This window comes from Ciconia boyciana, chromosome 3 (genome assembly GCF_034638445.1).
Source record: "Ciconia boyciana chromosome 3, ASM3463844v1, whole genome shotgun sequence".
In the NCBI taxonomy this organism is placed as follows: domain Eukaryota; kingdom Metazoa; phylum Chordata; class Aves; order Ciconiiformes; family Ciconiidae; genus Ciconia; species Ciconia boyciana.
Window position 1 is genome coordinate 58044557 of NC_132936.1, and position 72089 is coordinate 58116645.

The following is a 72089-nucleotide window of genomic DNA, read 5'->3' on the forward strand; positions in this document are numbered from 1 at the left end:
TTGCGAATGCATTAAGTACCTAACTGATAAGAGACTGGGGATGGAGGAGAGGGGAGTAGAGAACTGAAAGTTTGGGTACCTAAACAGTTTAGAAGGTGGATTTTGGATTCTAGGATAAACACAGTAGCCATAAGTGACTGCAGAAATAAAGAGTACTAGGGTATCAGCTGAGACAACTTTAAGGAGCAATTAAAATGTCAGCATTATCATCCAGTCTACGTCAATAGGGAAGGCTGTTCAGACCTCTGAGTTGCCGAGTCTGATATTTAACTGTGCTATGATTTATAGCTGTTCTAAAGTAGTGTAAACTAGGTATGAGATCTTACCACATCACTTTTCTTGAAAATATGGCCTCTTGCTTGAAAAATAAGGAAGAATTTATTTAGCTTTGTAGAAGGACACACTTAAGTACTTTCTGAGCAGGGATAGATTTGTGACACTGTACTGGGCAGTGACTAATTAAGCCTTTAATATACTGGGTGCAGTAGAAGTAATATAGACTTTCACGTACACAAACCAAAGCTAGAAACTGATTTATTTCAACCTACATGCCTCTGTTTCCAAGGCATTCAAACATCCAAAAAAATTTTCCGTCATCTCAGGCTTATTGTAGTTTCATTTAGACATCAGGTTAAAAATAAAAAGCTATCAAATTCTGATGAAATATCCTGTACAAGTTTACACAGACACGCTGCTATTATGGTCCTGGAATCTGTTTCCTACTCCTCTCCAAGACATACCTGAGAACTTTTTTTGTTGAATAAAAAGTTGTGGTGTGTTTTTCCTTCTTTTTGTCAGGATGCAGCTCACAGGCAAATATAGCATTTTAAAAAGATTTTGTCCAGACTTCAGTATAAACTCAGAAAGAAAAAAGGACAACCTAGAGCAGATGGGAAATGATCCACCAAAATAATCATTATGCGGTGTCTTTTCATGCAACAGAAAATGAAGGGTTCAGATTTCTCGAGCAAAGAAGGAAAACAAATACGTTTGTGCAGTTTCTCAGCTGCTGTAAATAGATTCAGCTTCACTGACCTCTGCAGCACAAGCAGGGCCTGCATTTCATTTTATTATTCACATTATAGTATCACCATGAAGACATAATATGGTCCAGACGTAGAAGAGAGATAGTAAGGGGGGATCCCTTTCTTAAAGGCAGGTTGTAAGAGGTCATAAAGGCAAAGACTGGGCAGAGGGACAAAGAGCGGAGTTAGCAGATGCTTTCTGCTAACATTGTACTGCAGTGAAAGGCTGTGCACCTCAGAGCTCAAGTGCTGGTGCTACGGGTGAGAGGTGTGGAAGCACCGTCCAGCACAAGCATGAAAGCACAGGGCTGTGATCCTTCCAGCAGCAAAATCTCGGATGAGCTTTCCCCCTTTAGACACCACTTTTAATTTCACCACCTCCCAGGCCCCTGCGGCTGTACCTCTGCACATGCAGAGCCCAGGCTTTCTCCGTACATGCCCAGAGCTGCCCTGGTCTTGACAGGAACAAGCAGCTCCAAGCCAGTGACTCCTGAATTTTTTGCTGTGCTGTGGCTCGGTTTCAGCGGCGCGGGTGGGTGGAAAGTTTTATTCCTATCCCACAGGCTGATATGCGGGCTGCTCTTCTGAGGGTGGTGGGTTTGAACGCCTCAGACTAAGAAGGTAAATGAATTCCATTCTTTTACCATTGGGATTGTATATTTGGGGAAAAAAAAAAACCCAAAATAACAAAAAAACCCCCAACAACAAATAAAAAAATGGTGTGGTGAGCAGTTGTTTCTTAAAGGCAGTTACAAGGAGAGCTGTTTGGTTCTTTGAAGGAGTTTTGCCTCTCGGCTTTCTCAAGGGCTGTTTGCAGGCTGGGCAGCAGCAGCGGGCAGAGATGGCTATCTGCAGCTCTGTGCCAGCCGCGGGTTTCAGACCATCCCCTGCCCTCAGCTCTCCTAATAAGCAGGTTTCGGCAGCTGCTTGCTGAGTGTACTGGTTTTAGGCAGGTCCAAGCTTAGCACGCTGGCCGTTTTGGATCTAATTCGGAAGTACGTGGCTCTCCTCCAAAGATATATGGTGGTAAAGATTTCACTCCCAGACCTAAGCTGGCGGCCAGTGCTTTCCTGGGGCTAGCCTTTATATGCCTCCTGGGAAAGGAGCTGGGATCAAAACTGACACTTAAATAGACCTTCCTTTTAAAAATATTTGTGAATTCTTGCAGGATAAAACAGGCAGTCCACAAGTTCACTCTTCTGCTGTAAATATATCTCCCATGAAAATAGTCACAAAATGCTTCATTTATATTCTTGTATGTGCAACATGTATGCAAGGTCTAAGTCTGCTGTACCTGAAAATGTCAAAAATCAGTCCTACCAAGAGAGGTTGTTGTGTAAAACCTCCATCATATTCTAAAGCTGCTGTATATTTTTTCCTGTGTCTGAAGATCCTTTCGCCTCCATTAGTAGTTAGCACAGATTAATTAATTCATAAAAGAAAGCCACATTTTTGTCACTTTATCATTTACGAAGAGCACTTCTAGACAACTGATAGGCCGTATTCTAAATAGATTTAAGCCATCTCACCTCTGCTGGTTTTGGTATAGGCTTGTTGATTTATGCTTGCCTAAGGTCTTGCCCCAAAGTATCTGCTGCCACATGGAGTGATACGTGTTCTAAAGTGTGCTGAAAGGAAAACAGCTCTGTTTAAAGGACTGAATATAGTCCTTTCTGATGGAAATTTCATGAAAATGGAATTATTTTGGAAACTACAATGATCTTTCCTTAGCTGAAATTTTGCGTTTTTCAGATGCCATTGCAAATGTGTTCTAATGCAAATACAGTGTTTCCTAAAATTAAAGGGACAAGAGATCTCATTACTGTATGATCTAACATTATTCAAGCAGTCCTTCTAGTTAGCTCTTCGCAAAGCTTCTGGATGTCATTTTAAACTATCTATCACTGTTTCCATTTTATTTATAGTTTTGTGTTGTACTTCATCAAATTTCACCTCCCAAGGTATGATGTCATGAGGGACGTTACTGAAATCAGTTGGTCTGTAATCTTGCTGGAAGAAAGGAGGCAGTGATTTTAATCAGTCATTACCAAAGCTAGGATGTGAGTCAGTCTTACAAGAGGTGCTAAATATCAAACAAATAGAATAACAACAAATTTAGTTTAAAGCCTTACAAGATACTACTTTCCTGTCAGTGCAACTAGCTCATTTTCTTCATAGAATAATAGAAACATAGAATCACAGAATAGTTTGGATTGGAAGGGACCTTTAGAGATCATTTAGTTCCAACCAGCCATGGGCAGGGACATCTTTCACTAGATCAGGTTGCTCAAAGTCCTGTCCAACCTGACCTTGAACACTTCCAGGGATGGGGCATCCACAACTTCTCTGGGCAACCTGTTCCAGTGTCTCAACACCTTCATCGTAAAAAAAGTCTTCTTTACGTTCAATCTAAACCTACCCTCTTTCAGCTTAAAACTGTTGCCCCTTGTCCTGTGGCTACAGGCCTCTCCATCTTTCTTATAAGCCCCCTTTAAGTATTGAAAGGCTGCAATAAGGCCTTCCTGGAGCCTTCTCTTCTCCAGGCTGAACAACCCCAACTGTCTCAGCCTTTCCTCATAGGAGAGGTGTTCCAGACCTCTGAACATTTTCATGAGCCTTCCTGGACCTCCTCTAACAGGTCCATGTCTTTCCTGTGCTGAGGACTCCAGAACTGGATGCAGTACTCCAGGTGGGGTCTCACGAGAGCTGAGCAGAGGGGAAGAATCACCTCCCTTGACCTGTTGGCCATGCTTCTTCCTATGCAGCCCAGGATATGATTCCAAAAATTATTCCCCAGGCTGTAAAAACACATGAAAACAATGGGATCTTCTGAACTTTCTTTGCTGATATACAGCCAGAGAGATTCTCTTTCAACTGAAAAAGCCATTCAGTGCTTTTATTGCTATCTGTAAGTATCAACAAGGCCCTCTAGCTTGAGAAGTGCAGGTGTTTAGTGCATGAAAATAGCAAAAGCACAGCTGAGTAGTATATAAAGGAGCACAGTTGCAACAGCTTCATGGTATGTGCCAGCCATGGCATTGCACGGGCCTGGGCTTTTCCAGGCCATCCTATTCACCCAACAGGGTCCTGCAAGGCAGTGCTCTGTAGGGCTGACCATCTAGAAACAGACTGGTCATGGTCCTCAGCTCTGAGTGGTTACTCGACCATGTAGGGCACTAGGAATAAAACAAAGAGGAGCTGCAGACTGCTGGAGCTGCTAGAAGCCCTGCCAGGGCTGAAATGCTCTAGAAGTGTAAGGGATTGCTGGAGGAGGCATAAACAGTAACTCACTGTACATGCCAGCAGCACCTACCAGCCCAGGAGAAGGTATACACAAGATAGCCTTATTTCAACAATAGTTGATTCTGCAGTACTAAGTATATTGAAAGGGTTTCAGTTCAGTCACGTAGAGAAGGCTAGCATAAAACTCTGGTGATGAAATGTTAAACATCTGTATCTGCAGAGCAGCGCTGAGATCCCCCAGCTACTTTTAAACAGGCTTTGATATTGGCAGCGATCTGGCCATAGCAGCCCAGAGCTCAGCATAGGCTGATTTATCTTTGACAGGGGGAGTATTTGGAAGTGATTATGGTGTAGTCAGCTTCTATAACAGAAAAAAGTCATGAATACTGCAAACCACAGGAAAAACAAAACATGTATGACTGTTGTACTCAGAGAATACCAAAGTTGGAGAGACAACCTTGCAGTTGCTTGGTAATGAAAAGGGTTAAAATTAGATGAACATATCCCTTATAAACGACCAGATCAAAATGAATTCCACAAACAATGTTACACAGTTATTTATGGGGTGGGTATGGATCCCTAGCATTAATAATATACCCCTAACCACTCCTGAGGTAGGTATAAACAACTGCCTCCAGCCAGGTCCAACCCTTGTCCTCGCCTGGTAAGCTGCACAGGATGCATTCATAAACCTGTTCGTGCAGTGCCTGCCTTCTCAAACACTAACCCCAGTTCTGTCACTAGCCCTGCAATAATTAATTCTCTGAATATGGACAGTAGTGAAGGCTGCTTTCCTACCTGTTTCTGTCTGTCAGTTGACTAGTTTTAATGAAATTTTCTTTTATCCTTGTATATCTCTAACTTGCTTCTGAAGAGCATTTTGGCAATGATATATATGTATCATGCATCACATATACACATATTTCACTACAGAAATCAGCTGGCAATACCTGTTGAGGAGAACTTACGAATGCTCAGGCCCCATCTCTCCTGTCGAGCCTGTATCCCCCTGTCAGGTTTGTTTGACATCAGACAAAGGAGGCAAAAGGCACTGTGGATGGCACAGATATGCAGACAGACTGATGTTGCAAGTTTTACTTCCACTGGAATCATGCCTAAGGAAGTCAAAGAAGCACAGTGAAGATCAAGAATTAATCTTTGAACAACGCACACGGCTAGCCAAAGGACTCAATCAAGCTTAAGAAGTGGGGTAGCGGTTTGACTTTGGGGGCCAAGGAATCCGAACTATCACTTGAAAAAGGACACAGACTGAAGGGCACTTGAGTGTCGCAGATGACTTCACTGCTAGAAACTGGAGAGTCACTGGAGACTTCCAACAGTCAAGGCGAAACAAAAAGCTCAGTGTGAACTGGGATCCCAGAGGCTGCTACCACTTCGCAAAAATTACCCAGGGAAACAATGGTTGCTAGCAGAAGTGGGCAGCACTGGGCTGGCTGGGTTGTCACCCAGATAGATGCATATGATGGAGAAATATGCAAATCATTCTCCAAAACCCCTGCAAGAAGAAACCCAGTTCACTGTTTCCTCAAGCCATTTGTCAAACAGACAATAGCTTCAGCAAGCTATGCGGGCAGACCTCCTGGACCATGGGAACTGAGGACAAGCAGCGTCCCTGCCACCAGGCAGCAGGGCTGCCGTGGGGGTGCGGGGTACCTGCTGGCCTCCGGCGGGGAGGCTGCACCTACGGTGGTGTGTGGGACCGCAGGGCGGTTGGGAGGTGGAGTGTGATGGACATCGTATGTACTTGAAATGCCGTACTGGGTCATCGTTCGGTGGTGGTGGTGTTTTGCTTCTCTGGGAAGAGGAGTTGTTGAGAAACTCAGCCTTCATGAGGCCCTTGGGAGAGCCAGCCAGGAGGAGCTGCAGCGGTGCTCAGCGGTTCTGGTGGCAGTGTCGACCGAGGAGGGGTGACACAGGTGCCGGGTGAAACGCACCGCTGCCAGCCTCCTTGGCATCCCATGGAGCAGCACTGGGGAAGCCCCTTCCCCATGTGCTCCAAAAAGACCATTTATATGTTTAACCTAGGACATAATACCCAGAAACTCTTTAGGGGGGTGAAATAGCACCGAAACCTCCCTTGCCTTCTCCCACGAAAGCCATAACCTCTCGAAGCATCGTGCTCACTCATGTTCTCCGCAGCCGTTGCAAAGCTGTGGTTTGCTCCTGTAGGGTGGAAGAGCTTCAAAGGGCAGGGTGGAGAGCACTTTCACCCAGAACAGACACAGCCTCATGGTGAGGGCGTGGGTTTTGATCTCCTCAGGCGCAGGAGGGCTTAAAACCCAGCTTCCCCACATCTAGTGTAAAAGCTCTGACCAAGGAGCTCTCGAACATGGCAGAGGAGAGCAACAACTGCTGCCACTGCACTTTGCAGAGCAGCAGCTCTCTGTGTTTTGGGAATGTTCACCGGCTCTACCCCTTGGGCAAGATGGGTGCAGGTGCAGGAAAGCTGAGTTCATTGGATCTGACGGTGCTGGGGTGCGAACTAACTTGGTGCCATGACATGAGAGGCATTTCTGGACATGCCCACAGCAGAATTTCAGGAGTCTGGGGAATTTTAATGTGAAAAGCTGGTGCCTGTGGAGCTTAGGCACCTCCAGGGTGTTCCAACAAATGAGCAGGAATTTAGAAGACTGCAGTTTTGGACGTAGGTGCTTAGTACCATGGGAAATACCTACTTTCCTTCTGTCAGGCTGGACACAATTCCCTAAATTTGGCAGCACCAGTAGTGTAACTGGTCCTTGCTGAGTAGGAACAGTTTTTCTCCAATTCAAGGAGCATTATGCCTGGCAAAAAAATGAAAACTATCATCAGAGATGATGCCACAATGTTCTGACTCTGTAAGATTTATGAGGCCGTGGGAAGCCAGTTTGGATGAATCATAAATAATTGCATATAATATACTAATTTAGTTGCAGAATGGGAGTGAGTTAGCTTTATCCATTAATTCACAAGACTCTCCCTGTGAGCATTTGGGAAGAGTAATTTAGTAAATTCAAGCATGAGTCAAGACAACTAAAAATAGAAAAAAAAACCCTCCTAAATGGCTAAAAATGAAATGAAAAAAGAGGAAGAAATAAAACCTGGTGTCACAATTTAACAACCTTTTTTACACAAAGGAAGATTCTATAAAACACATACATAGCTGTTAATATATTAGTGAAGAACAGTTATTTCTAGTTTTATAAAGACACCATGTGTCATTTTAACACTGAGAATAAATTATGCATTTAGCAATATGTGCAACATGTTTATTGATAAATGTTGCGGGCACAGTGCTAGAGTCAGCTGTCTTTGATATTAATTTCGTGTCTCCCAGACTCACAGTGTTGTGAGAGCAGAATTTGACCTAATGCCTAAATTCCATACAGCCAAGTGGGAAAAAAACACCAACAACCAACCTGTCAATTACTAGTGTTTCAAAGGTGTGATGTTTTGCACTGCTGATTTTATCACATTGACCTTGGCTTATGCTGGTATCCCTCTGTGACATCGAAGAAGTTCTTTTGGTTGTAAATAGTAACAGTATCAGTCCCTAACTGGAAAAGTTCCTGAGGATGAGAAAAGTCCCATCCTTTTAATGTCAAAGCTCTAAATTTATGCAAGCAGACAGAACTCCCTGGACAATGGAGATGAATAGGAGGGTTGCACTTGCAACTAGAGGCTGAGAGCTGTGCTGGAAGCAGCTCAGCCTGGTTTGCTAGAACTGGCTCTTAAAAACTGCTCCTAAGAAGCTCTTATTCCCACTGCTACAGCAACTCTTACCTTTGCCTACTCAGATCTAGGCTGAGAGGTCCCTACAGCTTGACATTGCTAATGTGGCAGTACTGCTACCATGCAGTGTCCAGGGTTTCACAGAACAGCTACAGATTTTAAGAGAATGCTGTTATGCTGAAGTTTTTATAAGTTAAATAGGCAAGACACATAAGGGATACAAAAAGGCAAAGAGCTGGAAAGTAAAGCCCAAATCAGTCCGTGACAGAGCCAGGACTAGAACATAAATCTCCTGTTGCCAACTCAAAGACTGATTTTTTGGATGACTCTGCCTGTCATTCCACATTTGTTTGTTCCACCAGAAGGATGCATTTAGCATGTGATTTGCCCAACAAATATGGTTATATTTCCCCCCTTTCATTTTTCCTTTTCCAGAAACAAACTTACAATTAGAACTGGCTGGGAACTTTTGACAATGTATTTTTCCACAAACAATGTTTACCACGTCCATAGTGTGGGTTTTATTGTCAAAATGAAAATGAATCCACACTATAATATATATTACTTACCTAGAAAGCAAGGCACCTGGGATCAAGTCCATAGCCTATATAAGGAAGAGCAAGGATTTGAATACATTTTCTGAATACTCAATGAAAGCACATTCTATTGAGAGTTTCTATTTGTCTATCTTAATTTAAAAAAAAAAAAAGAAAGAAAGAAAGATAAGCTAATGTCCAAGCTTAGGAGATTATTTGCACAACACTATGTAATTTTAGCATCTGTACTTCTCCAGTTTAAAATCTACAAGTGGAAACTTTCTCAAATACATGGATTTTGGAAACTCTACCGTGTAATTGTTCTGAATAATTCTTTGCCTGCAGATTAGTTGCAATTAGAGTGTTGTGACTGTCATGTATTTAAAAAGAGAAGTTTGAGTTCTTTTGATTATGTGAGGTGGGAGAAATAGGTCATACAGTGCACTTCCATTCTGACTGGCTGGGGTCTATGCTTAGATCCAGGTTCCTGTTTTGGAACTCATATTCTGCACACTGTTAATGGCTACCAGCCTGTACTTAAGCTTTTCTGTTTGAAAATATCTGACAGTAAAATCGTTTGCTTGAACAGAAGAGGGTATAAGCAGAGTCATTTTTTCTAAACATTTGCCTGATTACTTTTGCAAATTCTTTTTGCAATGATTTCCCAGACTATTTAACATCCAGATAAAGCTCCTTGAACTTCTAGATGGGAACTCAGTGTGAGGAGACATAAAGGAGTGAATGCAGGTGTAGAAATAGATTTGAAGCAATGCAAATTAGGTGGAAGCCAGTTTATCCAGATCCTTTGCCTGCCCAGCGGATATCAAGCAGAATTTGGTATTCTGGTTTTCCACCCCCCACCCCCAACTCCATGTCGTGCTATGTAGACTTTAGGTATGCTGCATGGCTGAGACAGTGTAAAGAGAATCTGAGGCTACTCAAGTGTCTCTTTGGGACCAGACAGATGCCTCTGGGGGTGTTTATGTCACTACAGAAGGGCAGACGTGATCAGACTCTACTCACATTTATTCCAGACCCGGTGTAGGGAACCTGCTTCAAAAGCACCACAGTGCTTGAGCAGAAGCCATCTGGCACCCTGAAAGAGGAGAGCTGGGTTTGCAACACTCGGGCACTAAGTGCCTTTGTTGAACAGGCCGTCTGCTCCAGTGTTATTTATACCACATTCCCCTTTGGATGGTGCAGTCCCCCATTCTCTGTAGCTTGTCTTTCCTCAAAGAAATCATTGGGAAAGAGATAGTCCCAAAAGACTGAAGATCAAATATACATGATAAATCTGTACGAAAGCTATGTAAACATGCGTAGTGCAGCCTTAGTTGTCAGGTAACATATTTTCTGCTCAGTGAGGCTTATTATCTCAGGTTCAGCCTGGCTTTTACCTGTGTTCACACAATTTCTTACCAGCCTATAATGGAGCAATGCAAGTTCTTGTATAATTGAAGTGGAGACAGAGCAAAGTCATTTCTGCCTGTAGATTTATGATGTTAAAATAGTCTCAGTGTGTAATCAGGTTCTTTTGTCCAACTTTTTTTTTTTGAAAAGCCAGATTTGGAAGTAGTAGAAATAATCTTTAATGATGTCTCTGAATTTTCATCTATCAGAAGCTGGAGAAGGCTTTAATCAAGGAAATAGTCCCACTAGTGCTGCTGATGAGATGACTTCTATGAATAAAGACTGTAGCAAGGAATTGCAAAATTAGGCTGTAACAGTAGCATTCTACACCTGAATTATTTTCTCTCACTATCTAATGCAAAAAATAAAAGTCCTAAGAGAGCACTAGTGTAATTTTTCCCAGAGGTTGTGTGTCTGTGTTTGTCTGAGGCTGATCTCTTTGCTGTACCAAGGATGACTGTGCATTGACCAGCAAATGTAAAATCCTTGCCTGCTCCAACACCCTGGAAAATACAGTTACTAATCATCCTGAAACAAGCTTGGACTGGCTGAGACAACAACACATAAACCATAATTTTAAAAGCAAATGTCGCTTGAATTTAACACTTGCCTTAATTTCTACTTTTCATTGAAGGTGCCAGGGACTCTTTCCTGGACTGATCTTCCTCCTCAGCGAGGAAACAATAGAGATACAAGTAAACCTAGTCACAGAAGCTTTTCGTCAGGACTAGTTCTTGCCTATAAAAAGCAGTTTGCAGAGTTTACATAATGTCTAATTTATTAAGGGATCAGATTTTTACATTAAAGACTTCTATGCTGGCTAAAAGGAAAATGTTAGGTTTAGGATTTCAGAAGCACTTTTTCCATGTACACGCCTGCTGGTGGGCAGAAGTATTCCTCTGGAATTTTGGGACAGCAACAAAACTGTATTTAAATAATTTTTAGTTCTGGTTCACTTAATGCATGTCAGTCTGGTTAGCCATATTCATCAAATGTAGATTTAGATGATTTAGCAAACTATTGAGAGTGAGTAAATGTTATTTTTAATTCTAACATAAAATAATCAAAGTTATATTATTGTGACCAAAGACTTAGTCCATGTATAACATATAGAAAAGTAGTTTAATTTCTGCTTATTTATACTGCTGGTGCCCACTACTTTCCCTAATAACGTTTGGTATGAAACACAGGTTATTAAACACAAAACATATTATGTCACAAAGACATCTATGAGGTAGCCACGTATAATGACTGTACACTCGGAGCTGTGTTTGTTTCATAAATTTGATTCATTTGCCAATTTAGTTGATTTGCTGAACATTTACAAATGAAAAATTCTCTATTCTAAAATTATACCCTATGTTTTGCCTCACAGCAATCCAAATTTTTTGGGAGGTCAACTAGTCATTATATTCATATGACTGTTTTCTTGGAATGACCTTTAAAATGTACACAAAATAGCAATCCATACATGAATTTGAAGCTTTGGAGCTGCGTACTATGCTTTTATAACACGTCAGTGCTATAAAAGACAGTGAGAAACTGTACTCCACACCGATCCCAAGTATCATAATGCATTAGAGCTCAGAGATGATCATATTCTCTTCTAAATCTCTAAGAATTATGTGCCTGGGGAAAGATAACTAGAAGGTTGGGCATCCTAACAACTGGATTCTCCAGGAGCAGGAAAGATCCCTGGGCTAACTTAAACGATGATGGAACTCTGTAGATAATGGCAGATTCCTTGGGTTATCCTTGGGCTGTAGCACTATTAGGAGTCCTACTAATAAACTTCATGGTATCTCCTTGTTGCTGGTCTGCACCTCCCATGCTGCCATTCCCTAGTCATAAGAGGAGCAAGCAGGCAGAAGTACTGGCAAGACAAGTATGGTAAAGAGAAAGATTTCTTTTGCAGAAGCTATTATTTGTGGAAGGCAATAGGGTCCACCTTCTAAGCAGAGAAGTGAATACACAAGGTAAATGGTCCCTGTATCACCAGCCCTCTGCGCTAATTGGAAGACTGTTAAAATTACAGCAAAAGGGGAAAAGAATAGAAGACATGCACTTAGTGGAATGTCAGATTGTTGAGAACAGCCTTAATCAAGGCACCAAGGAGCATGAAGAAAAGAAATGTCTTTAATTATCTGTCTATGCTAGGATCCAGTGTAATAAACAAGAGAAATGAGAACTGCTCATTTTATGGGCTTAATTTGACTTAGTTGGTATTAATGAAATTTGGAGAGATGTTCATGACTTGAACGTTAATATCATAGTTATAGAACTTAACACAGAAAGGGGCCAGCTGAATAAATGGAGAAAGTGAGTGGCACTCCATCAAAATGAAGTTATTTGTTTCTGGCTCAGCAATAACTTGGAAATAAATTATATTGAGTCTTTATGGATTAATGTTCTAATGAAGAAAGCCCAATGTTTGCTGCTGAAAACCAAACCAGGCTAGTAAGCAGGATGATCATGTCCCTAAGCATGTATCCACACTATGCAAGGGGAAAAACCAACCCTGATGTATTGTCAGCACTCAAGCAACCTTGAAATTTCATAAAGTTTTAGAGGAAAATTTCCCATCTCAAAAATTACCAAATCCAATATCAGAAATTCTCTGTTAGGCCTTTGCTCAACAGATGCAATGTACTGGTAGCATGGCTAATAATCATGTACTTGTATGTATCATTTTAGACATACATTAAGTAAGTCTTCCTTTCCTATCGTGATTCAATGACAACAAATCCAATAGAAAAATCTGACTGAATTCAGTGAGCTTTAATTGTGTTTCATATATTTATACTCTCAATTTCTGGCTAATATATTATTACTCAACATATATAGCTTGCTCTGGCAGTTTGCCTTACTCACATGGGTAGTTCCATATGGGTCCTCTATACCAAGGAGCTTTGGGAGTCACTAATAGCTGGACAAGGGACACTGGTTACTGAATTCCTGGTTCTGTTTTCAGAGTTGGACTGACTAGCATGTTTATATGATGCAAAAGTCAACCACAGGATGCCTAATTCATACTTACAGTGCTGCATGTTCCTATTATTTTGTGTAATAATATATCATTTACTTTACAAAGACTTTTCTCGTTCTATTTTATCAGTGGTTCACAGATGAATTTAGAAACAAGTTGAACATCAGGACTTGTAATTTTTCTAAGCCTCTGCTTAGAATCTTTTCCCTGTCCATGTTAATTATAAATTGCATTCATCACACTGAAGACTGTTTATTTGCTTCTTCTGTTTATCTGCTTTGCCTATCTGTAATATCACAGTGGGAATGGCATGTGCAATGGCAAGAAAATGACCTATGGGTTATAGTCAAACAAATGGATGGTTTGCACACAGATAAAAAGACAGATAAAAAAGACAAAACCAAAAAGTTTACAATACAAATCAGATTTTTTTTCTTTCTATCTTTTGATTTTTCATTGTTCAATGTGAGTTAAAGATCCAAACTGCTACCAGCAATACTTTTGCTTCCATTCCTCCATCAAAAAGTAATGTGATACTTAATACCTTTCCTTGCTGTTTCTTGTCCAAGATCTGAACAGAACTTTTATTTCCCCCTAAGAAGGGAAATTGGATTTCAGTGTCTTAAAACCTTACCTCAGCTTAGTCTGATTGGATTTTTTAAAATGTAAATTTCTTATTCTTCCTGTTGTACCTGTCATTATTACCTGTCATTGATTAAAAAAAAAGAAAACAGTGCGAGTGTTAGCAAAGGGAAATGTACTTAATATGAAAGAACAAATAAAACAGTCTGCAAAAGGCAGGGCTGAGCAGGTCTAATAAGTGGCCCAGTTTTAAGACTTCAGTCCTGGCACAGCACTGCGATGTCACCCCAGAAAAATACCTTAAATGTAATGACAACAACTAAGCTTCAGTGGGACTAGCAGGTATTTGTCTTTCAGATTTTGTTCAACAAGTCGCCAGTTTAGGGGACCAAGAGTGAACTGTAAATAGCACTTAAGTTCCCAGAGTGTAATTCAGGTCCAGGAGAGAAATTCAAACAAGCAGGTCCTAATCCATGTGTCAACATGCAGTTAAGCTGTGGAATTCCTTATCACAAGGTGTTCAGATGCTGAAAGTTTACATGATTTCAAAAGGCAACTAGGCAAATTCATGTAAGAAAAATCCACTGAGAATTATTGTATGTAAGACAACTGGTTCCAAAAGTCAATGAGGCACAAAAGGTTGAATGCTGGATGAACATTCTTGAGTAGCATCACTTGCACCCTTCCCTAGGCATCCTCTTTTTGACTTTTTTGAGAATAGGACTCTGAGCTGGATGGACCTGTGGTGTGACCCAGTCAGACCACTCATATTCTTATGCATCCTTATGCATCAAAATATCTGAGATAGCACATGCACATATCTTTTCTGATGGAAGCTCCCCAGCACATGTAGCTCACTGAAAGTGTACATGTCCAGAAGTGCGGCTGCTCACCTGAGATGATTAAGTGACTATTTTCCACTTAGGTCTGTTTGAGAATTATTAACAAAGTATTCTTAATTCTCTGTTTGCTCAGAGAGCATGTAACACTTCTGGATGGGTTTGAATTCACTACCTATAGGTACCTTCCCTGAAGAAACTGTTTGATGCCTACTTCTTGTACAACAGCCTAAAGGTTAGAGTATATCCAGGGACTGCGACACCTGGATTTTGGTCGAGCTCCACCAGGTTGGACAACATAGTTTCCACCCCGCCTCAAAGAGCATGCTAGTTTAGAGGGGGAGGTCCCTGTTGTTTAGGGTATTTAGAGGCAAAGACATTTTTTTCCTTTGAGTTGAAAGCTGTGATCCCAGGAGCACAGGCTCAAGCAGGCAGGGAGACCCGGCAGGAGCGTGGCTCTCTTGCAAGGCAGTTAGAGTACCGAGGCAAAATGCAGGGATGCGAATTTGCCCCCAGCCCACTGGGGACACGCACTTAATTGACAAGCAAGAGACTAAATGTAACAAGAAGTCTAGACAGCGAACTCTCGTATCTCTAAGGCCTTGGGGATATATGGAGAGTCTCTTAATGTCTTTTGTATACTTCCTTATGTTTAGCTCAAGGAAAAGCACAAATGGAAACCAAATCTTTCTTTGCCAAGTACTTTTTATGTGAAGATAATAATTTCCTCTCTAGAGCATATGTTTTGAAAGACTTCTCAGGTTGCTGCTTCAAGGAAGTTAAGGATGGTCTTTGTTTCCCCAAGGTTGGTACCATTTAAGTGGAAGCAACCAGAGAGGAGAGGAGGCAGAGGGAGGACAGCTAATAATGACACAGTAATCTACATTTCCCTGGGGAACGCAAATAAGAGTTAACCACAGCAAACGGAAGATTAAACTTTGAACAATGTTTACTTAAACCTAGAGTAATTTCTAGCTACTACAGCTTGATTTCCAAGCAGTTTGTTGCCAAAATAGAAGTTTGTATCAAATGGCCTTAATGTGATCACAGTTTAGTTCTTGCTAGAGGTATTTTGAGATATTCATGTTTTTAATAATTACTAAGCTTATTTTTTATGGCTAATCACAGCTGCTTTGAAATGTAAGTAATAACTTTTGTATATTTTATTTCTGCTATGAACAAGTATTTCAACCACAACTTCAACAAAGCTTTGCTACACTCATTAACCATGGAGGTGCTAGGGCAAAATGCTACAAACCCAGACAGGTCTAAGCCTTCTCTTGCCCAAATTTCAAACAGCTAAAAAAGCCTTTTAAACAAAAGGCCTGTCTCAACATAATTCCATTCCTGTTAGTTTGCATTAAGAAGAGATTAAATATTGTTTCGAACAGATGTTAGTCTACACTCGTTTGTTCCTCTCTTCAAGTCCTCACATTCATATACATGTACAACCATCCACATGTGAATGGTTGAGGACAAATACAGGTACATGGAATTTAATTTATATAAATTGCACCTATTTTTCATATATACCAAAAAGTATTTCTTTACCTACTCTTTGATTTTCTAGGCCATGCATGCATCTGTCTTTTGTGTTTCTTTCATAAATATTTATACATGTGCATGTATGCACGTATACAGATGAAATCCTAGTTACCATCCTATTTGTTTACCTATTTATTATTGTCAGTACATATGCAGAGAAAGAAATAAATTAATGTTGTCATGCTGTGATGTAGTTTCAAATTTATACCAGAATTAGTTGAAGATGGCTGTGCTACTCACAAGTGGGTAATCGGTCACGGATGATGGGTTGCAAGTGAAGAATGCATGTCAACCCAGAGCAGCCCCAAGAAACTAAACAAATCCTATTTGAGGGATACTTCAGAGAGTTTTCAAACAATTACAAGCGTAATTTTTGCATCCTTCCTATAAATGAACCAGAGGCAATTTTCATGATTATCCACGCTCCTCAAGGTTCAGATAACCTTCTGGTTCCTCCTAACTGGTCTATGATGGATGGCATAAAAATTCTGATGGAAGAGTTTTATCTAGTACAGAACTGAGGCCTGATGCAAAGCTCATTCAAGTCAAGCAGGATCTTCCAAAAAAACCCCAAACCAAAACAGGTGTTTTGTGGAACTATATGGACCCAGTGTTGCAAACAGTAAATGAAGAAGAATATTTTTCAACAAAATTATCTTACAGCTTTTACATTAGCTGCAGTTTGGTACTAAAAGCACACCCTCCAGTAAAGAACAGACTTTGTGTCAGAGATCTCTACCATCAGGTGACACCAGCAATTAGATGTTGAGCTTCCTCATATGGGTTATGTTGTCTTAATATGTATTTCATACCTTTTTTCTTCAGGATAGCGTCTTATGATATCTATTCTGTATAACAACTGAACACATAAAGTCATAAAAGCGTGTAAAGTACATTTTCATAAACATAGCAATGATAAAGAGGGAAGAGATCAATTAATCTTGCAAGCAGACTTTGGAGTCACAGTGATAAACATGTTATCGACCTTCCAAAACCATCCTTTGGCATATAGAGAAAAAAAAAGTCAATTACCAAATGTTTTCGTACAACAATGTTTTTCATTTTATGCAGTTACAGTTTCAGGCTGTAACTGTACTAGCAGCTAACCTGCCATTTGGCAATTGTGGATGAGTTAATAATTCAGATACTCTTGTGAACTGCCATCCAGAAACAGCAATTTTGCTACTTAAGGATGTTTGGTGGAATAAATTTATTGATATGATTGTAAACTGGGACACATGGAAACCAGGTCTGCAGATAGCCTGCAGTTCTCAGGAGCATTGGAAACAGAGGTCAGAATCCCTTACAAGCAGTCCTTCCAGACATTGCAATGTTATTTTGAAGGTAAGATAGGGTTAGTGTTGCTGGAGAGTAATTGGATTAGAAAAATAGTGGATTTTTGTCATATTTCTAACAGAATATTGAGTTTAATTTACATTTTTGGCAAAGTAATTTAGATTATCTCAAGAATGAAGATAAAATTTCAGGAATTTTCCTTTTTTCATAAAACGCTTCTCTTAGCTGCAGGTCTGTACTTGGACCCCATATAATTTTTTATTTGGTTTAATATTACATTAGAGCATACAGGCTAGCCAAAACACGGCCTCACTCACATCTGGCAAATAACTGAGCCAAATAATGAACCTGCAAGCACTCTTTGCTGGAGCCTCCCTTTCAAGTATGGGAAAGGTGATGGACTTGTTTGATGAAAAAAAATCCCACATATTTGCAAACAGAGAAATTACAAGACAAATGGATTTTAATGAAGAAATTTCCTTTAGACGATGACTGGTCCTCATAATTACTTGCAGGATGAAAAATGTCTCTTCCTGAGAAAGCATTGACAGGAAGAGTGACAACATTCAGGGTTGCCCCTGAGGTGTCTGAGCATTGCTCTTTTCTGATCTGTTTTCCGTTTCTGGTCTTCTGTTCATCAGCGCTTTCTCAATACTTTTGTGTGGTGGAAGAGAAACAACAAATGGGTTGAAAATCATCCAGTGCAGACTTTCCTTCTATAGAAGAGGTTAGCAAAGTGAAGCCTACAAAGTCTTTGTAAACAGGCTGCATACTTATAAGTCGTGGCCATTTTGTTAAATGTAACAAGGATTTTCATGGAAAAGAATTTTGTTCTTGTTTTCCCTTTGCTCTCCAGAAAGAAACATTCAATAACCCCCTTTCTGTAGCAATTTTAGATATTATTTAGTTTTTCACTTCTCACACACTTTTGAGACAGCTGCCACTTCTACTTCATTCTTCACTTCATTTTGTTAGTGTGTCTTGCTCCCTACCAAGTCCATGACTCTGAATTCACCAGGATTCCATTAGTTTAACCAACGCAAATTTAGCACATCATCTTTTAAGGTACCACTTTTTTACTTCTGTGGCACTACTAGCTGTCTTACTGACACATAAAACTCTGGGCCAGTAACTGCATACATACCAGGCTGATAGGTGACTATAATCAAGGCTTTCTTCAAAATATATTTTCCCTTCATAAAATAGATTCTACAGTAAAGCTGTGTGTGTTGAGACAGGAGAAAAGAGGGAACAGGGAAAAAGGAAGTTTGGTGACAGAAGGACATCTCACTCATAATGCAAGGGTTGTCTCAGGACTGGCTTTACACATTGTTCCTTCTAGGCAACATTTCAATAACATTAAACTATTTTTGGAAAATGTTCTGTACTTTGGAAGATAATTCTGCCTGCAGGTGTAATATTAATTCTTTTATACTTTCTGCATACCTCCTTCATTCCTTTCTGACAGCCTGGTTTCAAGTTTCCCAAACTTCCACAGATTCTTTCTGACTTATATTTTTAGATGCTACCTCCTTATTTCTGTATTTTTGGATTGAAAAAGTTATAATTCATGGTAAATCCAAGAAGTTGGGAGCAGCACAAAACTCTCAAAAATGGAACAGTGTCTTCACCAGGTTGGTGCTAATTCTGACCATATTCTGTTCATAAATCATTAGGGAAGCTCAGCTTTTTCTTAATATTATTCTACAAAAAAATCTGCCAGTAAATTGCTTCAATCCTTAGACTTTGGGCCAACAGGAGTAACAAATCACGTACTGTGAAAGTTCAGATTACCTTCAAACCTCATCATGGAAAATTTGCTAACTACTTAAAAACTGTTAACTACACTTAAAGACGTGGTCCTCAGGGTCAGTACAGGACATTTTACCAACCAGTGAGAAGACTGCAAAAGTTGACTTTTTTTTTCCTGGATGTCATTGGGGTAAAACTTTACATACAGGCCTGCCTCTGGCCACGCACTGGGAGTGGCATAGCTTACAGAACCAGTTTAGATTTGTGGTGAAGAATATCTTCTCCCTCAAATCTTGCCAAGAGATGTACGTGCAGATAACAGAGACAAGTAGGAGAGCTCTAAGCAGATGTAGAGACAAAAAGGAAGCAAAATGCGTTTATGGGAATGGCCTTTGCCTCGAGCTGGTCTCGGAGGACCTGACTGTGCTGTGGGTGGGACTCTTCAGAGCTTCTCACAGGGCAACTGAAACCTACTAAAGCTTTTCCTGAAACGAAGTTTGCACTGCTCTGATCACAAGAGTTACCCTGTGAAAAAGTCTGGGAAGGCTGCATTCCACTATTGTGGATTTCATAAGCCCTATAAAAGCTGACATGCGGATTTAGGAACCCTAAATGTTTGCATAAATGTCTTTTAGCGACTAAATAATTGCCCCCTGAAGCACCCCAAAAGAAGCCAAAGGAAACAGAAATCACCATCTACAAAAGATTAAAACAAATTTCTAGTTTCTCAGCCAAGCCATTTTGCAGTTACTATAAGCCAAAAAAAATGTTAGGAAAATTTTCAAGAGGTGAAACCGCTTCCTTTTTTGAGCCCTCATGTCTCCCAAACATCTTGTTGAATTTACCTCAAACTTTCCATTAAACTTCTACTTTGGCAGAATAACACACTTATGAAATTTCAAGCAGATTGGTTTGGTCTGGTAAAAGGCAAAGAGGTAAAAAAACCTGACCTGGAGTGGAAACCTAACTTCCAATTTATTTGTGGAGAGAATATAAAATGAGAAATCTACCAAAGTGAACCAAGAGTATTGGGTTGTGTATGCATGCTTATTTCTGATCAGTAGTATCTAGTGCCATTTAGACTGCTGACAGAGCATAAATCCAAAGCTGCTCTTAGATCACTACTCAGCATTTTGTACTACCAGATGAAACAAGCATTTCAGGAAAAAAATATACCATCATTCAGTTTCTTTAGTGCTGATGGCAGAAGGAGGTGATGACCCCTGTGATTTGCATAAGCTCGGGAATCTGATTATTCTTAAGGGTTATTAATATGTTTTATTCCCAAATTCAAGTAGCACCCTCTACTGGCCAGTCCACATTGATCTACTGCCAGGGACAACAAAAAGACATCTTGCCTTAAGTAAAATGTCTGTATAATGATCTATACTGGAAAATTGGAGAGTGAGAGATTAGTGTAGAAATGTTGAGGTGAATGTAAGAAACAAAAATGTATAGAAGCACTGGGAAAAACTATATACTGTGTTGTGGGGTTCAACTCTATGGATTTCAATGGAGTTTGGCTATCCGACACCAAGGCAGAGTTTGGCCACAACTTTGTGGTTAGCTTCATATTTAGATTTCAACAGAAGCTGAGAGCCTGAGCAGGAAACCTAGTGTTCCTTTCATTGACATGGGTATTTTCTCTCCAGACCAGTGAAGGTATACAACTTTTTTAGAAATCTTTGGAAAATCAGCTCATGGTCCCCTCCAAGGTAATGCAAGAGATTGACATTGAAGAGAAAGACATTGATTCTGCAACACAAGAAGAGATTGCATACTGAAGTGCTGCGGTTTTGGAGGCTTATGCACAGATGATGTTCAGGACACACACATACGTCAAGCAGGCGTACTAGACAGATTGCCCTTCCTTTCACTCCGTTTCAGAGCCCTTAGTGGGTTCTCTCAAGGTTGAGAGAAATTTGGCTGTTACTGCTTTAACCTCCATAAATGCCTGATGTCATTTACTCACACATCCTGGCAAAAACTTCTGTCTGATCTCTCCCAGTTGTTCTCTCTCTCTGTCTCTCGCCCCCCTGCAAGGAAGTTTCATCTAAGTGCCTTTTTTGTTCTTAGTTTTCCATCTGCTTTTCCATACCTTCCCAGGAGTGCTGCAACATGACCAACCAGAAGACTAAAGACAGTTTGTTAGAGAAGGAGCAGTGTTTGGCACAGCAGTGCAGGAATGACCTGGTGATGTGGCACTTGGCTGAGGAGTCACTTTTCTGAAAGCCAGCTCTGAACAGCACTGAAATCAGTGAGGGTCTCCCCATCAGTCTCAGTCAGCTTGGATCAGGCCCACAGTGCACATCTGGACGCAGTTTGTTCAAATGTGCCTGCACTATCCCACCTTTTATCTGGTATCACTTTTGGAAGGGGTTAAGGAAAGCCTCAGCCTTGTATCTGATGCTCCACTGTTTCATGATTCTTTTCCAGTAATGAGAGTAATATGTGACTTTCTCATCTGTGGAATTTATTATTACTGTAGATTTAGATTTATATTTTTTTTCTCTGCTGTCAGTATATTAACCTCAAAGAATGTGCAACAACTTGTCTCAAATGCATGAGTCGATTTTGTTGGTTTTGTTTTGTTTTAAGTAGGAATCTACAGTTTTGCCTGGGCTTAATATACTAGCTCACAATCTGGTTTACTACTCTACTGTATTTGTAGAAGAATCACCATTAGCTGAGAATAAAGCATATCTGGGGAAAGTGGACTTCTTGGCATAACTGATACAGAGACTTTTAGTAGAAAAATCTAACTTAAAACATTTCTAAAAATCATAGCAGGAGTTAGCCTGCATTTGGTAAACTCCAGTGCTTCATTTCTTGCTTGTATCATATGGAAAACCATGTAATTATTTTTAAAAGTTCATGTATTCAATAGTTTCTGTGAGAAGATTTTGTTCTCACTAGTGCACAGTTATAGATGACAGGAGGAGCAGAAATACAATGTATTTGCTTTTCATGGCTAAAATTCCTCAGATTTCAAAGCTGGAACCACTTAGAAGTGGCTACTCAAATGTGTCATGGAAGAGATAATAACTTCTCTGTTTGCCTTAAAAATGTGGCCCATGAGTAATGTCAAAACACTTTTATTTTACTGAAATATAACCTGATTCTGTAATTTTAGCTTTACTTAGGAAAGAATTGGTTTGCTGAAGAATTCACGCAAGCCTATTTTCAGATGTTACAGAAATGGGTTGGAATACATCTTAAAATAAGGTACAATTTCATCTTTATGTAGAAGATTTTAATAACACTCACAGTGGAATCAAGTTATATTTTTGTATTTAAAATGCAATACTGACATGTTTTTCAAGGCAGACATTACATATAATTTTGTATTATCCTTTGATGATAGTACACACTGGTAAAGAATTTTCAAGAGTATATACACTTGGCATACGAAGAAGGAAGATTTAGACTATGATTGCTTTGAGTTGGAAACATTTCAAATCACGAGTTTTTTCTATATTTGCAATCGGAAATTGGCAGGAACTCTTCACAAAACTATTGGATTGGATACTTAACATGCTCTTACCTGTAAGAAAATCAGATTGTTCTTGTAATATGTTAGCCATGCATCCAGAATAGTTGTGAAAGAGAGTTGTCCCCAATATTCCAAAATAATTTTTTTCCCCTGGACTTCTGAAAGTATTTTGGCATGTACAGTAAATTGCAAGTTATTTTATTTAAACCTGTGCAGAGGAAGGACTTTTGTAGTTTGTGTTATGATTTCAAAGTTTTTATTACTTGTAAATCAAAGCAGCCCTTTTCAACTTTGGTTATCATTAGTGAAGGGAAATTCTGAAGAAAAAACCCCACCTTTTTGAAACATCCAATACATGCTATTTTTTGGAAATGTGAAAATTTCAATCTTTAATATTTTTGTACTGTAATAATTTATTTCAAAATGACACCATTACAAAATCAATATTAAAGGAAATTTTGAAAAGAAAATTTGTATTTATTACCTCCCCAAACTGAATTAATATGATTATATATATGTCAGTTATTTTCCTAGATTTTCCTTTCAGGGGAAATTTCTGTTGTCCTTTGCACAATCTCTGGACACATTTTCAATGGGAGAAATACAAATGGAAAAGCAGATATAAAACTTACTGGAGAGACACTTCCATTGAATAGAATGGTAAGGAAGTTATGGGCAGAGGGTCAGGAAGCCTTGAGGACAGACCCTGAAGATAAAGGCTGAAAAATTGGAAGAGGGATGAATATGTAAACCACAGAAGTCCTGAACACAAGGAGGAGATGATGGTATAACTAGCTGTCAGGTGAGTGAATTGAAAAACATAGCTAATAATTTAAAAAATCTGTGATTAATAAACGCTGATTTGTGTGAACTGGAGAGAAGCTAGAGTAAGAGAAAATGAAGAGTAGGGAAGAGGTTACAGTGGGTGGACCAGAGCAGCACTTGATGACTGAAATTGGGCGGAGGTAATACATAGCCCTGTAACTATTTTCCATATGTTTTCATTTATTTTCTTATTCTACCAAATGTCTACCAGCATATCCTTCCTTTTTTTGTTTCTCTTTCATACAACAGTTTATTCTCTGATATTTATTTCTGCTTGCTAACCCTCCTTCTCTGACCAAAGTTCATGAGTTTTCCTATCTAATTAGCACAGAAGGGGCATGTTCATATGAACATGGAGTCAGCTGTGTGAGCCACCCCACCTGTAAGCCCTGACACACATCCTGTGAAGAATCACATGTGTGTCCTTGGCATGGATCTGACAAGGCACAGAGCTCATCATAGCCTGGTATGAGCAATGCTCACTTTTTTCAGCATCAAGCTTGTTCCCTGATTTTGTCCCTCTTGGTTCCAAATATTAGATAACCTCAGAAGATGGTGCTTACATTATGCTTATCACTTTTTCTTCAATAAGAGGAGAGATAGTCCAGGCTGGATGTGGGGGTGGAGGACCATGCAGTCACAGACTACTTCACTTTCATGTGACTAAGGGTATTCAGTGTCCCTGGGCACTCCCCTTGAGAATCCCTCACAACTTTCAATCCATCCATCCCTAAAGTTATTGCTCCAGAGGCTGGGAGTCCAATGAGTGGAGAGTTGGGAAGTCCACTTTTGAAAGTGTAGTGGGAGAGGAAGGTGTCCAGCAAATAATGAAAACAATGGTGGGAGGAGGACTATTCTTGGGAACTAATACCTGTACGGGGATGATCACAGGCTTCACATACCACTGAAGCCAACTGTAAAGGTCTCAGTGCTTTCAATAGGAAGGTGGATGGTGTCCTATGGGCAGGGGTTCACCCTGCAAGGAATAGTTTGAGAATGCTTAGCACAGAGCAGCAAAAACAAGTCATCAAATGGCGTAGGTGAGCTCTTTGTACAGGCTGAGTTTTATACGCTGGTTGAGTCAGCTGTTCCGGACAATTACTTTTAAAGAGAGGGGCAGGCACTGAGTCACATTTGTGCAGCTGAATTCATTGCAGAACAAGTTGCTTTAGGCACCCTCTGTGCATTGTCAGCCTTTTTTGCACCCTACTCAAAGGACAGACGAATCGGTGTTTGCTGAGGTTGCAGCTAACATGCTAAATACGCTAAGGACCCATAGCTTATTAGTAAGGAAATTAGGGATCATAAAATGCAACAAAAGAGCTAGTGTTCAGCAAGCCAGCAATTTTAGCAGCTCAATGTTTATATTATGAATGGTATCAAGGAACTCTTAATGAAAACATAACAACTGTTACTTTAGATACTTTTCCAGCCAAGATCTTGATCTGAAATAATCCATGATACTTTAAAAAATCTTAATTAAAATTGTCATGCAGGTGTGATATGTAAGAAAAAGATACATAACTGCATTTGGTTGATATAAAAGAGGTAACCAAGTGGCACTCAGTGCAACTGGATACAGGCTGCAAAAGCAAGACATAACAAACTTAACATTCAACCTACAAAGTTCAGGGCTAATTTTCATAAATTGCAACTCGCACCTGCAGATCATCCTCACAGTTGCCAGAACATGCCACTCCTTTCATGTTCCTGTATTCTTTATACATATAATTTTCAAATTATGGATCTCACTAATCCACAAATAGTGCCTCAGACAAAGCAGATAGGTGCAACGACTAATGCAACAGTGATTGCTCACATACAAAGCAAAGGGATTTTTAAAAAATCCAAATGATTTAACATCTATTAGGAAATGCAGTAAGGAGAATGGCAAAATGGGGCTTAACTGCAGAGCAAAATTTCAGGATGGGGAAGGATCATCATTTGTCTGGCATCTGTGGGGGAACAGCTGTCTGCAAAAGCCCTCTTGTCTCTACGACCAGGAAGGAAGTGCTCCTCAGGGATCTTGGCCAGATGTAGAAAAAGAAGGAAGAAAAGACAGGGGAAGGCAGCTGCTCACCATTCAGCAGCTGAGGTGAGGAATCCACAACATGAGCTAAAAATGAGGGTTCTCCTGGGAGAAGGCAGTCAAGTATCCAGCCAGGACACTCTTGCCTCTCTGCCAGCACATTTATGTCCATGATGCAGGGAAGGAGATGGTGTAACATGGGAGACTCCGGACAGACAAATCTTAGTGGAAATAGGTCACTAGCTGCTCAGCACATTTTACAGGTATGAATTGTGTCATGAGAGTACTTTTACTCAAGGCTGGAAGTACAGAGGATGCCCAGTGGTGCCTGTGTGTGACTGGAGCACTCCGGTAGAGATACATTCCCCTTTGCTGCTCAGTAAATATGCACCTGGCTAGACTACCCTGACATCAAAAGTCACTGTAGGAGTGTAGCTGTAAGCCTGCTAAGACCATTTTGGTGCTTATGTTGGGATTATATTATTAGTATAAAATTGGCCAAAGTCACCTTTTCAGAAAATACTTTCCTATAACATAATATCTCTTACGAGGCACTGCATAAGCCTGGTTTTTCATGAGTCTGCATAGAAAATTCCTCAATAACTACATGGATTCCAGATTGTTTTTATGAATTGTTGGTGTTATTTTGATATCTGAAAATTTTGAAATATTTACAATACAACAGGAGGTCTGCTGGATACACACCTATGGGAATATACTTGGGGGAACCCAGCTGCAAATGGAAATGGAGTTGCAGGAGGCTGTAGGTTAGCTCAGGTTAAAGGCACAGGTAAACACACAGTCTCCTCGGGCTGACAGAATGGCTCCCAGTAACCCAGCAAGGTACTGGGAGTACTATAAAGGTAACTCAAGTACGTCTGCATGTGATGCAATCATAGCTCTGCCTGCAATGAAGACATGCCTTTGCAGTGACTGCTTCCTACTATTAAGGCTAAAAAGCCAAAAAGTGGCGTCTACAAGTCTGTCTGTGGGAAGGAGAGAGAGAGAGGGACTCATTAAGTGTTATTATCTTGTGAATAGACTTGGTCAGGCAAAACAATAAGATAGCTGAAGCTTAGGGGAAAGCTCCTCTGTGAGGCATTGGGGTCTACATCATTAGCATTTCTTCAGAGACAGAGCCAAAGAAAAAAGGTTCTGGTAGAGCCCTTTGAAAACAGAAAGGCCAAAGAGGTGAATGCAAGGACACACATGGGAATAGGAAATATGGACATGAGGTAGGAAAGGGAAGTGCCACTCTTCCAGTGGGGAAATGCTTCTATCAAATTATTTGTGACTGAAGAACCAGAGAAGGAATCACGTATTTGGACATCTACAATAAAGACAGAAAAGGAGCAATGTGGAAGATGAAGGATGTCCCCCAGCTGCTCAAAAATGTAAGAAAGTCAAGATAGGGAAATATGTATATTTTCGCTTGGACCGGCGGATTTCCCATGCTAACTAAAATAAAGGAATCCTTAGGAATTCCTTGTGTCTATATATCTTCAAATATTCTGTGGACTTACAGAGTGAATGGAAAATGTGGCATGCCAACAAGACTGGAGTTGTGGGATGAGGTGCGGTGGAGAGTCCAGATGTATGGGCCTATGGGTGGTACTGGGCTGAGGTTAACCTCTGCTTTAATTTGCAAGATGAGTAAGAGAGAGGGAAAACTGTCTGATAAAGAGCTCAAAGATAATGTCTGCTGCTTGGACCAAGGGGTGCTGAAGATCATCACACTGATAATACTGGAGGTCTTTGGGATACAAAATATGCTGTTTTGTCAGAGTTCAGTCATGGGAGCTCAATGAAGCACAATAAAATTTGAATAATAGTACTATTAAAATTTAGTCATAAATGTAACAAAAACAATATCAAAACACTATTTACAACAAATTGCAAAAAGAAAAAAAAAATCCACCCCCCCCCCCCCAATATTCAGAACAAATTTCAAAATAAGAAACTAGAATTACAAAACATAGGAAACATAGGTGCTTTCCTTAGCTATTGTTAGCATTTAATCTGTATTTGTTGTTTTTGACACACTAGCAGTTTCTGAAGGAGGAAGTAGGAAAGATGTAAGATGCTAAAATTGCACTGCCTAATTTCAGAAGTGAAGCCATATTAAGAAGACAAAGGCCACTGGCAGTGTATTAGTTTATCACATTCAGGCTCTCCTCTTCTGTCTCTCATTTATATCACTGCCTTGTGACAGCTGAGAGACTGAGGCTATCTGGAGACAAAATCTTCACTGCTGTCATCCTCTTCATCAGATCTTCCACCTCTCAAGGTACCTACCCACAAGTACTGCTGAAGGACATTGCACCAGCACAGGCAAAAATAAAGGCTTTGTAATGAAACGGCAGAAGACTGTTTGGGAAAATAAGATGGCCATCTAGCATGCCAAAGAGGAAGGAGGAAGGAAAAAGAGAAAGCACACTGGCAAGGAGGACAGTTGAGGGACATGGCTGTTCATCCCCAGGTGGGTTTGAGGGGAGAGGTCTCTTATCATACTGCCAGCGAGCTCTGTCTGTGCAGCCTTTGGAGAACAGGACTCTGCCTTCAGTCAGCTGAAGCAGACAGAGGGACCCTGTTCACTCCATGGCTATTGAGGATGATGTGTGCAGTGCATGACAGCAGAGAAGGGGGAACAGGCACATATCAAGTATTCAGGCTGGTTATCAGCAAGACTGTAGTGCCACAGTTCACCAGGTGATTTTACTGCATGAAGAAGTGAAATAGCTTTAGCTCTTCTACTTTTGACAATAGAGCAAGGTCTCCTAAAATAGCAATAGTTTCAGGCAGTTCATATAAACATGCCATTTGTCAAAATCCTGTTTGCTTCACAGAGATGATTGATGAGTGTGCTCTTTTATGCTAAATATGACAACTTTCTGGAACGTTCCTTGTTGATGACCTTGAACTTCACTCCTTGCAAAGCCAGCTGAGGCTGCAGAAATGTAAAGAGCATGTCCTTATGCTGTCATTGACACCTGCTTCTAGATAAACCTCTGCTTCTAGATAAACATTTGCTTTTTGCAAATGGACAAAAAGGCCATCAATGTGCTTAGAGAACTTTGGAAAATCAATTGTCTGAAAGCCAACTGTTATTTCAGTGAATTCTAGTTTACATGCAGGAAATCTTTAGCTGTGTCTGAGCCATTTGGTTACACATTTTGAAGGACAGGAAAAGTCACCTGAATACTTGTTGCTGCATCACAGATCCTTTATCAGTACCCTGAAATAGTAATACAATGTTTGAAAGAAAAGCTTTTCCCCTGCTTCTGTATCCACAGCTTGGCTGGGGACAGCAGACAACAGCAGCATGTGTAGAGCCAGAGGACCTTCTGTTAGGTATGTTGGGTGGGCTAAGGAAAGTATTTTGAGTGGAGAGAGAGAAAGAGGGAGAGAGGGAGGGAAATATTTCAAATCCCTTTTGGCACCTCTTTTTTTTTCCCACTCTACAATGCTCTACAGCATGGTACATTGCAATGGCAAAGTAGCAGTGAAGCAACACCAGTTCTTGGGTATTCCCAGTGAGAAAAGCAGGAGAAGGTCCATGAAGCAGAACAAATGCACTCATTTTGCTGGCTCTGGTTCGTGCTTGTTTAACATATTTTCATGTAAATAATTTATTATCTGTCATTTCCTCACAAGCCTTCACAGGCTTAAAACCTTTGAACGGGCTGAAGCATTACATTCCCCATTGGTACCAAGCAGACAGTTCACAAGGCCTCCTGCATCTGTTTTTCAACATAACTGCAAGGATCCAAGCACTTAGGTCTTTATTATGGGTTTCAATATAATTAGAATGATGCAGTGACTTTAATGTCAATGGAAAATAAATGAGATGGGCGCTGTTTGTAGTATCATTGCTGGTAATCTCAAGGCTTCTTCTTGGTACAAAGATCATTAAAAATTTTTGTAAAAGTTCATTTACAAAACAGATGGAAAATCCACACACCTCACAAGGTCAACTACTCTAGCTGACATTAATGGCATGTACTGTGACAATCTACATTATTGTACTATTTAGAATAGATTAAATGATCAATTTCTGTTATACCGAGAGTGTTATGTCTAATTTGCTACACATAGCACTGAAAAATGACCCATGTGTGCCATAACTTTGATTAAGGATTCTGCTTGTTTCTAATGAAAAAATGAAACCAAAATAGAATCACAAGAAACAGTGCTTCAGTTAATCCAATTTTTGTTCAGGCCTGAAAATCTCTTCAGACTATGAATGAAGCTCCTCTCAGCATGTTCTTTTTATCTGCTATCCTGAAATGTATACAGTTTTCTCATTCTTTCTAATGGAGCATACGGTTAAATCTGTCTCTTGGGTACTTTAAAGAGTCAGTTCTCTGGGCAAATATTTCCTAAAACCAAGGAAGTAGGCAAAAACCAGCTCCTCTCAAAACTTTACTTCTAAATCCAAATGGATCATAAAGAGAAAATGTCTTCACCACAAGCAGAAAAAATATTCAATGCTAAATTTTCAGCCTAAACAAAGTAATGTTCCAAACATAGAACTGGACAATAATGTGAGATAAACTGAACCATTCCAACAACAGAGAGATTGGCCTGGTACCATCTGCCTGTTGTATATCCCTCCATTATGTTACACCTGGGCTATTAAAAAATGACCACACCAACATGTGAGATTTAGCAGCGACTACTGTGGCTGTGTTCCCACATTTCTTTATAGTCTCTCTGGATCATATTTTTCTTCCTAGAATGGAAATGATGGAGAAGAAAATGTTGCAGTGACTTAGTCCGCATAGAGCCTGGACTTACTCCCATGCACCACAGCTACAGGGATCAGAGAACCTTTCTGCCCATTGTTGGCCAACAGAAGTTGTTAGTGATTTGCTCAAAGTAAGCTTTGTGCTCTTATTTGGCTGTGTCTAGACAGCTGAATACTTCGCTGCTATCCAAGGAATGTGCAGCTAATGTCAGTGATGTATTCACAGGAAAGCATTGGTTCTTGAGCACAGGCTTAACACAGTCAGTGCAAAGTGTAGAAGAAATGAGGCAAGGGATCTTCCCTGAGCAGGATATTTACTATGGAACCTACTTAATTTCCTCCAAGAGAATAAAAAAAGGAGAAAAGTTATTTAAAAGTTAATTAAAAAGAGAGCTAATATTCAGTTTGAAAGCCACAGGAGGGATTTAGTTAAGGTGCATTTTAGGCATATAAACACATATGAAACTTTTCTACACTCCAAGAATTACAAGCAGAAGAAGCTGAGCTACCTTCTGTTCTCCACTAGCAAATGGAACTGTCTTTGGATAAAGATTTATGAGCTGTCTTAAGTAACTGTATTAGCAGTGGACGGGAGTTTAGAATAAGCAAAAATGGCAACCCAAGAGATCAATATGAAACATTAGCATATTTTGGAAAGGAAAAGAATATCCAGACAAAAATTCAGTTGCTGTGAATCCCAATGGAGTTATGCCCACTTATAGAAATGACCTGCCATTTAGTGACACATCTTTGATGGCATCTGAGGAAAAGTCAGTTATTAGTATTGTAAACCACAACCAATCATATGAAAAACCAGGTAACTTTCTCACAAAGAATTGAACAGATGCAAATAATTTGAGCCAGATAATGAACATTGCCCCTGTTTATCAGTTGTGCAAGCAAAAACACAGAAAAGATAATTGAGTTGCCCACAGTCACGCAAGGAGGGTTAAATATGGGAGTTCTTTTCTAGGTGAAGGGTGGAGGCAACAGACCAGAAAGTGAGGTACTTGATGTTAGTTACAATCCTAACATTGCAGTAGCTTTGCTTGTAACTCAGCAATGCATTTGGCATATTGTCTCTCCTATACATCAAGTGCAGGAAGACAATATGAACAGTTTCTAACTCTACCTCATAAACTTCCCTGAACAGGCACTGGAGTCACAATAACATCTTTGTTGGCAAACATTTCCAGGCACTGTAAATCTGTCTGACTCTACAGGAGAGACGGTTGATGTGCAAATCTCTAAGTCACTGTTGTTAAAAAACAGAGCCCCTGTTGATCCATCTTGGGCCTTATTTTATAGCACACCATATAAATGAGAACTTAAAATAGTTCTTTATCCTTCCAAAGTGAACAGTCACTGGAAAGGATAACACAACAAGTTTAGCCTTGGGAACCTGAATCAGCTGAGAAGAGAGCAACTGAGGGACACATCTATGTTTGCCTTCCCTTATCCAGAGGTAGCCTATGCAGTCCATACCTACTATGTCAGTGCGCTTTTACTCACTTAAGAAATTGAATCTGCTCCCACAAATGTTCACCAGACAGAATCAAGGAGTTACAATCCTTATCACTTAGCACCGGGGAAGCAGTGCAGCATTGTACAGGAATGTTCCCAAGGAATGCAATAACATGAGCTGGAATGATCTGGCTTCTTACCACATGAGGCCATGGAGAGAAAAATAGCTATTCTTCCCTGCCTATAAGCACACAGGAGGACATGCACTTATCCTTTGTTATCTGTGCTGTAAGTATGCATTTATTAGAAATAGCACAAAGACTTTATGCATGGTTTTGACAGCATCTTTGACACTAGGGCTAGATTGAGAGGACTTCCACTTTATGAAGAAGTGTAAGGTTTTGAAAGATTTTGCCAAACACAAACACAGTTTGTTTTAACTTGTGACCTGGAAATGGAAAGAAAAATATTGGAGAGTTAGGGCTAACAGCTACTATAAAGCCTTTCGACTCCCCACTCTCCAGTAATATTCTGAACCTGAAACATTTTCCAGGTGAGACATGCTTCACAATCTAGATATTTCTGTAAAGCTTGATGGGTTGAACAAAATGCCATTTTTCAGGGGAAAAAAAAAAGTTTGATCTTTTTTTTTCCCCCCAGCAGCTCTACTGCAGAGCCATATTTAGAAATGCTTGATCGTAAGGTGTTTGGATTTGGCAGGGAATGGCTATGATGCACTTTCCCCAGGGCCTGGGAAAAAGAAGCGGACTGCAAAGACAGCTTTCACAAGTTGCTTTGAAAGGCAGTGTATAATTATAGAGGCTGGCAATGAAAGACAGAGCAGCCTCCAGGGATACCCCTTTCCCATTCTGCTGCTTACAGGGATTCTTGACTTTGCAGTCAAGTTCTGTCGTGTCCTGAGTAAGAAGCTCGGTCAGCAGTGGGTGAAACAGCTTGCATCATCTTTCTCCACCTTCAGCTAAACTATTAAAAGGGGGCAGGTCTAAGCTTTTTTTTTTCATGACAGACCTGTGACTCATGAATATCACAGAAAGGAGAAACCAATAAAAAGCTATTTCTACACTTTAGCTTTTGAGCTTCCCTTTTAAGGATCATGTAAGGTAGAGTGTTCACAGCTTTTGTTAATAGTGCTATTATAATTAATTACTATTATTACTATAACAACCTTGTATTTAGGGCACCTTGCATCCACTCTAAGAACAGGCTTAAGTATACAGCAGATCTGTGTGATGATGCCTAAAAGCTTTGTGCTTTTAAAAACTCAGTGCTAGGGCCACCTGCAGAGCTTCCTGAGAAATGTACACTGCTTCCAAAGATTGTTTTCAAAACCAATATTGGTTTCCCACAGCCAGGGCCTGTTCTGCTGAATGCAAGAAACTGCTTGTACCAGCATCTCGCCTCCCTTTGTGCTGCGTGCCCATGCAGTATTTCTGGTTGCAGAATAGGGAGGGAAGCACTATGGAGCTTTCACAAACTGCATTTTTGCCTGTCAGCAGCACCCTCCTCCCTGAAGTTTACATCAAATCCAGTGCCAAGTTTGTGGCTTAAACCCAGCTCTGTACTGAACTTGCAAAAAAACTTATCAAAAAAATTTAGTCGCCCCCACTTCCCTCTCCCCTATGCTATTTCAGAGACAGATATTATGTATTACATTCTCTTTAAAACAATTTTAAAAAGGCACATCTATGGGATGGAAGTGGCATAAAGAATGAAGAAAGAAATGGGCCAGGAAATGGCAAAGCAAAGGTGAATGCACTGCAGTTTAAAAAGACTTTTCTATTTGTTATTTTTATTGCCATTCCCAGATTAAACCTGAAACTGTTCAGCTAAAATGTATGCCGATATGTGGCCATCAGTTTTGTATGTGTTATTAGTTCTGATCTCTGTAAAGGCCGTCTCCATTAGTGGTAGAATAGACAGCACTAGCTGGAAATACAGAGTGCTCCCAAATCCATTCCTCCTGGTTCTTCTTTCTGGGGTACATGATGCTGCAAAAGGCCCTCCAGAATTTAACAGTACTGCACATGGAAATAAATACAGCTGAATGGAAGTGGAGTTTCTGTCACATTTCTCCATTTCAGCACCTGTTTACTTTCCAAACTGGGACAAAAGGTCAAAGCACACTATAGAACAGAAATTATAAAGCATTTTGATTCAGAAATACTAAGCTAATTCGTTTCACCATTTTTCAAATGAGAAGAAGAATTTTGGTATTCTGCTACCTAGTAGAATTTACCTAAGTCAAATTATTTTGATACAATGTTCTAAAACCTTTTTTTTTCTTCTGGAAAATTAAACCCTTTCCATGAAAATCCAGATCTCTGGAAACTTATTTTCCTATTCTGAAAAGAATTTCTGAGCAGCTCAAGAAAAAACTCATACCATAGTATAGTATTTGGTCAAATTCTTCTTACATTGTGCTGTGTATCTTTCAGGTACCATGTATATCCTTCATGTGTCTGTGAGGGATTCTTACTAATAATTCTTTTTTTTCCCCTGGTCAATATTAGAAGTTCATTACTACTGTTAGTGAATATGTTGGAATTCTGCACAGCTGTGAGACCAAGATCCTGCCGTCATGAACAGTCATGAACAACTGGGACAGGACTTTCCAATGTCACTATTGCTTTCTATTACAGAAGGAATGGGAGAAAAGGAAGTTGCTCAGCAGGTTCTCCTTCTGGTAAGCAAAGTGGAACAGAAACTGTCGTGCACCAGGTTTTACTCCAGCTAGTGGGTGAAGGTACATTTTCCCCTTCAAATAATATCAAATCACACAATTTGACTATAACTATCCAAATTCTGATAGGGATTTTTTTTAGAAGAACTTATGCAAAAAAGTAGACTCAATGGTTAAAAAGTTGAAAAGATAAATCTGAATGTGATTTGGTCTCTTGGTGTCTGTCCATTGAACTTAGTATCAGCCTCTTTTAGACCAGTGTCAAGTGAGGAAAAAAAAAAACAGTTTTCTATAAAAGAATCCTGAGACCAGGCATAGATACTTTACATCCCCTGTACCTCTTCTGCAAGAAGCTCTTTAAATAAGTGTGTGGGATTTTAGATACCTTCAGGAACCTAGGCTTTGCTTCTCTAGAGTACATTAGTTGCAATCAGGAACATAAGCTACACAATCTTGAGTTACATATTATACTATAGAAGTATAGCTTTAGCTTAAGGGTCGCCCTCAGAGTCAGCGGCACCAATAGAAGGGTATTTCTACATTTTCAGAGAGGAGCTGGAAATGCTGCAAAGAGGGCTTACACCATGCACATGAGAAAATTCTTCATGATTTTTTTTCTTCCCTCCTCCCCTCCCTCCCTCACCCAGACAGTGACTTGGATGAATAGCTCAATAATCAACTATAATCAGTATATTAATTATATGTCAACCACTGCAAAAATGTAATAGGTGTTTTTAATTCTGTAAATGTTCTAGCATTTGTAGATAAAATACATTAAATGTGGGCCAGACAATGCTATATCCTTTTAAGTCACCACCCAGTTTTCATACCTGCAGCTTGTCACGTTTAGGAGGTGTAAACTTGTACATTAGTCAACATGTCTGCTGTAAATTATCCCACTACTGTGATGTTGAAACAAGTAGTTCAGCATGAAGCACAGAAGTCCTGATGTTTGTCTTTTATCATCATAGGAGAGGTGTCTTTAAACATGCAGTGAAAAAAAGACTCTTATGTTCAAATAACCGTTCAGAACAAAACCTGGTTGTTAAAAAGATAGGATTTTTTTCCTTCGCTTTGGTTCTGTACCTTATAAATGACTCGCATGCAGTTTAAATGGTGTAATAAATATACTCCATCATGTGAGTGAGAGTTAATAATATGCCATTTGTGATTAGTTTAATTGACTTGATTCTGGTGTACCTGAAATAATTGCAAATGTTTCTCCAGAATCAACTGCTTAATGTGTAAAGCATGGTGGCACTTTTTACCATGTGAAATGATACGAAAAAAATAAGTCTTTCAAATGCATTTTAAACACTTTTGAAGATGCTAGCAAGCTATAATGGTATATCAATATTAAATAGCCTGTCTTAGTAGAAAAACAGTGATTTACTTGGAAGAATGGCAAAGTTATAAGAATAGCTACATGGTTAGCCTAGATGAAAATAGAACTGATATGGGTGGAGGATTAAAATAGGGGTAGGATAACTAGTAGTGACATAAAATACCAGACATCTAAATTTAGTATAGTTTTGAATGCTCCACACTTTATTTTCATTGGCTTTTATGTGGTGTTTCATAGAGTTATTTGAGTAGAGCTAAGGGCCTCTAGCAAGGACAGTCAGTCTTCACACAGAACTATTCTGGAAACCATCTTAATTTTTTTTCCCTCAAAGCTGTTAACAGAATAAGAATAAAGATTCCTATAACTTCCATCTCACTTGGGCATGGCTGTCACAACAGTCTAGGTTGTGAGAGTGGCATGAAAGTTTACAACTAGCTATTTAGTTCAAAAGGAAAATTCTCCTCACACAATTTGACCCTTTTCTGTTTTATGAACTTAATGCCAAGCTGATCTATCCTGTAGAATTGTCTGATGATAATTTATCTTTCTGCAGCCTGTTCCTTGAAAGTTAACTGTGGAAAGTTAATGCTGGAGCTTCATGGCACTTTGTTTGAACAAAGGAGGCAGAGTGCATCTCTTCTTCACCGAAATATGCGCTGATTCCCAAAACAGATAGAAGGGACTCATCCCTCAGGACTACACTGAAAGCAGGTTGGTATAGAAAGAATGGATGAAGCTGTATTCTACTCTGCCATTCCTGATCTGGGGTACTATCCTGCAAGCTGAGGCTGGCCTGATGTTAGCCACGTGAAGGTTAGTCATCTGGTCTGAACAAATCACCTAAGCTCCCTCTGGAGTCAATGAGGAGGATGGGCATGTCTGGAGGACTCTCCATCCTGCCCTAAGTATCTGACTTACTCATTGGAGGGGCCTCTTGCTTATTACGATCCATAATACAACCCTCAAGGATTAGCTCAGACTAGAGGCCTGTATTTCAGATGGCTAGAGCTAGGTGAGAGGAATCCTACCTTCCATGAAAAAATGCCATACAAGTACAGCAAAGCATTGTTTAGATTCACACCAGGAAAAAACTGAAGATCCAAAACTACCTTTCCTAGTGAGCCTTCTGTTACTGTGCACCAAGTGGAGCTCGTAGGCAGGAAGTGTTTTCCCCTACTATTCTCTACGGAAAGTTTTTTGTTGCTGAAGTCTCTTTGCAAAGCTAGTTCAGGAAGAGACGGAAGACAAATACACAAATCTACCTGACAAGCAGCATTAGTGGGAAGAAGAATATTCACATTTTTTTTATTGGCATGGTGTTCTGCCTCATTCCTTATAAAAATCTCAGTCCAGCTCTAGCTTTTGATATCATTAAAAGCGATTCCTTTCTAAAGAGTAGAGATAAGTGTGAGTTACCTGACAAAATCCTCTTTCTCAGTGATCAACTTTTTCCAAGATCCTAGTGCCTGATATGTGTTCACCAAAGAGGGAACTGGAGACTGGAGGTGCATTATCTACTGCAGTGGAGATTTCTTGCTCAAAAGACCGACATAAACTTAGCTCTCAGTATCTTCATATTATAAAAGGGAACACATCTATTTGCATTTATGGTGACAACCCAAGTGATGTCAAATTGCTTCCTGAGGTGAAACTGGAAGGGAGAACATCACCTTGGAAGCATCTTATGGCAGCTCTTTTCTGGGAAGATGATCAGAGTTGCGCACTGAAAGATCATGAGACAGGTAAATAGAATGTGGAAAAAAAAAGTAGGAAAAGAAGACATGAAAGGATTCAGGTGAACTGGGGATGTATACAAACAAAATGAGTCACCGGTTTCAAGGTATTTTTGTCTCTAATTTGGGCACCTGAGTTGTAGCAAAGAGATGGAATCATATGCAATTTAAATAATATATTTGCACAATTGCCTGGTGGCTATAAAAGAATCCACAATTGTTTCTTCTTTGCCTTGTGCCAATCTTTTTATTGACTTTATTATTCATTTTATAGAAGTAACAAAAATATTTCTCCAAACAGTTCTGTATTATACTCTATATCTTCCTGTACACATGCATATATGTATGGCTGTATCTTTACTGATGCTGGGTCTGAGAATTTATGAAACAATTTTGACGTTATCTATCTGGTCCACAGGGTATTAAACAAGAGAGATTTTTGGATTATGAAAGATTTACATTTTCCCTTGGTACCTGCTCCTGCAAGTTGAAAATCTCGTTGTTTTGACCCTTTGACAATGACGGCAGGGTGTGTGGCTTAGAGAGGCAGATAAAATCCTGAAGACTTAAAAGAAAACATTTTTTACATTTCATGATCACTGAATAAATGAACTTTCCTACTCAGGAGGGAATGAAAACTTGGTAGGGAGGTAGAGATTAAAAACATTTCATTTTCTATTTTCTAATATTTTTAAAATTAAAGGTTCTTTCCTACTACAAAGCATGGAACTATGTGAAATTAAAGGCTTACACTTGTTTATGATATTTTCATTTTATGTACAAATATGGACCCATGAAAGGGAATGTTTGTACAGAACAATTCTATCTATGATAATAACTTGCTCCTACACTAATGTTAGACAAAGATGGGCAATAAGACATAGTAAATACCTGATCATCAATAATTTCTATGATTTTTTTTTGTTTTTACTGAAACTATCTATTAATTTTCCTCACTGTGACATTTAAAATCTTTATTTAGGAGATTGTATGTATTGTGTGACCAGCTGATAGATATGTATTTCCAGATTCTTGAAACTAAGGATCTGAAGCAGTAGCACTTTTGCAAATATTCAACATGATCTCAGCTAAGAAAGTTCTTACTCCATGAAGGCAATTAGAAATATTGGGTTTAGTAGCTCTGTTGCTTCCAGTAGTAGCTCTTTTTGTTCCCTTTATTCAATAAAATTTAACAATTCGTTTCTGTCCCAGTTCTCTCCTTCCAGAGTGATTCTTGCTGATTCCTCAGCCTCTCTCTCTTTTTTTCTCAGCTGATCTGAAGAACCGTGGCATTAGCAAGGTCCCTGGCTCCCTGGTTCCTCGTGGTTCCCTACGCTTTGCCATTTCGGAATCTCTCTGCAGCCAATGGAGCCCCAGCAGTTCCCTCTCCCCCTTCTGGTGTGGTAAGACCATACACAGCTGCATAGTGCATAGGAAGCTATGTAGTTCCCAATAAACAGTCATCTCCAGAAAAGTAGTCATTTCCATTTTCTTAAGTCTACTGCAATCAGGTTTTAAATAACTTTATCCACTAAATTTTAAAGATGTTTCACATTAATATGAAAGTAAGATCTGATGTTTCATAGCACATCAGATTTCACTTTCCCTTTTTAAGCTAAAAGGGCTCAGGAACATCATATACCCTTTCCTAAAATATTCCATTTTCATCACAAGGAAGATTGTATTTACATTGCCTCCTAGCTTATGAATAACAAAAGACAAAACTTCCGGCATTGAGTCATTCGGTGAATAGATTGCAGCAATACTCCCCAAGGCACTGCTTGGTTGCACCAACCCATAGGGAAATGAAAGAATTCATACCAAATCCTCCCTACGACCCCTTGCTTGGTAGCCCTTGACCACCTCCCCCTGATTTCTGTGGGGTGGAAGTGTTTCTGACATGTCTATTGTGAACTGGCTCACACCCAAAATAAGGAGAACTTCAGTGAGTCTGACTGAAATCCTGGCCCCGTTGCATCAGTGCCCAGTGTGTGTGAGCACGTTCCAGCAGCAAAGCGGTGAGTGCTGTAACATTTGAAAGTATCTGGACAAATTTGATAGAATATTATTATTTTGTCTGGATGTTTTCTAACTCCCTTCTGTTTTCCTTTTTGGCTCACTTTGGGGCTTATAACAATAACTGAGGGCAGTGTCTAACCTGCATGCGCTGGATTATCCCCTTCCAGATAGAAGGACAAAGACAAAATGTTCTAATGTAAGATAACACAGACAGAAGAAAGGACAGGTTTTGGAGATACTACTGCCCTGCAGCTATCAAACTTAATTTTCTGTGTTACAGCCCACTGTACTGTGAAACAGAGCTCTTTTCAGCAACTTCTTCAAATTTTTTTCTGTTATTCCTGTTTGAATATTGCTTCTTAAATTCAGGACAGTAAGACAATGACTCCTCCTCACCTGGTTACTACATCAATTCTACAGCTGCAGTGACAGGCAAGATTTATAAGCACAAAGCCTTTGTACTAACATGAAATGATTTACACACTGTATTGCCTAATGGAAAACACAACAATTATGTCAAGGTTTACCCTTTGCCCAACAAGGCTTGAGGTAAGTGGGCAGGCTAAGTAATCCAGCCAGTTTCAAAGCTGACAGCAGCTTTTCCAGTTTTTTAGGATCCTACAGCAGATGCTATGACTGAATACCAGGCAGAAGGCTTAGCCATGCAGTTCCCATTAATTTAATTGCAGTTTTGTAGCTAAATACCCTAGATAGCTCTAAATAGCTCAGCCTCCATTACCAAAAGTCATAGATTAAAATCATTGCCCGCTTGACTTCAGAAGACTGATATTTTCTTTTATGTAAAATAAATGAAACTTGCACTAAAGACCATAATAGTAGGCAACTCCTTCTTTACTTTGAAATATACTTTTATTCTGTTACAAGAGGCAAAAACTCATCTGTTTCTGACTGTGGTTATGCAATATCATTGTCTTATGGTGCAGTTAATTTTATTTAAAAATTCTTAGTTAAAACAAAAGATAATAACATACAGTATAAAATTAATAAAAAGAAGCGTTATGCCTTTAAGAGGAGACATAAAAGGAATGGCTTGCTGTTTCCCTAAAGGTGATAGTTCTATTGAAAAGAAAAACATTGCATATTTTCAGATGCATTTTGAGCAGGTGAACATGCCTCAGTGCTTTAGAACTTAAGTAATTTACAGCAGAGTGCCATGGAACAAAACAATTGCACTGAGAAATTGGTGTCAAACTTCTGAAAGACTAAATAGTTAAGCCAGAGAGAGAGCTATAATTTCAGGGAGAAGACAGTAGCAGTTGCAGACATGTTTAAGGGTTGGCTAAAAATCAATTAAAATAAGTAACTAAAACATATTTTTATAGTATTGAGTCTCTCGAGACATGCTGTCACACGTGGGCTTTATTTATTTATATAATTTTGTTCTCAGAAGCGTGCATCAGAGTGGAAAATATAGTGTCAGAGATCTGTAATGAAAGTTCTTCAAACTCTTAAGCGTTTGAAACCTAGCTGCAGAGGGAAAACTTTAATGGTAGCATTAAAAAAGCTTACGGTCTTTGGCAAAAGGCTGTGAAGTCATCTGGGTATAATCAGCCGCATAAACTGCATGTGACAGTGCAATCCCGTGATCTGAACACTCAATGAGAACTATTTCTGCTTCTGAAAGGACTCAGATGAGTTGTAGTGTTCTTCCATTTTTTAAATGTAAGTTATTATATTTTGAACGTGTGTGTGTATATGTGTGTGAAAGTGAGCGTGTGTGGAGGTGGGGGAGGAATATCACCTTGTCAAATACTGCTGATATCCTAGTCTGTGTTTTGTGCTGAGAAGATACAAAATAGAGAGTCTTCTGCCTTTACCTGATTAAATAGAAACGATAAAAAAGGTATAAAGTAAAAGGAAAAAATCATCAGAAAGCTCTAAAGAGCTATAAATTTTGGTGCACTCACACACGCACATATGCACACAGATTATGAAATTTATATGCTACATATGTATTTATACCACATGCACACAAATAAGGATATACATATATTTATATATGGACTGGAATCTCAGCTAATTGACACAGTGACAACAGAAAGTGTGGATCACAGATTTTTAGTAGGTCTTTGGACATTGTTTCCCCACTTTCCAGGAAACTCCCTTCCTCTTTCTTAAAGACCCATTTATATATCAGCAACTGGAATGTCAGTAAATGCCTTTGGGAAGGAGAAGGACTTTGGTCATTAAACTATCCAGGATGGAGTAGGGAGTTTCTCTCCTCCTCACAATGCGAAAAGTGTGTCCTTTGCAGTATCACCTCCAAAGAAGTTCAATAGGGTAAAGGTGTGACTGAGTGACTCTCAGACATAGGCGTAGAAAAAGCCTGAAGACATTTTGGTCCTTTTAACACAGCTCCTTACTCAGCAAATTCTGGTCCATAACTCCCTAGCTCAACGTCAGTATGCATACGTTAGTTTTGTTAATATTCTGTTTTCTGGGAAAGTTTGGACTGTTTCCTTTTCTTTTTCTTTTTTCTTTTTTTCTTCCTTTTTCCCTCTCTTCTTTCTTTTTTATTCTTCCTTTTGCCTTCTTTCTTTTAATTCTGTTTAATAGATTGTAAGAAAAAAAACATAGGAAGGATGTAAATGTGTGATACAAATGCAGCTGAATTTCTATCAGGAGCACGGGAGCTTTGATCACCCTCTTTCTCAGGAACTCAGAGTTCAAGAGAGAGTGCAAGCACGGCTGTTGCTAGCGTTGTCCTTTTGGTCTGCTCAGGATGTGCAGTTTGTTGGGTTTCCAGGAGGTCCAGTACCTTGCCCTTATTTTAATTTGGCAGACTACGAATCAAGGTAGCCATCAGTCTTCTCTCATAATGAATGATGTTTAAGTAGTTCACTTGCAGTTATAACTCAGACAGCTTTTAGTTGCAGTCATTAGACAGCTCTGCCTCCAAACATCATAAAATATAAAGAATGACTCCTCCAAAGAACAATATCTTTTAAAGTAAATGGTACATTAAACTGCAGTACTTCCAATCTCTGGCACTTGATTTCTATTCATTTGAACTCTGGACTTAAACAGTTTTAAGCTTGCTTTGGACCGAGGAATATGTCAGGAATATAATCACATCAGTTGTGCTTTCCTTCCAGATTCTGAATGTGCTTTCATGAGCCCACTTAATTAGTTACTGTACTCCTAGCATGGAGAGGATAATTGCCATCATGAGTCAAGCATTAAGTGGGATCTGGAAATATCCCAGAAAGCATCAAGATTTCTCAGATTTTCAATATTTGATGCTGCATGACTGTTGTGGGTTTTGTAAGGATTTGTAATTTCCTCTAGAAGTGAAATGAGGCAGAATATATGGCAGCTACTCATAACAAACTAAAGGCTTGGGAAGCCCAGTGCCAGCTCCACAGAGATGCATCTTAGTTTTTCTCTCTCTTCTCTCCACAATTTTTCCAATTATGTTAATTTCTTTCTACTTGCTCTGCTTCAGAGGCCATTTTTATGTTGACGTTACACAATAAGTTCTTTCTCATTTCACACGTACCCATGAAGTTTTAGCCCTTTTCATTTGGCTGAATGGTTAAATCAACGTATTTCTGAGGGTAGACAAATCCTGCTGCCCTCTGCTGTCACTTCTTGCCTTTTCCACAGAGGTTGCTATTAAAGCCTGCTGATGCTTTCTCTATAATATACTCAGATTAATTCCATTTCTTTAAGTCTCCATTCTATTCCAGGTCTTGTACATCTTGTTGAAGGCCTCTGTTGCAAGAACTCATCTTCACCCCTAGACGAAGTCATGCAAAATGGTTCAAATTCACATTGCTCAGAGCTAGTCCCATCTACAGTAGGTTGAAGACATGCACAGGACAAGACATTTGAAGTGTCCTCTGGACTCCGTATGCAAATATATAGCTAAAGTTCCCATGCCATGTTTGTTGCATGTTTTGAAATATGTCATGGTGGCTTGAGTGGAGGGTGCAATGACCATGGGAACAGTGGTGGAAAATGAAACTGGAGAGGAGGCAGTAAACTTGAATGAAATATTATCCATCATTCATATAAGCAGCAGTCCCTTGACAAACTACACCAGGATTTTGCTTTGAGAAGAACTAGTTTAAAAAAAACATAATCCATAGGCAAACTAGCCTGCATGCAGTATGGATAATCACAGGCTGGAAATGGGGGACGTAACTAGGGAATTAAGGTTCTTTCCTCTGCAATCTCATGGACACTTAATTCTCTAAAACCATCCAAACCTGAATTTCAAAAATTATCTCTTTTTCTTGCATGCTATCAGGTAGGATCTTGATCCTCCTCTCAATGAAAGATTTCAGCAGTCATCAGATAGGGTCTTGCCCCACTCTCTGGCTCCTTCTTGCCATCAGCACTGACCTGCAGCTATTCAGTGTCTACTTTATTCAGATGGAGCAACCCACTGTAATATCACCTCCTCTTCTTACAGCCACCACTGCACAGCTCACTCTCATCCCTGGAGCACCATCCATCCTCTGAATGGAAGGAAATTTTATTTTAAAACAAGTGTTATTTGATCACATATGTAAAGCTTTACTATGAAGTACATGTGCAGCAAGAATTTACATTGAAAGGGTGACCTTAGCATGATTAGTTTCTAACTTTTCAGGGCTTGACTTTGTTTCGGTAAATTTAATTAAATAAAAAAAATCTATGCATTGACTAAGCTACCTCAGTGTCTGAAAAATATTATAAATCTTTTTCTTTTTCTTTATTTTTTTCCACTATGCAAATACTGTTTACTACAGACCACTAGCCTGATAAACAGTATGTCCTTAAACCACAAAAAATGCTGGACACTGCAAATTGACCTTGCAACAAGGGTGGAGTGCCACATAGTTTGTACATTTAACAAAACTTAAATGTGCAGATGACTAATGTTAACAGATATTAAGACATATGAACTACCATCAAGGCAAATTCTTATGATATTTGCTTGGGTTTGAATATATGCATGTGTGCTGGCATGTAATTTCCTACAAGAATGTAAAAATACTTACTGTAAGTACCTACATACTTTGGAAAAGCTAGGTGATTATTTTTGAAAAGTACTAAGGACATTTTTTTTTTTTCAGAACAGTCCTTCTATGAATTTACATAAACATAGGAATTGAGTCACACTTTGGCATGTGCTATTTGGATACATCTAAAAAAAAATCAATAGAAGAAGAAACACTGAAATAATTTATCTTTTCCAGGCCCAGATATCTTTTGTTATGATATGGGGAGAGGCAGTGGTTTAACAGCCTGAAACACTGATTGTGATGAAAAAACACATGCACTTAATGTACTGTCCTGCTCTTTATATGTGCTGTAGTGCCCTAGTGCTTCATTCCTTCATTTTGGCTCAATCCAAAAGCTATTGAATTCAGTGGAAAACCACCCACTGACTTCAGTGGGGAGTAGATCAATCTCCAAAAATATGTAATTGGACAGGGTAACAACTGATTTTTTGCCATGTGTTATAAATCTCTCTTCCACAGCAGAACTTACAGCTCTGTCTCAATAGCACTAAACTGGAGTAAGAAAGGAAGAGGTATCTTAATCTTCAGCTGAGGAGATCCTGGGTTCTTAGCTCTCACCACAGAAGTAACTTTTTTTGCATTGAGTCCAGTACCCACACAGTGGAGTTATGACCAGAGGGGCTGAGCCTGAGGCATAAACAAGTCATGTTATAGTAGCTGTGCAAAAACGAGCAGGTTAAAAGATAGAGATCTGAAATCCTGATAAAATTGCTCATGCTTTTGGGGAAAAAATCACTGTTGGATGGGTTTATGCTGTCTTTGCAGGATTGAGTCATACATGTTTGGGATATTGTTCTGAAATTGGTGTAGCTTGATTTACCATCTTCTCTTGTGTCCATCCTCTTAGATAGATCTTCCACTGGGGGGTAAAATGTAAAGAAATAGGGTCAAATTCCAAATCTCTTTCTGTATTATAGGTTTGATAACAAATTGGAGGAGAGCAAAAGAATAATATAAGCATATGCTGGAAATGTTCCCTCAGCAGCCTGGGCATGTCTGCTACAAAAGTATCTGTCACAGGTTATGAGGTTGGAGAAGAATGGAAGCAGAAAATAATTAAGAATTGAGAATTTACATTTTTAATATTGTCAATAATATGAGGGATTGGAAGGGCTTTCTTCTTAGTGTTGTTAGATGAATATAACTCCACTAATTTTGATGAGATCTACATTCATAGATTCAAGGGAAAATGGCCCAGAAAACAACAAAACCTCAATGCAGTCTTTGAGCGTCTAGGATGCCTTTTTCTCCAGAATTTCAGCAGAGGCTGAGAAAGTAACATTAATCAGCCACCTCCAGCTCTAAATTCTGAATTATTTACCTTATTCTTTCAGCACTTTCTGGTTACTCAGGAAGAACAGGTGACTGGGAAGGAAATCTTGAAAGGTATATCATTCTTTGGGCAAGGTTAGGCTTCTGTTCACATCGTTCTAAGCAAGGTAGAAACCAGATTACCTGAGACTGACTGTGTTATATTGGAGTCTGAAGCCCTGATGGATGGTGTTCTTCACGGGTTGAGCCCTTCATGGATGACTATGCTTTGCATAAGCAAACTCACAGTACAGACGACATAGATAAATTGTGTGCATTCATTCTACCTGAGCGTTCTCACTCCTTGACTTTCCACTTCCGTTCCCTATTCTTAAAGATACTAAATCAAGATCACTTTCTGATAGCTGTAGAGTGCTTCCCATTGACCTGAATTACAAAGGAAAGTAATGAGGAAACTAATCTGAATGAATTCCTCTCCTCTGCTAGGCTGTTGCAGAGCACCAGTACAGCTGCCGCTTGCTTCTCCTGTTGCTCATACTGCTCCCACCTGATCATCCTGCGGATCAGTCTGGCTGGTGTTTGCTTGCATGGCAGGAAAAGGTCAGAGCAAGAGTTTTGATCCATCTGCTTTCTTACTGGGGGATTTTTTGTCTCCACAGACACAGTCTCTGGTCTTCAGGCAGTCTGTATGACAAATGCCTCACCAAGACTCCTTCACCTTGGGAGGTGCTGTAAAGGAATTTTTATGAGACAGTCCTCAGCTAAACTTGCCTCGGGTACAGAAAGAGAGAGAATGAATACTAACAAGTAGCAGGGACAATAGGCTGTCAGTAGGATGTAACTTACTCCAGTAAAACACAAGACTTATAAATACTGCATATATTTGGCGAGGAACTGAGGAGCTGCTGGATATCACAAAAAAATCCAGATCCTGCCCTGCATTGCCTAGTGAGTCTGCAGTAAAGCATTCTTAAATGCTAAATACTTGAAAAACATGTTTATGGACATTTATATTTTAAGTGCAGGTTCCACTGTTATTGATGGAGAAGGGATTTTAATTAAAATCAGTGTAGATGGTAGCAGTGTTTCTACTGTTAGAAAAGCAGGAATAGTTTCTGGAAATGTATGGCTACTATCTGTGATGTGATGTGGTGTGGGAGAAAGGACTGTGCTAGAAGAGACAAACCCATATCCAGATAACTTCATAAGAATCAGTGGGGTTACCTACATGCTAGGGAGTGTTGACTATTTAATCACATAGTTCTCAAACATCATGGATGTTGTGTCCTAGGTGTACAGAACTTTCAACAAAACATGGTGTTAAATACTGTAAAATAGCATATTACTGTGGCAAATGTAGGAATTGGAAAGCTCACAAATACAGTCTTGAACAGAAGGAACTGCTTAGCAGAGATAGAGGAAATGTTAACCAGGATGTTGGCATTTATTTCCATATTTGTTAAATACAAGTGACACATAGACAAATGCCAGAGATGTGCAGGCATGACCTTAGTCTAACAGCCATTCCCCAAGGACAGCACCTCTTCCAGAGACAGTGCTTAATTAGCATTGCAGAGCAAAGTTAGCACTGGGCATACGCCTGCTTCCTGGTATGGAGCTTGAACTGTTGGCCAAAAGGGAAAAGAATGGTTAGAGACCTCTGTAACTTCATTTCTACATCTTTTTTTGTGTTGCTTGCTAAAGAGTCTTCTTTAACATAATATTTGTTACTGAAAAATGCATAACTAATTGTTTCATTTCAGGGCATTTGTTTTCTCTACATAGTGAATACAGTGAACAGTCCGTAGCCTGTGCTAACGAACCCCCCTGAAGTCCTTGGATAATTCAAACCCAAATAATTCAAGTTTTATAGCTGATGCTAAATTTACCTGTTGAAGTGCTTGTAGCATCAGTGAAGGAGTCAGGCAATTGGTACTGATGTAATTTAGGAAGACCAGTGACTGGTGCAGTGTAGTCATACTAGAGCATGACTAAATACAGCTAAAGTTTATTTAGAGCCCTAACCTCAGGTTGAGCTGGTAAAATTACCATGGTTCTTATGAACTTTTAGTTAAGGATTGCAAACACTCCCTTTCGTCTGCACTGAAAAATAAAGTAGTGTCTGAAGCCTGGAAATAATTGCTCTCTATGGCAATGGTTAAGGCTTTGAAGTGACCAGACGGCTCACAAGACAAGAGAGGATCACAGAAATGGGCAGAGCAGCAGTTAGAGCAGGTAAGCTGTCTTTTATCCTTCAGAGGACAGTGCCTGAGATCTGGAGTGTCAAACATAAAGTAATCTGCCCTAACCTAGATGCTGACCTATGCCATTAAGCATGAGGCTGTAGGTCTCTTCCAAGCTTTTGTTTCTGAGAGGTGGCAAGCCCTATGAGTGCCAGTCTGCACCACTTGGTAGTCCTGCAGGTAGATGTGCCATCCTTTCTAGAGCCGCAATATGGCAAGGTCTCTCTGAGAGCTTGTGGTAGCAAGTTCCACAGAGTAAATAAAATTTTGGATGGAGGAAGTATAGTAATGAGATTTAGAAAGGGAAAGGAAGGTCACAGTGGCTCACAAAGCATCTGTGCTACCACAGAGTGAAACTAGCATGCATTGAAATAGAAGGAAGGAAGAAAAAAGTGTGAAGGTTATTGAGACTGATAAGTTTATCTTGGCCTCGTGTAAATTCACTCAGGGTCAGACCCTTTGTTGACTCAATGACAATCACACAATAGCCGTGGGATGCAGTTGGGCTGGACTTTTCCTGAATTACCTAGGGGACTCCATCACAGAAAAATTCACAGGGAACTTGAGTCACCTTTGCTGTTACTGTGATCTGGCAACAAGATAATACCACCCAATTAAAAGAGATCACTTAGGAGTCCCACAGAAATAAATACATATATACCTCAGTCACACAGTTTGTCAAATATACCCTCGTCAGACAAAACACTCAGCTGGTGTCGAAAAATCCTTCCAAGAAAAAGAAAGCTTCCCATCCAAGATCACTCTAGCAAACTGAACCCTACCTTGCCAGTGGTAATATCAAAGACCCAACATCAACAAAGCAACATGACACTAAATCAATTGCTTGATAATGTGCCAGCATTCCAGCAATTGATTAAGAAAGCTTTTTAAGAACAAAGTTTATATTTCTGTTCCTACAAAGGTACTGTATACGTACACAAAGACAAGATGCATTAAAATTCCAAGGTATGTGCCAGGTTACTGCATTGTCCCTTTTGGTTTCTTTTTGTTTGACATTATGTGTGTGTGTGTAAATAATTTTTCAGTGAGAAGGATGGTGTGTATGTATATTCCAGACTGATGGGGAAAAAATTAAGAAGTTGGTAGAGTTAATGAGCTTTGGCAACAGTTCATTGCTTTTCCTAAAGCCCTAATTCACACAAAGTCTGTGTCCATTGACTATTTTTGAGAGTACGTATAGGAAGGAAGATCTGTTTACTATTTGATTTCATTACCGATTTTACTTGAGGAATAAGGAAAGTAGGTTTTAAAAACCCTAGCTTACAGTTCACTTTTTATTGCATTAATTTCAACTATAAATTGAAGAATTTTCTCTCTTTCAGCAGTGGATTTGGGGTTTATTAAATCTTTTTTCAAGCATTTTACCTTATATTTGAAAATATTTTTTCTTCAGTAGGGAGAGGCTTTGAGGCTTATAGGTGTTAAGCTTAAAGTGGTGTTAAATTCTACCTTCTATTTAATAATTTCATATGTTGGAAGGAATTTCTAAAGTATACATTTTACTTAGTGGCGTGCAATTATAGTCTTCAGTTTAAACTAGTCCTTTTCTTTTGATAATGTGGTGTGCATGGTTGCGGCTGCTGCTATTTTGACTGCAAGAACAATGGAAATGTTGTGAGGGATCTATAATCCCAAATATGTTTGGAAAGGCTTAATTGGAGGTAACCTTTAAACAGGAGCAATACGAACTCCAAAATTCACGCAATCTCAATACTACAGGGCAAATCTAGATTTGCACACTGAGGCCAAAGCCTGACCTTTATTTACACAATGTGTGTGACACACACAGAGGCACCGACATTCCAGCATTCTGCCGTGGGCAGGACCAGGGGAAGGGCTGGAGCAGCTCCCTGACAGTCCCTGGGGAGCAGGATGCTGCAAGAGGTGGTGCAGCCCACTTCTCATGGCGCCAGGTTTCTTCTCACTAAAAGCGGGTGCAAGGCTGGGGTCAGGTTTGGGTTATACAGTCTGAAGCTACCTTACTTCTGAAAAAAGGAGCATGCCCAGCTCTAATTAATTTTTTTCCATGACCTAAAGTATGCCTGTGTAGGCAGCCCTCAGCAGACAAGGATTATTACCTGTAGTACCAGTAAGCTCAATTCTTTTTTTTCCATACTAAGGAGTATTTCACTCTTTATATTCCAATTTATCATTCCTGCTCATTCTCTCTTGAACACTGTTAGTAACCGCTGAGGACAATAGCCATGCTTTGTAGGGCAGAGGGCAGAGGAAGAAATGAACAAAGTCTTTATCTGGGTTCCTCTTTGGAGGGAGCTGGAGACTGGACTTTTTTTTCTCTTCGAGGAGGCTACGGCACTGTCAAGAGCCAGACAGCGTACATACCTGGCCTCGGCTGTAACCACAAGGAGACAAATGGGGAAGATAAGCTGTGCAGCTGCCAGGACTACTCGGTACTGAGCTACATTTCTGTCTCAGTTCAGTCCGTGCACTTTAAGCAATATAAGATTCAGCCTCAAATCAAAAGACAGTGGGTTTTCTCCGTGTAGGAAGCATGCTATCCGCTGTGATACATAGTGAACTCAATATACAGCGGGAACAAAGGACAAATGTTTTGTTGATATTGTTTCCTTGTCAGTGAAGCCCGATGGCCCAGAGTATTCAACGGTCTGACACATCCAGAAGGTGATGACCAATTGTTAACAATCCTGTGAGCAACTTCTGCCGGTAGTTCTCAGAAAAAGCAGTGCTGTGATGACGGAAAGGCACAGGATGTTACGGGATCCGTCTATGGCTTCTGAGATGTGGGAAGCAGAAAGTGCTCTGTTTTCGGAGGATGCACGGCTGTAAACAGGAAGCTTTGCAGGGCACAGCTGAGTCCTTGGGCTCTGTGTGGGACAGGGGGACAAATCTGCTGAAACAGGTAGCTTCAGCCAGCATGGGATTGTCGAGGCACAGACAGCGTACTCGGATTTCCTAAAAATACATCATTCATCCTTGTCATTGCTAGTCCATCGGGCCAGCTCGTGCACTGTTGTGTTTTTAAACCACTGGAAAAAAAGTGAGATGTTCTGAAATCCAGGGCATTTTGGAAGCACTCTAATGGCAAACACAGGCTCCCTTAAGACTTTCCACTTAGGAAAGCACCTAAGTTAACAGTGAGTTGTTAAACCAGTATTATGAGGAACTACTGCCAGTATTTCATTGAATTAATTTACTATTAGTTGAGTTAATTAAAGACCAAATCATTTCAGCCAATCCCCAACATAAAAAAGTTTGACCAGCTGCAGAAAAACTGCACAGGGAAGGAGAAGGAATGGGGTCCCTAGAGTGCTTTAGCAGACCTGCTCTGAAGCTACTGGCAGTCCAAAAAACCAGACAAAAATCACTTGTCAAAAGGACCTTGTATTTTGGCTGTGCAGGGAAGAATGGCCAGTACATTCTCACAGGGCAGATTCAATCTTCTCAGCCCTGCCCCTCCCTCTTCCCCAAAAATCCCGTTGCAAAACCTATTCCTCAAATTATTCCAGTTCTGCTGGCGTTAAGATACATGAGTTTAATAGCTTAACAAAGGATCATGGGAACAGATAAGTGCTCCAGCACGTCCGCTATTGTGTTTTGTGTTTTCGGCACTCACTGTTGCCAAATGACCACTGAACAAAACGGCGCCTCTGACAACAATGCTTATGCCACAGCATTAATGAGTAGAGAAAAACACATCAATTTAGGAGTTTGCATTTTGATCATTTTTACCACAAAGACAATGCACGTGTACAATCCCCTAAAACTTAGCTAGCGGAACCCAGAAAGGAACTGTAAGGCTAGGTCTTATCACTTAAATTGAATGCGTTCACCACAATGACATGCATTTTAACCTTCTAAGGCAAGCAGATAAAAGTCAGGAGGCTGAAAGGACCCTCATCCTCCAGCTGGCCACTTACTTCTTACCATGTCTTCAGTGACAAAGGCTGACTCAGGGAAGATGATCCTGAATGCCCGCAAGTTAGAGCAAGGCATGTAGAAATAATCTGCCCTTTCACCTGCAGGTCAGGCACCACTGCCTGCCACAGAGCCTCCAGAGGACCAGGCAGAAGCTGGCACCCAGAGCCATTTCTGCCACTCAGACTTCTTATGCTGGTTATCCTGCAGTACAGCCTTTGAGAAATAACTCAGCACTCTTATTTCATCCCTGTGTTACAAATAATGAGAATACCTTGTTTGGGAGGGGAAATAACAATCAAATTGCAAAGTCATTTTCTGTATAGGAGTGAGTTATCAACAATGATTTATTTACTTCTCACAATAGATTTTAAATTGGGAAATAGGAAGGCAGAGAAGGGGAGAGGCAGACAACCTAGTAATAATACCCAGCTTGTTCTAATAGAAGCTGAGAAACATATTGTCTTTTTCAGGCAAGAAGCATCTTGCAAAAGGAAGAGTGTTTGTTCGTGAGTAGTCTGTTTCGCCAGCTCTGTCTCCTAAAAATTACCAGACTTGGCAGACAGGGGTATTCCTTAGATTCTTTTAAAAGTAAAACCTTCAAAAGGTTAACAACAAACAGGGACAGGGGCATGAGTCAAGTCCTGGAACAGCAGTAATTCCATCCAGTGAATATTAACCAAGGATCCTTGCTTCAGTCTTAAGCAAATATCCAGTCACCTTCATGCTAACTATTTTGGTATCTTCTCTACATCAGCATTTAGTTGGTTTAGGCCCTACCAGTATCTCATTACCTATAGATGAAAGAAGAAGGTAGCTTTTTGTCTGCTGAAGAAGCCTATAAATCTCCCCTCTCTCCATGGCTTCAAACACCTGGCTCTACTTCCTACCCCTACGACTAGCCCAATGCTGCCTCTTGCTCATTCTCTCCTACACTATAAAACTTTCCTACTTTATCTCTCACTCGTCTCTCATAACTAATCCTTAATGGGTACCAGGTGGCTCCACTGACACACGGCGCTGACTCTTCCTATCACAGACATTAACTCCTTCCTTGCTTCGCTTAACATTAACATTCTATGGATTTGAATATGTCATCCCATGATGAGAACTAAAACAGGGTGGAGGAACTGGGAAGAGTCTTATAACCCCACAAACAAGATGTTACCATCCTCTTTCTTTCCACTTTAGACCAGAAGAGCTTCTGTGCAAGTAATGCAGAGTAGTGGACAGAGGAGTGGATTCAAAGGCAGGAGACCTGCACCCTGTTCTCTGTTCTGCCACTGAACTGTATGCAACCCTGCCATTAAGCAAGAACAAAATAGTTATTCAAATATTTCCTGCTGGCCAAGGGTTTTACAGGAAAAGCAGAGCAATAAAGGCTGAAGAACCTTTTGCTATCGTACTTCTTATTAAGTGTAGTAGCAGCCGGGAGCTCATCACTACTAAGATGCTAGGTAAGTTGCTCCTACTTTAGGAAACTTGTAATACAAAGAGGCAGAACAAAAACCTCTGTTCCCTCTGGGGAACAGAGACATGACGGTGCTGGGACTAGTTGATTCCTTATAGCACTCACTTAAGAGAGCCGAGCCTCGAACCCAGGAGCCTTGCACCCTGTCTACAGCCAGTACAACTATTGAGACGCAACACCAAGCAACACCAAACACCCAGGAGATTGTTGGTGTTCGAAAGTAGAAAGATCTTCAAGCCAACAGAGCTGGAGAAGAAGATAAAATAAAGAATTTTAGTGAAGCTTATTCTTTTAGAGTTAGTCTGATTGCATGGTAGCAAAAAGTATCTTTGGAAAAAATACTTTTATAGTGGAAGAATTACCATCTAACTGTCCAGTTTAAATAAACTCTAAGAGATTTGCATTGTGTCACTGGGCTTCTAACTACAGACACCTGTGGTAGAATTAATCTGAGCGGATATAGGTATCTGTGACCTGACCTAATCATCTAGGTTCCCTTTTTTTAGAGAACAATCCTAGAGCACAATTGAGCTCATTTGCAGCTGATGTCTAAAACTGGTGAGATGAGTCTTCTACAGTCAGATGAACTGTGTCCTGTCCCATCTGCCAGGTGACACTCTCCTCCAGTAGTTTCTTTTTTATATTTGAATCAAATGAATTGTGACTTTTGGCTGTGCCCTCTATAGATCACATTTCATATAGTATCTTGAAGGAGCAGAAAACAAGGCCATAAAGAATTGGCTTGTGACTCTCAGAAATCTGCCTATTGCTTTCTGTTATTGTTGACACCAATGTGGACATGAAGGATGCCTCACCAAAGGGGATATATGGCATACTCTCTTCTCTGCTTTTTGCCTCTACTTAGCTGCTTCTATGGAGAAAAGGGGAAGCTTTGATCAACTAAACCACTTATAAATTAATATTTTCACGTAAATGAAATAAATATCAATAAAATCAGTGATATGGGAACCATAAAATATTCTGAACAAAAATATCTTCATGAACAACAAAAACCCCTAAGTTAAGAGGAAAAAGAATTACTTGGATTAGAAAACCACGAAGGATTTATTTTGCATTGTTAATGGGATCCAAATGAAATGGAGATATGATTTCTCATTGAAAAAAACAATATTTTTTCAAATTCCAGCTACACTTAAATCTATTCGTAGGTGCCAAACCTTTTTAGTAAAACCTTCTGGACTCCAGACTTGCAGGTAATTGTATACAGTCACATGCTGCATTCCTCACTCTCAGCTTCCCTGTGCTTGTGAGTTGAGAGTCAAATTCATTTTTAATTGTGATCTGCAGCTGACATATCCAGGACATAAATGATTTCAGTCACACCTGTATTAACCTTTGTCGGGTTGAACCGAATCACGAGTCCATGGCATCATTTTCCTGCTAAGTTCCACCCTCATTTGTGTTTACAACGTTACAGCTAATTTTGTTCCTCTGAACTCAAAATGCTTCTCTCGTTGTGGTATCTTTAAACTTGTTTAGTGGCTATGAGGATGAACTCTTGGATACAAGGCACACAAGAGATCTAGAAGACAAAGATTCTTATACAATATTTAAATTGACGTGTATTTAAAATTTTCCAAAGTAAATGATAAGAAAGAACACTCCCTAGCAGCAAAACAAATAAACAATAACTTGACTTCAAAACTTTGCTAAGCTACAAAAGATGGTAAATCACAAATGAGCCACACTGAGCATTTACTAAAAGTGGGTAAGTACAAAAAGTAGACACCCACTTGCTGAGGACGAACCTTTCTGCAAGCAGGCAGAAGGAGGACTTGCAATGAGATTGCCATGGTCCCCAGCTGCTGCTGGCCCATCAGCTGAGCAAGCTGTGAGCTGTGGACAACATGGTGCTTTCCTCTCCACACCAGACTCCCATTTCCTCCGGATGTGAACAGGGCTATAGAGTGTCCCTGAACCCTGAGATTAAAAGTCACTGGTCTGCTGGTTTGTGGAGGAGTTTTTTTGACTTTGGCTTAGTGGCATGGAACCATCTGCTCGAGCAACCACCTCTTTCTTTCCCAGTGTGAATCTGTCATCACGGCAATTAGATGAGGCTCACAGGCTGGAATCTGCTTAGCTTAGAAAGTATCAAACTGCTGGCAAGCCACCGGCTCTGGACACTCGTCTCTGGAACGTATTTTGTCTTTGGTCTGAAGGCAGCCACATCTATTGTCTCTCTCAAACAAATTGCAAAACTCTAATGTTTTCCCCTGGCTTTAGGGGGAACAGGGTGGGAGATGTGTGGTGAGGCAAGGGTGATTTTTAACTTTTTTTTTTTTTAATTTGTTTGGTTGTATTTTGCAATAACTTGTGGAAATTCAGTGGTTGGATTTTTTTAAGTAATGTTTTCAAATAATTGGGTAGGTCTCCTGGAACACTGTTATTTTGTATAAAATCAAATAAAGACAGATATAATACACAGATTCCCCTTATATGCTGTTTGCCAGGATGGGAAACATACCCATGCTAAAAAAAATTGGAGAGTTTTAAGGGAGGAGAAAAGAGAACTGAAAAAACAGAAACAGTTTAGTTAAAACATATAACCTGATACTGGAGGGGGAATGTTCTTCAGGTATGGGTTCATAATTTTTGGCAAGATTATTTCCTTATATCTTTATGTTCTTCTGTGTATTTAGACAACACCCTTAGCTAGAATTTCACTTGGTGGCTTGATGGAGAATACTTTGGTCACTGAGTATTTTAAGCTCCTTTTTTTTACTCTGGAGAATTTAACTGTTTCAGCTCAGTGTAGCACCTTGCATACACTTGTGTTTTCTGTCTGATTGTTTTAAGAGAGATAAAGCCAAGGATCCCCTGGCTGCCTGGCAGGCCACCTCCTACATCTATTATGTACTGTCACATGCTGTGCTCCAGGTATCCAGGTATCTCATGTAGCAATGCAAATGGAGAGATAGAGGGAATCCTACTCTCCTGGCCAGTTGGCTCACAGGGTTGTATGTTTCAAGTCACGCATTACTTTAGAGGTGGCTAAAGAAGAAGTCTAGTGGTTTCTACTAAAGCATGAGGTTAGAACTGTGGCCAGTCTTCAGGGTTAATTGATTCCATAGAAAGCACGTGGCCTCCTCACTGATCAGAGACCAAATGGCACAACATGAAAAAAAATGACATAATGCATCTTAAATCATAATTCATTCTGAAATGACAATTGCTATTTAACAAACCCATTTGCCTCTGTGTGTGGTTAAAGGAAGCTGGATTTATGTGTTCTTGTACAATCTTTATTAATGAGTCCCAGATATTTCTACCAAAAATGCTCAGTGTTCAAAAAAGAGGTAAAATATAAAGAGAATTTGGCTCACCGGTGATGGCAGCTACCCACCTAGACTGCAATGCATCACTGATTTCTTAACCAAGGCAAGCCTAGTATTTAAGCATGCAAATAAGGTTAAGTATGTAGCAAAGTTTCTTTATACTTGGGTACAATGCAACTATGTTTTGCATACAGTTCCAAAGATGTTCAGTGTCATACATTATGTTTATTACGTGCTTAATAAAGGGGACCCAGAAGAGATTATGATTTGTAGAGGAGAGGGGAAAAAGAAAGAATGTTAGCATTTGATTTTCTGTGTTGAAATATTTTGTAGTTTCACTAAAAAACAAACCCTCAAAATGGAATTTTATGGCTCATTATTTACTGTATAGTTTAATGTGAACAAATTTTGGAGAATAGTTAGAAGCAGCATGTTTTTAAATTAATTATTAAAAAGCCAAACAATGGGTTTTCCCAGGTATTTGTCACAGAAGTTGGAGAAAACTGACCCCCTCACACAGGCAAGCCATGAGTAGAGAAGGCATCACTCTCTAGAGAGTTTTGTAGTAACCCACTCTCTTCTGTGCTGCTTACAGTTAAAGGGTCTACAGAGCTGGGAAAGTACTTGCTCCACTGTATCCTAAAATGTAACCAGCTGTAGGACTGTGCTGTTCTACAGACAGAACAATCTGCTGGTTTGGGCTCTTTTCTTACATATGCACAAAAGAGAATTTTATCCTTAAAATCACACAGCTTAAAAGATATATTTGTTTTCCTCAAATGCAGAAAAAGTACATAAATAGCTTTATTCTTTAGCATAAAAGATATAATGTGAAGTATTAAAACAATAGTCTACAACATCATAAATAATAGTCTGTTTTCTCTGTAAAATAAAGGAATTTGGACTTCAAGCCAGTTTCAAGAGCATAAATAACATTAATGCTCCATTAGGGTAATTCATCAGTATATACTTAGCAGACCGACTAGAGTGAAAAAAAATGAAAAACAAGTATTTTAAAAACTTGACAGCATTATAAGGTACATTCTAAAAAGGAAGTCACCTATTTTACCTACCAAAACTAAAATCAATATATTATAGCACCTGAATCTCATCTATTCTGTGCTACTACTGAGAATTAAGGGAACAAGAAAAACCATTATCCATAGTAAGGGAGTCGGGCAAGCAAAAAATGAAGGCAGGCATGTGCTTCTGACCTCAGATGAACTGGTAACAAATAAAATGTGCAGTCTTATGAAATGCTGAACACATCTTGGACCCAAAAAACCCCTGCCTTTTATTTTATGCATGTGACCGGCCCCTATCAACAAAGGACGAGCTATATTAACCGCTCACTCTATTTACCTATTCGGGAAGCATACAGCTCCACACACTGCAATGCATTTCTTATTTGTTTAGTTGAGCAGCTGCTTCTTTCCTCTATCCCCTGCTGCAGCTGTGGGACAGGGTAAGTGAAAGAAAATCTTGCTGCCTTTTTCTCTGGTACGGTGGTTCCTGGTCATTAGTGCCTTCCGAGGAGTGAGCTCCAGGGTCATGGGCTGTCCTTCGGGAAGCTTTGTTTCCTGCACTCGTAATATTTAGTTGAAGCTGACAAGTCCGTCCTTCCAGCAGGACATAAGTGATGTGGGAGTCACGCAGTATGAAGTGCGCTCAGTAATTGAAGCCAGTCCCGCTTAGGGCTTTTGAAAGGAAGCATGAAGCTTTGCATTCGACCGAGTTGTCAATGGGGCATCAGTGAAGAGAAAGAAGACAGGCTCACATGCTCTCTGTGGTCCGTGTCGCTGGGTAGACGGGCTGCTGTGATTTGAAACAGCTGTAAATGTGATCTTAATACTGCACAAGTCTTTGATTGCAGTGTTTCAGTCTCCGGCTGGCTTCTCCCTGCAGTCCTACATGAAGGCGAGATGGTGCAAAGCGGGGAAGGAATCCCTGGACAACAATGAACGCAGAAAGAGGGATTCAAATGTCAGCTGGCAACGCTGACATATATCGTGAGATATTTTTTTGCCTGTTTTTAGATCTCTCATGCAAGCAGTCTATAAAAATGTACACAGAGAAAAAAGATATTCTTCTTTCAGTGAAAATTCTTTCCTGAGAAAACATGGTGTTGACACTTAGTGCTACATGTACATATTCTGTGTATCACCTACATGATGTTTATTGTCCCAGTTATCGCCTTGCTGAAAGTATTAGCTACTCCGAATAATTCAGCATTAAAGCAAAACTTTAATTACAACCTTACGCTTCTGAGAAGGTGCTAAATGGATAGAGGACAAGATATTTTTATTCTTCACTCTGACTTGTCTTAACTCATCCATTGAAATTACTAGTCCAAATAGGCTCGCTGTCAGGGCCTGACTCATTGAAGTCACTGTCCTCCATAACCATATCACTATGGGCTTGAAAGTGTCTATGGACACTTTCAGGAAAACACAGCTGTGTGAGCATGTGCCCAGTGGAACTGCCTCTCACAGAGGGGTTTTGCCAGACCTGAAGTACATGCTGAGTTATAAGTAGTCCCATGGACCATTTAGCTATTAAAGGTAAACCTGAACTGAAGAGCTTTCCTGGATCAGGTGCTGCCTGGGGTAAAGAAAAGAAGTCACCTAAACTAATGTTGGCTTTGTGGTATCTGTTTAAAGTGTGGCATAATGCAGAGTAGTGGCTCTGCCAGCTGAGACAGAGGGACTGGGAAACCTCAGTCAGGTTTCCATCCACTCCTTAGTTTGCTCTACATTTTGTAGCACATATGCAACCCTCCACATCTACACTGCAGATCCAGAAAGTCCCAGGACAGCCATCAAATGTGAGGGATCCATATTTCCCAGCCCTGGGGAATGGCGTGATCTAGGTCTTAATTCTTATAACAAAAGGATTCAGACAAACCAGTCTGAAGTGATAATAAAAATGAAAGCTACATCTGCAGAGCAAATGTGTGGAGCTTTTCAGAAAGTGTGTTGCTTGCTATGACGAATAAAGTCTCAGAGAAACTTAAGGAAAGGCAATAGAAAAGCAAATATCCTTCCCTTTCCCTACCCACCCCTCTGTTGTAATAACTAATTAAATAAAATGTGCATCTGAAAGCTGTCATTTTTCTGTGTTTTCTGTCCTGTCTTTGGCAGTGAAGAGTTCAGCTGTGACTTAGGTAAGTCTGCAGTTATTTCTTTTCTCTCAGGTTTTATTCGCTTTAGCCAAATGGAAACCCACGCTCTGCCTGGTTTGCTGAGGCAGCCGCTCCCTTGGATTGATGGCGTTTGACTTTCATGCTTGCATACCTGTGGCTGATGCCTCCCATCTTGCATGACATCAAAGGGAGGCAGCGTTGACTGGCATCTTGATTCGATGCTCGTGTTCTCCGTGCTTGGCTGGGCTGGGAGTGCTGCACTTGCTGAATTTTCTTCCCGTTGCGCTGTGTGTGCGCTGAGCTGGTGACCCCATCTTGCCACTCGCATCCTCCCACATGGAGAAGGTTGCCTAATGTTGGGTGGGTTCTTCTGCTTTTATCTGCTGATTTCCACAAGATAAGGCCTGGTGCATGACAGTTTGTTATTTTTGCTAAACCTTTGATAGTGTGTAACATGTTTCTTAGAGGTGGGCTAATGTGGGGGTGAACACCTGAGGTCTGTTCAAAGATACAGGTTGCACTGCAGTAACTGGGCTTGTCAAGACATGTACAAATCAGGCTGCACTGTGATATAAAGTGAATTGTGCATTACTTGTGCTCCCAGATGCTGAGGAGAGATTTCCAGGAAATGTCAGGATCATCTTTTTATTTACATTATGGTAATGCCTCAGACACCAGCCATGACTGAAACCTCATGCCAGAAGTGATGCAAACATGCAAAGAGCGTCTGCCATGAAAAACCTTAGAAACTAAGTAGGCACCACAAAGAAGGTATGGAAGAAAGGAAATCCTGCTCCTATGCTCACATGCTATTCTAGGAACATAGGATTGGAAGGGATCAACTCAGTCACTAAGCTCAGTGCACCACAGCCATGGGCAACAGGTGTTTAGGTGTCCACAGACCGTCTACTTCAGAGAACTAAAACACTGTGGTTCAGCACATGACTTGTGTGCCTAAGTGTCCTTAGTGTGAGACCCCAGATCTAGCAAAGTGTTTTAGGATAACCTTGCCTAAAATTTCAGGGAACAAAAGTCTAATGTCCTGTCTACTGAATGGATCAGTAATACCTCTCTCTTTTCTAGGCTGACTACCTACGTGGCTACCTCCACTCAAAGATGGTAGGGGTCAGGATGGTAGCTGGTGAATGGAGAGAACCTCCAGCACCTTGCACCTCTGGTCTCTGAATGCTCCTTAGCCTCTGGAAGTTTGAGTCCCCAGTACAAGATACCAAGAGAGTGACCATAGTAAAAGGCTATGAGTTTTTCTGTGTGAAAATATTGCTCATATCTCCAGGGCAAGTCAGACAAACATGAAACCAGAAAAGCAGTATTTCTGGGCCCCGGACATGCTGATAGAAAAGGGAGATTCTGCTCTGTAGAATACATTTGATTTTTCCAGCAGTACTCTGATGCAGAATACACAAACAGTCCTGATAGAAAACTGTAGCCGAGGCAGATAAACTGAAGCCATTTCAGACTGTGAAGGCCAAATCCTTATAAATCCTGCTTAACTATGGCATTGAAACATGTACTCAACACAATCTGGAGAGAAAATTTCAAATCTGCATCTCTCTTGGCACTTCCTACTGGCTCTCTGAAGCATCCCAGCTCCCAGACCTGGCTGCTGAGTATCCCAGTGCAGAAGCCTAATTCCTTCAGTAAGAGATGTGTCATATAACCACCTATAAAAGTGAGATATCTCAGCATAATTAATTCTACTCCTGGAGCTGGGAGACTGCCTTATAGGTTTTGCTATACTGTTACAGTGCCCTAACTCCCTTTATTAAAGGTTTGCCTCTGCCTTACTAAAAAAAGTACTATTAGAAAAAACTGGAAATTTTGTGAGAGAATAACAGTCCATAGCTTTAATCACAGTATCAGTTTTCCTTGAAAAAATTCCCAAAGTCTTGATCAAATTCAGATCCACTTCATTTTTACATCTACAGAAGCTCTTTCAGCGCACCATTTAAAAAGACAATTTAAAAAGAAGTTATGCTTCCCTACAAAAGATCTAAAATATATGTGTGATATGCAGTTGATAATACATTCACAACCAAAGAGGCTTGGCCGGCATTGTTTGTGTCTCATAATCTAGGATACTGAGTATAAAATTAGGAAATCAGTGGTCTGTGGATAAATATATGACCTTCCTATTTTCTCTGCTGCTGGAGTCTTAGGGTTTGGGTCTCACAGCATCAGGTTTCGGCTAGGAAATCAGTGGGGTTTGCCTAGTTGTAAGTGGGAAGATTTTGGCCTAGATTTTGTTTTTTGTGTAATCTGATTTTTTTGGTTGAAACCTTCAGGATGCAAAAAATATGTGGGAAAGGAAGCTTCTCTACTCTTCATCATATCTTCAAATCTGGCCCAGACTACCACTGATTAAAAATCTTTTCTATCTTCTCATAGCTCTTGCAATTTATGAGAGAAATACAGATAGAGTTGGCTGAGTTCCAGGTGGAGAAAACTCTCGAAGCCGCACCTCGCTGGTGAGCCATCTCGAGGTTGACCACTGCAAAAATCAGAACTGCTCACTCTCCCAGGAGTGTGGGATCCTTCAGGGTTACTCTTAGAACAATGTTCACTTGCCCTTTTGGTGCCCTTACTGGACTTCTTCTGAGATAAATATTTCTGGTTTCCAAGACTCTGTTCATAAACATAAACTTCACTTTACATTTTGTAAAAACAGAAAAAAAAACATATTCTGAGAAACCACAAAGAGAAACCCAGAGAGCATGATACCAGAAGAGAAAACATAGCATCTCCACATGAATATTGGTCTTGGCAGTGCAATGCAGTATCACTGATCTTGTTAAAATATCTAAAATTACTACTCCATCAGTATTATTACCTGCAGAGGAGGGGAGAGACAGAAAGAGAAGTTCCTGGCGTGTTTCAGAAAGGCAAACTGTCAGAAGAATTGTAATGGACAAGGGTAGAAGTTTCAAAACTGGGAGCATCTGATCCATTTTATCCCTTATAAGTTAGGAGTGAAGTCCAAGCAAATCACATCATCTGCCTTCACATACAATGGAGGAAAATCAGGCATTTGCAGATTGTGATTTATGTTGTTTGTCCGAAACATGAATTACTGTCAGGAAGGTCTTCTTTCTGTCTCTTGAGCCTAGGTGGTTAATGCAGCCTGCATGGCCACTTTTTAATTAGGTTTGACAAGATGAATTCTACCCTGAATGATTTTGGAGTGTTCACATTTCTTCATATCAGTGGCACTTAGCAATCAAACTAACTTGATAAAGTAGGTTCAGTTGTACAATAAGCACTTTAGCACAGCAAAATGCACGGTCATTCATCTAGGTGTATAACCATAGTTATAAGAGGGATTATATCCTGCAAAGCAGTGATGCTGACATGGATTCCATGTTCCTTGGTAAGTGATGCATTAAACATGAGCTCCTACAGAGACAGCAACACTCAGAAGGTAAACACCAATTTTGGATGTATAAACAAATGAATACCTTGAAAAAGTAGCAGATAATATTATCTCTTAATAGGATATTACAGAGACCATTACTGCTATCTGTTTCCAGCTCTGTTACCCATACTTCAAAAAGGATAAACAAAACCAAGAAAAGAAGTATAGCAATGCTTATATTACTGAGAAACAAATAACATGCTGTAAGACTCAGGGTTGTATTTTTTTTAGTTGATCCAGAATATGATTAAAAGATTACTTCCTCAGCTTCACTGAGAAACAAGGAGGAAGATTAAAGAGTGGGAGAAGGGCAAAATGAAACTCAGTAACTGCACAACATTTTTGTCACATTAATTAGTCACTGCTTCTTTTGAGCTAGCTTATTTGACATGTGGCAGATTCCCCATTGCTGGTTTTCCTTAAGAGAGGGCCGATAGTGTGACAGAGATATTACGAAAGACACTGCTCAGATCACTTTAAAAAAGTGGGGAGATTGTTTTCTAGCATTGGTATACATTCATCTCTCCAGAAAAATAAGACTAATGTCAAACTGGACCTAAACTTGGTAATTAAAGGCTTACTTCAGTCCCGGACTGCCCAAAGTCTTCACACTTCTCTGTGCTGAGCTCTCAAATTCCAATGGAAACATCCTCATTGTAGATTTTTACTATTTCCAAAATGTGCTACGGTGCCATGGCATTGAGAAATCCTGTAGTTCAGCTGTACAGAAAGCAGGTGCCAAACAACATTTCTCCCATCCCCTCTCTGCACCATCATCTAGACTTCTGTCTTGAAAAGTGTGCACATCTGGACACACTTGGAGGATTAAAACTTCTTGTTTTAACATCAAAGAAGAAATAATTGCATGCATGTATGGATATATATATACACACATATATGTGTGTATGTCTGTACACGTATCAGTAGTTCCTTGCAGCAAACAGAAAACAATAAGCATTACTTTCAGTCCTTGCATGTCCTTCAGTTAACTAAGGTAATGGCACTGTGAGGCATATATAGTCTCATCATTGTAATCTATCCACAATGACTTGGGATAAATATTTACAAGTAGAGAAAGGGAACAAGGGATTACTTCAATTCTTAGGGTTCTTTCTCAGCCAACTTTTCTGAGAACCTTTTCAACAAGATACATCTATCTTTGTTTTTCCTTTTGTAAAACTATGCCAGCATTGACCAACTTAACTCATTTATCTAGCAATACAATCATATTTTGTACAGTGTTTCTCAATAATTCTTTAAAATTTGTAAAAAATTTAGATTTTTGCCTTTTCTACCAAAGTTCATCACCTAAATAAAATGTTGTCTCCTAAATAAAATACAGATCTGCCCATACCCTTGAACTAAGTAAGCGGGGAGTAAGGAGAAGACATTTAGAGAAACCCAATTCAGTTGCAAGAGAAGAGGAAAAAGAGAGAAGGGCAAAAGAAAAAGAGAAGATTGCTGTAAATTTTAAGTGTTGTTTTTAAAGTCCTGGTTCAATTCTCATGCATATCAGTCAGATTCGTTTTTATGACTTTGAGATATGGACCACAGATAAAACTTCCACAAAGGTTGTACTATATTTTTCCTCCCTCATGGTAACAAGTTCCTTTCCGGTTTATATCCTAAATTAACCCCACCAACAAAAATAGCCCAGCATGAGATCTGCGAATGTCACTGACAGAAATCCCTTCTGTAGGAAAGGCTTGTGAGGCCGCCTGCACGTGGGGGACATCCTGAGCAGGCACAAGGGCAGTGAACATGTAGCTCAGCTTCCCATGCGCTGCATCTGCTATTGTTATAAACACAATTAGCTGACAAAATTATTTCTCCAGTAAAACAAGTAGAACACTCCGAGTGATTGGAAAGATATGAAAGTGAAAAAGTGCCTTTTCTTACTTTTTCTTCTGCTAATAGTAATTTCAGGTACAAGAAGTTTTTTTTATTCTTTTCCCTTACCTGACAAAAGGAAAGTTGCAGCTTTTTTTTTCTTTTTTTTTTCTCTCCATAACAACTATTGCGCCTGCTGGATGTCTGTTCCTTTATTATCAGCCAAGGACAGATAAGACAAACACGTCACACCCACAAAGTTACTGGCACTTGCTTGGACTAACTGTATATTTGAAGCACAATGCAGAGTTCCTCCTCTTAATCTGAACAAACATCCATCCCATCCTGAAGTAAAATCCTGAGCACTTACAAATGAGGAGATTAATTTGCTGGACAATTCTTTGCAGCTTCAGGACAATAGCAAACATCATGATTCACGTAGTTATATGTTGAAGAAACCGTTAGACAAGGACCTCTCAGCCAAATTTCCCAAGTGTGGAGAACTGATAGAAATCCTTTGCTGCCAAAGGATTGTCACAGTCTGTAGTCTTTGATTTCTAAAAAGCCCTCCTGCTGAAACCACCTTTGAATTTACAGGTATTCTTGGTCAGGAAAGCACAAGATGAAGATGGTAAAATTTATCTGAATTTAATAAGAATCTCCCAGTAGCTATGCCAGAAACTTTAACTTGTTTGCTTGTTTGCAAGGTTTTAGAAAGCTTAGGAACTTAAACATAGTTACTGTTATGATTCTTACTGCTTCCTGTTTAAGGGCAAGACAAGAAGTGGAAATTGCTCAAAAATAGCTTCTTGGAAGTTGTTTCCATACCAGACTGAGTGTGTTTTTACAATATTTCCAGCCCCATTTTCCATATCAACAAGTTCTCATAAATAGTACTTGACCAGTGTGTTGCTGATTAGAATCACACTAAACTTGTAAACCTTAGATCCACCCACAAATGTGAAGTTAGTGTTGAACCTCAAAGTGATACTGCCAAGTTAAAAGCAAATTATGAGTACGAGTTCTTATAGGTGTCAGGGTGGAACATAAAATTTATTCGACACAAAGAATGTTGCTCACTTAGTCCTAGCCCTAAATGTACATGGTGATCTGTATTTTCTAAGTGCTCAACTGGTTGCTACAGAATGCTTTCTCCTGAATAATGGTGTTATATTTCCAGAGAATTATGTTTTAAAATATTCACTTTTCAATTACAAAACTTTGTAATATGGTCCTATTTCATAGACCTATAAAAGTGAGTGATGAGATTTATACAAATCACCAGTAATATCTGGCAACATAATACAGGGGAACGTATACACAGAGAAGTAGGAAATCAATTGTCCTTCGTGGTCTGGTTACATGTTTCTACGGTCACAATCATCAAGCAGACAATATGGCTCACACACAATCCATCCAAGTCTCCTTACCTCTCTGGGGATCAAACAAGACTGACTCAAAGATCTGCCCATCTCACAGTATTATTTTCTTCATAGGGACAAAATCTCCACTGTCTATTTTTAAAGCATTTTCCTCTCTGTGCATCTCTTCAGGACACTAAGGCAAACTTAGTTCAAAGTAAATGGTAAAACAAAAAGAAGTAGAAGGAAACACACCACCAACATGGTCTGGTGACTACTGTATATATACAGTGGCAACTAATGTTACCCATGCACCAGCGTTGTGCTAGAGCTTGCTGCCTGTGAAGATGCACAATACTTTAATGGACCTGACCAAGACCACCTTTATGACAGTTTTCTCTGTCCTCAAACGCTCTTCTTTCCTTCTCTTTGTTCTTGGTCATTTTCCTGCCTCCCCCACCACAGCGAGATGTTTGGGGTTTGAGTTCCATGGCTGCTGTTTCATGGTACTTGTGGTAAAAACCAAGTCTGGCAGCTGTCTTAATATTCAGTCAGCTTGTTTTCTTTTTCTTCAGAAAGCCTGATGTGGGGGGGGAACCCCAACAAAACCTAAATGTCTGAAATGAAATCTTTTGGCAGGCTGACTTTATTCAGCATTTGTTCAGTTCTGATGCTCAACCAGGCATAATAATCACTAGGGTGACTTTGGAGGATTAAAGTCTTAAGGCCCAGTGGATTAGTATGTTCAAACCTATATCTTTCAGCTGTCAGATAGAAGAAGGGTTGCTTCAGGAGTAGAAATTTTTTGTAAGTGCTTGCATGCAGAGAGCCCAATTTGTCAAAGTACTGAGCAGCTCCCAAGAATTAACGAATTTATCTTCCAAGCTGCCTGGAGAAGTGGAGGATTATCTCCAGTTTACAGATGTGGAAGCAAAGCACAGATGGATTAAATGACTTGTTTCAGGTCATGTACAGGGCACACCAGGCTGCAGAGGCACTTGCTGATTTGGGGCAAGAACAAAAGAAAATGGACCTATGAGCTTCTTCGCTGCTTTTTCCAGGTGGGGAAAACACCTTATTTGGGCCTTTGTCTACTGAAAGTTTTGGGAAAGTTTTGGTGAACTCCAGAGCCCCTGATCTCTCCAGCAAGGTCTCTCAGTAATGGTGTTGATGCTAGCCATTAAAAACAGCAGAGAAAGACCTTGGCTTGATGCCCTGGATGTAAAGGAGTACATCTTGGCTGAGTGAGGTGAACTGGGCAATCCACCAAAAGGTTTTGATTACTACTCTGGCCCACAAGTTTTCTTCAGCTAGACCTGTTAAGAGAAGGAATGCTATGTAATTGGTAGAGACCAAAGCCTCAGCGAAAATTAAGTCGGAGGAGTCTGTCTCAGGTCTTTTGTGTGTGATAACATGCATCACACCAATTCTTTTAGTGCTGGGAGTAAGAGAGCTGTGCTGAAGTGCTGATTTAAAATGCTTTTTGTTCTTCCAACTGTCCTTATTATTAATGACAGTCAAAATTATTCTCCTTCCCACTTTTGAGATAGCTGACAGGAGTGGTGATCATTCTGAAAGTGCCTTTGGAGTTCAGGCATCTGTTTTCCATGCTGTCATTGGCTTGCTGTTCTTGGAGGTGGTTGAGATTATTCCCCGAAATATTTGGAAGATTTGGAATCTTCTTCTAGAGAAGAAGTGTGGGAGGTGTACCAAATACACCTGCTGCAGATAGCTGCAAACAGTTTCTTTCAAATCTAAATTCTATAAGGGTTTCCAAGGCATCTTTTTAAAAAAAATGTATTCAAAGTCCACCATAAATGAGATACTACCTATTATGAAAAAAAAAAAAGAAAAGAAAAAAAAAAAGAAAAGGAAAAAAGAAGGAAATCCTCAGTTTGGATATTTCATGACCTTTTGTCACCAGAGACTCTTGTGCAGATGGACATTTACAGCCCAGCTGACATTGTGGCACTTCCTCTCCCGTCTTTCTGTGGGACTGCCAAAAAGGAAACAAAATCATCTGGATTATCTGAAAGCCAAAGGCCTTGGAAGTTCTCTCTGTATTATTCAGTTAAAGCTTGCAAACACACTAGTAACACCTTGTTAATGTCGTTTTCCAAGGATGTCCTGGTGGCATCAGCAGAAGTCACAAATATTTCATTTCAGTTCCTACAAGTAATGCAAACATAGATAAAAACATTCTTCATCATTTGAATCTGAAAAATGAGTTCTACATCAGTTTTCCCCACTCCTTCAGTTCCTTTCTTTTCTTCTAACTTCATCTGGCCTCAGAAGCATGAAGTCTTGTATATGGATGTGTAGTTTTCCTCCTAAAACAAACTCAGGCCTATCTTCTCCTGACTACTACAATAGTAGAGTGAAGCAAAAAGCCATGATCTTTCCCGCTAGTACAATGGTTGTCTATTCTTCTTTAGAAACATCACTAGATTGTATAAGAGGTATGTAAAGCAACCTGTCTCACATCAGGTAAGATACACCCAGAGAAAAGTACAATCTTAGGAAGGTAATACATTGGCCCTGTCTTCTGATACGCTAATCACAGGGAAAGTGAAAAACACACATCCCCATCCACACTTGTCTGGATCAGAACAACTGTTATGGTTGCTGAAATTGCTTCTGAAGGCTCAGTCAGAGCTTGACTGGATGCAGGTATCTGTGCTACATCATTTTTCCTTGACATGTGCAGGTAAAAGGTACTTCTTAAGAATGTGGAAGAAGATGGGCAATGGGAAAAATTTCTTGTAACAATGTGTCAGCCAATGCAGTGGAGATTTCCTGCATGGGCTAAAGAGGTTCCCAGCAATACAGCACTGGATGCTCTTAAGGATTTCCCTTTGTTTTGGTTAACCTACCTCTCTGCCTTTTACACAAAGCTGCTTTTGGAAAGTATTTGTAAAGTTTTCTACGGGAGCTGGAGAGACAATGGAGCTGTGCAGCTCCTCACATGCCCAGGCTGCCTGCTTTTGGCCTTACAGATGCCCTCAAAGTCAAATTTTCCTGCATATATGCAGACAGTTATCCTGCATGGGCAGTCTGGATATTGTCTTCTGGAGCACATGGGACTCATTGCGTTTAAGCACACCCTACTACAGTGACGGTCTTTTGGCTGTCTGTGAAGCAGCTGTGCCATAGGAAGGCAGGCAGGTAATGGAGCCCCATGCCTCTCTCTCCACTCTCCGTCACTTGCTGCCTGGATGTAGCCAGAGTTTTAACCCACAAACTGCCAATGTCTTTGAGCAGTGCTAGTGAATGGGGTGTATCTCTCAGAAACGACTTAACAGCAAATGCATCAGAGTTTCATTTTTCATCTCAATATAAATCTACTAGTATGGAAGGAAAAATAGGAAGAAAGCAAATTTCCTCCTCCCCCATGATGTTCATTCATCACAAAGATGACACCAGGAGGGTAGTCTGGTATATATGATATATTATTTTGTGGTACATAGATCATTTTTCAAATAGAAAAGCAATGCACATAGTCATTTATTCACATCTGGATATAAGTTTTTGGTCTGACTAAAAATCACCTAAGCATCTTTATGCACTTAGGAATGATTCCAATGCATATGTAAAGGGATGCTGCTTCCATTTGGTGTTTTTTCAAAAGACTCTGGAATACCATGCATTTTTTCCAATAGAAGAGTGAAATCAATTTACCTCTGAAAGTGCCCCTTTGGCGATACTGTACTTTTGCCAATATTAAGAATATGTGAGCATGTCTGGAACTTACTGGTGTGTTTCTGGGACAAACAGAAATATGTTTGTAAGAAAAAGAAGTGGCTGAAAACAGTTGCTTCCTCTGTTCTTTTGGAATAGCCTGTTGCTCCAAATAATTATATGTACATAGTATGTATAAAAAAGTGTCCTCCCTCTCTCCAGATTTTAAATTTGTTTCAAGTTTTCATTGCAAATTGCATATGCAATGATGTTGTCTCAACCTGCTGCAATGGTATGGCAGGATCTGCAGAGTAAATGCAACTGTCAAGTGAATCACAAAGTGCCAAATTTTAAATGAAATATGTTTCCAGGGTGAGATTCCAGGGTGAATTGCACCATATATTACTTAAACATAAATTTTAATTCATGAGTTTTTATCAGACTCTGGCTCTGAGGCAGTGTTGTACTCACAATTCTTTCTGTCAATCCACAGAAATTACATCAGCATACATAGATCAGAATTTTTTTACTTACATAAGGAAGCAATAACATTTTGGTACTCACTGAAGGACTGTTTGGAAATGTGTATTTATATTACTATATTTTGGATTGTATCCTGCTGTATCCTTCAAAGAGTCTCCAGAAAGATTAAGACCAATATCTAGGCATGGTAGAAAACAAACAGGTAGATCTTTGTGCAGAGATTTCATGGACTGTAAAAGAATTAGAGGGCTGAAGGGTAGGGTAGCATGATACCGAAACATGCTTTCTTTCCCCTCTGTGTTTTTCTGCAGATCTTACCTGTCCCACTACGGTAATTCATTTTTCAGCAGAAGAGAACAACATGTGGCAATGTAACTGTCCAGCCACTAAGAACAATGAGAACAATTCCTTTTTCAAAGCACCTAAAAGGAAATACAAACATAAACTGTCAACTATTTCTAAAGAGCTCAGACCCTCTAGAGACCTTTTCAGTAGTTTAGCAGCATCCCTGAGGGAAAGGTTTCAGAGTGGATCTCAGATCCAAGCTTTGCAGGTTGGATAGGAGTCTGCAGAGGAAGTTTTGGTCTGGGCATGCTTCTAGGATGATAAATTATTGAATTAATTTCATCACTTCTGTCTCTCTTCATTTTTCACCAACTACAGATATCTATGAATCATTAGGGATCCCAGTTGGGTGCGAACAGAATTGATTAGTATAATTTGCTGTGCTATGTAATTAAACAAGCATTGTAATTGTCTGGAATTAATGAAAGTAAGAGGAAATGGAGACTAGCAAGTAGGGACATAGGCTTTCACTGCTGCTGAGCTGAAGTGTTAAAGACTGATAAACAGCAATAAAGAATTGAAGGGAAAATTTTGAGAGATGGATCCTATTTCTGTCAAATTGTCTGAAATTTCATATCTTGTGAAGAGCGGGGGAAAAAGAAACTCAGTTGTGTAGCATTCAGCTGACTACTACAGTGCAATACATGTTAACAGATCGCCATAGATACATATATACTATACAACACTTTATTCCAGTCTATGTTTGATCTACCTATGGCTAAATTATGTCTAGGATCAAAAATACATAGCAAAAGACAAATTAGCAAATTAGCCATCAGACACTTACAGATCTGTGCCCCAAAGGTTTTACAGTATAGCAAGAAAACGTTATTCTCATTCTTATAGGCTGGTGCTTGAGTCCAGAGTTGGATACAGTGTGGACAAGAAAGAAGTGGAGAAGAGAGGGAAGGGGAGGAGGGGTTGTACAGTGAAGTAGAGCATCTCTCTGCCACGTGGCCTGGAGTGCTTTCCACATCAGGTGATGTTAACAGGGGCATATAGTCTCTTCAGTGTCACATCTATGTGGTTAATAAGAAATTAAACAAATAGCCTCCTCCTATTTATGTAGACTGTGGCTGATCTGGCAATTTTATCCTGAAGCTTTGAGGGCCAACCAGGTACCTGAATGGCAAAAGCAGTATTGCTTCATTAATCTCATTGCTTCATCATTTGTTTTGTGCTACTCTCCATTTCCTCCTTAGTCTCTGTCTCTCTGCCTGGATTTCCTTGTACTGCCTTTCGATCTCTACAGCTATAACACCGAAGTTATAGAACCAGAATTTGT

At 39.8% G+C, this 72089-nt stretch overlaps 1 long non-coding RNA gene across 3 annotated transcripts; it reads left to right on the forward strand.

Moving 5' to 3' along the window:
- The first annotated feature begins 28578 nt into the window (after window positions 1-28578).
- On the forward strand, window positions 28579-58509 carry LOC140650026 (uncharacterized). 3 transcript variants are annotated; one of them, XR_012041826.1, is made up of 6 exons: window positions 31652-31792; window positions 34036-34208; window positions 36104-36261; window positions 38555-38686; window positions 52960-53225; window positions 58409-58509. It is a non-coding gene; the product is annotated as an uncharacterized lncRNA (long non-coding RNA). The 3 variants fall into 3 exon arrangements; XR_012041827.1 differs by lacking the exons at window positions 31652-31792; window positions 58409-58509 and adding an exon at window positions 28579-28644 and having other exon boundaries at window positions 52960-53699; XR_012041825.1 differs by lacking the exon at window positions 58409-58509 and having other exon boundaries at window positions 52960-53699.
- The last annotated feature ends 13580 nt before the right edge of the window (window positions 58510-72089 follow it).